General features: G+C 43.4%; 2 long non-coding RNA genes across 2 annotated transcripts; one reads left to right on the plus strand and one right to left on the minus strand.

Moving 5' to 3' along the window:
- The first annotated feature begins 42642 nt into the window (after positions 1–42642).
- On the plus strand, positions 42643–47685 carry LOC129385005 (uncharacterized). The gene is made up of 3 exons (XR_011894750.1): positions 42643–43130; positions 43681–44057; positions 47469–47685. It is a non-coding gene; the product is annotated as an uncharacterized lncRNA (long non-coding RNA).
- LOC129385006 (uncharacterized) lies at positions 44080–47461 on the minus strand. The gene is made up of 2 exons (XR_008612534.1): positions 44291–47461; positions 44080–44182 (listed from the first exon to the last, which is right to left on the minus strand). It is a non-coding gene; the product is annotated as an uncharacterized lncRNA (long non-coding RNA).
- Positions 47686–72089: the final 24404 nt, after the last annotated feature.

Raw genomic sequence — 72089 nt, forward strand, 5'->3', positions numbered from 1 at the left:
CTGTTGACAAGTCCATCTCATCGCATAAAAAGTACCAACGCTTAACCCGCTTGTAAATTTGGCTGGTCTTTACTTCAATTCGAAAGCGCAGTACGGGAGAAAAGCATAGTAGTCCACCAGCGTGTGGCTCCGTATATGTTATGACGCGTATCGGCTGTGGTTGGTACTTCGGCGTCACTAAAACGTAAAAGCACTATGATGACAAGACAAATGAACGATCAACGTTCGTCGGAGCCCTTTATAAGCGACTTCATCTATAGTGTTGTATTTGTTATTGCACTTGCTATCGGACGTCTGCCGCATCCAGCGTTCCCAGGGGGAGCGACTCTTAGTGTATCTTAGTACTGGATGCATGTGTTTTCTAAGGAACTTTAACAGTACGGAGTATTCGAAGGGATTGTAATAATATCACGTTATTTCTTCACGGTTCGCTGACACCGTTTCACGTTTCCACATAAGCTAATTTCAGGGTAATTAGCGCCCAACTCTTTATATTCCCATGGTGATACAACCCGTTCTCTTTCAGATGTCTAAATTTAATGGCAATAAAGAATAATGTCATTAGCCTGTATTGAATTCGGCAATATATTACCGCTTGCAATATGAAGAAATAACTTTTTTTTTCGACTGAGCAGCGTGCTAGAGGACTTTAAACGAACGCGCACGAAGTATTTACCCGTGATCAATTGTTAAAAGAAGCTTGCGCAAATGCGCAGACGCAACCGCTCAGACACAACCTTCGTGACGTAACGGAATCCGGCTTGAAATGTGCTTCACAAGCGGTTTTAATGTATGGTTCGCTATTTTCGTCAGGAAGAGTGTTTGTTGCTGAGTACGAGGACTTCAAAATATAACGTGATGTATTGAATGTATCCGGTATGTTGACGTCAATAAATATGCACTTCTCGTATGGGTTCCGGAATTACTGCTGTCAAAACGTAACGGACGCTCAACGTCATTAAAGTTTCTGGTGCGGCTGGTTATAAGTGGCCTACGTGCCTCTATTTTCTCGGTCGGATTGCTTTGCATGACATTAGTTAGGTGTCTTGAGTGCTTATTAGTGCCAGTACTATGTAATCCGAAACCATTTTGAACATTACAAGACTTCCGGCGCCGGGCATAGAACAAAAAAGCACGTAGCTCTCGTCAGCGTGCCTTCGGTGAATGCATTTTCGGGACAGAGGCACAAATATAGAAACGCTAAGACAATAATCCATAATAATGTCGCCGGCTCTTAAAAAGTTTTTGAATGAGTCTACCGTATATGACAAGCGGTTCGCATGGCTGCCGCAAAACTATATCCGCCTTGGCCTGCCGCACAGATCTATTCCTAACCTGGAATTATCAAGTATTTCCTTCGCGGAATTGCTTTGCCTCCAACAGAAGATTAGTCTTACATACCCGTAGAATGTTGTTTAAGAGCCTTTATTTTTATCATTACTATAACCGTGATTGTTCAATAACGTTTTCTCTCTCTCTCTCTCCATGAAGCTTGAATGCGCTTGTGCAAGGTTAGTGTGCTCATAGAAGTGGTCCCAGTTTTATAACCTTAAAACATTATTACAGTGGGTGAACCTGAACCTAAACAACAATTCCTCCTGTATTTCTTTCGAACGAAGGTACTGTACATCTGCGTGTGTATGTATGCGTGCAACGCAAACATGCACAATAATATCCGCGCAGAAAATGCACTGTAGATACAAGGTAGTGCTAATACACCATTGACACCTTGCTCTGATGTATAAATCCGGCTGAATTTATATAGTATATTTATTGAAATGCGTACGGGAGGAAAAGCTGCGTACTTATACGGACTCCGAACAAAACGAACAAAATTTGCGGCCTAATGAAGCATGATTTTGTGAATCGGAATTTTACAATTGCGCTACTTGGGGATTACGTGAAAATGGAATACCTAAGCCGCGTGTTCGAGTCGGCTCAGAATAGTGATATCCCTCTGCGTAGCTATGGGATGTCGTCTGCGTTGTATTTTTTGCATACATTCTGAGATGATGTAGAAAAGATGATGGAAGTTTCGAAAAATAAGCGCCACGTCGGTGGATGCTCGGTAGGTATAGTCCCTACACGGCATGCTGAGCGACAACTTGCAGAAGCGAAATTGTCAGAGGGCTCACTGCTGGCAGCGTGGGGGCCCGCAGCTGTGGCGCGACTCAGAAACGTCAGACACACAATAGGTTTGGAAATAGTTTGCTTCAAACAGGAATACCTGTAGCATAACTTTTCAATCCGGCCCAGCAGGCGATCTCTTTTTACAAAGTTAGGACAGCTATGCACGCGTATGCAGGAATAACGAGTGAGCCGACTCTGAAAAAAAAAAAAGAAAAGTTACAATAAGTACGCGAGGAGCGGCGTGCCATGCGAACTCCAGAAAGAATGTCGTCGCGGTGTTTGTGTCGGCCTTTGTGCCCGGGCGGCGTTTGGAGAGCAATGTGTTAGCGTCAGCGGGAGCAAGGCGTCGTGCCGTCGTGATCTCGAAGCAAAGGCGACATTGATAGCGAGTGACTTACCTGCTGGGGGGTGGAAGTGGGCGTGCCGTGTGTATTCGCTTCTGCGTCGGAGCCGCCGCCGTCACAGCCTCGCTGTCGCCTGTGTGCGTGCGTCGTCACAGTTGCTGTCATAGCAAGACAGATGCCTCGAGATATCACAACCGAGAAAGAGAAGCCCCCCCCCCCCCCTCCCCCACCCGCGTTGTTGCGCAAACAAGACATTCGTGACAGCCCCGACAATAGAAGGGTGGGGTATACGAAGAGCTAAGCAAGCTAAAGAAAAATGAAGGAAGCTTGAGGCGTTCGATATTTCGAGACTGCGCGCCTGCGTTGTTGCAGCTGAGACCGGGAAAAAAAAACTGCGGGACTCGCGGATTCTGCTTTCCGATGCCTGCTGCGCCGAGCGCCGTGAGGGTCAACGGGTTTGGGCGTTTCGTTTTCTTTGTTTCGTCGCTTTTAGATTATTATTCTTTATTTTGCTGACACTATTCGTCCGAGCCACGGGTCTGACGCTTCGGTCTCTCACGGAGGCTTTACAGCTCTTCTCGAACACAAGAGATTGGTGCTTATCGCCGAAAAAAAAAAAAAAAGAACAGGAAGAGAAAGGGGGCGCGTCTCTCGTACGAGAACGCCCATCGCAATTGTCGCAGCTTGTGTGTGCGCGTGCGTGTGTTTGTATGCGAGCTACTCGTTCCGAATGGTCCGGAGGATGAGAGGTGTGTATAGCCTATGTAGCCGCTGCTGTGGCGGCGACGCGTCGAGCTCCCTTTCCATCGGGCGTCTGCTTTCCGTAGGCTTAATTCATTGTTCCACTCTTTTTCACTCGTAACTTTCGCAGTGTCTCTTTGTCGGTGTTTGTGCGCGCGCCGCTCTGTGTACGACGTCTCCTTTACACCGCCTGTTTATGGGGTGCTCATGTGATTTCGAGAGGCTGCTCTTTCCGATGACTTTGATGTGTGTGCTGTACTCGCCGAGTGGCAGAGAAGGAAGGAAGGAAGGTCCGACGTCGGTGGCTTCAGCCGTTCGTTGTTCCGAGAGCAGCTTTTCGTGGACTGCGGTGGTCGGAGCGTCGAAGACGACAAAACGATGGTCTGACAGCGCCTTAGACAGTCTCTGAGTGGATTGCCAAAGCTCTTATCCGCTGTTCGGGAGAAACGAAGGCGGATGAGTGGCTTTGAAACGGCGCTTCTGTGTTCGAAAATTGATGGTGCATTCCGGTTCTTTTCGTTTCTGTAAAGACCCCTATTTTCGTTATATTTATCACTTTTTGTTGATCATCATTTACTCGTGTTTGAGCTTGATTGTATGATTATCGATTCAGGAGTTTTTACGATCTCCAGTCATGAGGGAAAGTCTTGGTTGTTTTGCAGAATGATACCGACTCTAGCCTAAATTCTCAGAGCGTACTGGGCAAGACTGTAAAGTTTTTGTATTTTATTTTATTTCTTTACATTTTAGCTCGTTTATCAGTGGCTAGCGTTAAATATTTCTAAAAGTCCAGCTCCCTGGTTAGCACCAATAACATTAAAGGTGCAGATGTGCCGTGTCAGGCGTGATAATTTCGCTGTCTCGGAGCAAGTATTAGAAACAATATGTATGCATAATCATTAAATGCACCAATCCGGCAGCGTCATAGCTGTAATGATTCTTGACGACTATATATATATATATATATATATATATATATATATAACACTTTACATACACTTTACGAGAATACTTTACATCTAGAGAGTCAAGGAAATTAATTACGACAACTTTTATTACTTGTGTCTCGGAACACATTTTCGACCGCAGAATTAGTACGGTTAGCTGTTAAGAAGGCAGGGCACATAGTGCACGATGGATGTGCTCAATAACCGCATCGCCCGTTCCCCGCTTTTTCCAGAAAATCACGGTAAAAGGTATTGCACGAGTACATTAGTGTGTGCACCACGTCAAGCAGCACGGGTGCATAGAGTGTGAGGTAATTTCATTCAAGTGGACGCATTTAGACGTAGTCTTTAACGGTATATAGCACGCGATTTTTTTTTCTGGAGGAAAGATTATTATAAATGTTAGCCCGCCGCTCCAGGCATGCGAGTCTAATTGCTGACATCGGAGCTATCAAACATGCTTCGCTTGCGTATCGCTTGTCACTCTATGCCACTTGTCTGTGTCACTTGAATCGCCTGTCACTCTATGACAGCTGTGCAGCTCTGTGTACTTTGGAGGTATGTTCACGTTTGTATGCTTGCTTGTTTCCTCGTTTTCAGGTGGATGCGAGGTGCCATGATGAGAGCTTACTTAGCACTGTGGTAGTATTACGTGTCCTCCACCTCACCATTTGCATCGTTATAAAAATTAAACAAAAGCTCTTTCTTGGGGGCGCAGCTGTTTAAAACATTATAGTATATTTACGTAGAGTTGCCCAGAATTGATGCCGCGAAACCACATAACGTTCGCCCTATCGTGGAGACCACTACCCAAATAATACAGTCAAACTGGTAGTAAATTACTCGTACTAACTATATCTTCATTAGACGTATGATCCTGGCCCCGCCCATTATTTGGAAACCATGGTTATCCAGGAGGAACGAGAAATCCCTCTCTGTGCAATATGTGTCGTTCACCGATAATGGTACCACGCTAGATCCATCATAACTGTCTCGTAGAGATGGTTCCGAAGCTTCTAATGCTTCAAAGAACATGTGCATAAGATGATAGCTTAAAAAACAAACATGCGCGGCTTACATGATGTATGAAAATTGTTTATTATGTACATGCCAATACATCGTATATTCCAATTCTCTGCTTGATTTTGCTATTTTCATGCGATTTGTTTTGTGTTCGGCTCACTTGACGTAATGCCTTGATCAACCTTGCTTGCAATGGCATCATGGGCAAGCGCTCCTATTTGGCTTGAGCGGCTATCCAAAGGAATGTATGCGGGCACCTGCAAAAGTGACATGTATGTTTCAATATACAACAAATAATTTACCCTTGTCAAGCTATAAGTCTGAATCTATACCGTTCGAACCAAAAATTATGCTCTGAAACGTGATAACAAACAGCTTGGAGCCCAGATTTACCTTTCGTTTTCGTTGAAGTCTTTATTTGAATGATTGTGCTTTAATCAACAATATTTCTTTGTTTTCATTTTACTGATTTTGAACACTTCATTTTTCATTTAACTGGAGAACAAGTGTTGTTTGCAAAAAGCAAGAGCAACAAGCCGAGCAGCAAAAAGTAGCAATACAGTTGCTGTGTATCATGAAATATGAGAGATGGGCGCTTATTCGGCGTTAACGGCTTGCTTTATATTTTCTTTCACTAGTTTACATGCTTGACTTGAAAACTATAACGCTGCCATCCTGTTACATTTTCATTCAGCTATACATTCGATCCTTCTTCAAAAATAAATGGCAATTGCTGGATACTTTCACTTTCCATAATATGTTTTCTTTTTTTATCATTAGAGTTGCCTCATACAAACGAGTGACTTAAACGCAAAGCGACTGTTAAATTTTCCCAATCGCACTCACACTATTTTTTTGTAATGATGCTAGAAACACACAACGTCACCGTTTGTAGAGCTTGATGAATCCCACTTCTTGACATAGATATCATGGGACTATTAAAGCCTTGAATTACTTTTAAAAACTTTGATTCTAGAAATAGGGAAATAAATTTTCAATTTTTTTAGGATAGGGCACCATCTCTCACCTACAAAAGTTGATACATGTAGGCTTCAAAGACATCTGTTTATTTTAGCATATTGTCGTAAATAAATCTGCCTACATTAAATTTAAGTGGCTACCACAACGCTTATTTATTCTAATAAAAAATGTTGAATGATGCAAATCCGAGCGCAATTTGTTTTATTGCGATTTCATGTAAGACATTGTGGCGGAACCCTTACAAAACAACGTTTGAGTGATCGTTTTATATATCACAACCATAAATATATATATATATATATATATCTTCTGCCATCCTCTACTGCGTTTCCCTTCTCTTGGTATCCATTCTGTAACCCTAATGGTCCAACGGTTATCTAGCCGGCGCATTACGTGACCTGCCGAGCTCCATTTTTTTAAATCTTGATGTCAATTAGAATGCTGTCTATACCTGTTTGCCCTTTGATCCAAACCACTCTCGTCCTGTCTCTTAACGTCATGCCTAGCAATCTTCATTCCATCGCTCTTTGCGGGGTCCTTAACTTGTTCTCAAGCTTCTTTGTCAGTCTCCAAGTCTCTGCCCCATATGTCAGCACTGGTAAAATGCCCTGATTGTACGCCTTTCTTTTCAATGATAATGGTAAGCTTCTAGCCAGGAGCTCAAGATGACTGCCGTATGCGACCCAACCCATTTTTATTCTTCTATGAATTTCCTTCTCATGATCAACGTTCCCTGTGATTAATCGACCTAGGTAAACGCACTCCTTCACAGACGACGACGAAGTGTCCTGTGTGGAACGCTGCCTTTTTGTCTCTGAGAATTTGAAGCTACTTTGTGGGAGACGCCACTCCCTTAACTACGGCGATGGACGTGGAGTCGCCTGGAGAGGTTCCTGGTCCTTGTACGTCAACAGCGACCGCACCGAGAAAGCGGTCTAGTCGCCCGAGTGACACCTACAGCGAGGACACTGTGATCTACTCAGGAACCAGTGATGAAACCTCGGATGACAGCGACTTCGTGCCCGTAGCGAAGCACAAAGCAAAGAGAAGACTCGTCAGGACGTCTCCTTCCTCAAGTAAGGCAACTGTGATCCCGACGCGAAAGCCATCAGACCTCACCATTTTATATATGCCTGTGGCTGCTAGCGACAATCTAAACCGGATCAACCGTCAAGCCACATCTGTATCGCTCGAGGCACTTGTTCCGGGTCAGATCAAAGATATAAGGATCAACGCCCGTAAGAACATCCTCGCTATAGATGTCACAAACCGCAGCGCGCTAGACATTCTGAGCAACGTTAAGGTGCTGGATAGCATCAACGTACGCTGCTATAAACAAGACCATCACGACTCTACGGCCGGCGTTGTGTATGACGTAGATAATTCCATAAGCGACGGTGACCTGCATATACTCATCAAGCCGACGACAGAGGGAATTGCCATATTGCAAGCCCGTCGCCTGGGAAACTCGAAGTGTGTCAAGTTAACTTTCAAAGGAGACAGCCTACCGTCCCACGTCAAGGTCGGTCACTTCCGACACGTTGTACGGCCTAAAGTGCGCTAATTGTCAGGGCTCTCACGATGCACCTTCGAAGAATTGCCCACATGTGAAAAATGAGGCGAAAGTCTTGAGGCAAATGGTCAGGGATGGTTCCTCGCACAGGGAGGCTGCCGCTAAGGTGCGACGTCGACGCTCACGTCGTCGGAGATCTAGGAAACCCACTGCTATTGCTAAGGATGCACCGCGTCCACTGACAGTCCAGAAACTTACGCATACAACTAGCAATAGCAGCAATGAGATTCCTCAGCAGAAAGTCTCCAATATCATTGCCTCAAGCGAGGAGTGGCCGCCATTGCCACGGCTATATCCACCAGCGGAGCGACAAGATGTAGCACGCTCGCCGAATCATGCTTCACCTTCTGGCAGCAACCAAGACAACGACAAACAAGTTGTCACCATGATAAGGGCCCTTATGAACACGCTACGAGCACTACTGACCGCCATACACACTCCGGCGGCTCGAGGCGCACTTCAAATACTGGATGCCCTGTATCCGGTACTGTCCGGTCTTGAGAAGCACCATGGCTGCTCCTCTACATTCGTTCCTTAGAGAAGTCAAGGAAGCGTCTATCTTCCAATGGAATGTCAGAGGCATTAAATCGCGCATTACGGACTTTCGTCCGTTTGTTTTTAAGAACAAATTTCCAATAATCGTCCTTTGTGAACCAAACGTTGAGAGCGCCATCCGCCTATCAGGATATGAAGCTTTCATGTCTGCCACCTGTACCGACCGCAGCAAAGTCATCGTTTATATCAGATGTGATTTCACATATGTTTTACACCCAGTGGCACCTGACGACGAAATCAGTATGTGTGTTTGACTATAAAATGCAAGAACGTCGCACTCACGCTCATAGGTGCCTACATTTCACCTTCGAGTCGATTTGACAGCGCAAGGCTAAGTACAATTTTAACAGCGACACCTGGACCATGGGTTATTACCGGCGACTTCAATGCGCATCATCCGCTGTGGGGAAGCTTAAAGATGGACTGTCGAGGAAGACGTGTACTTTCCTTCGCGTCGGATCATGAGCTCTGCTGCCTAAATGATGGCAGTCCCACCTTTCTGCGGGGATTGACATACAGCAGCTGCCTGGACTTGACTTTTGTTTCAAGATGCCTCAGTGCCAGTGTGAAATGGCTCACGGACAACGAAACGCATGGTAGTGACCACGTCCCAACATATGTTAAAATCGACGGCATACGCAAGTCACACCCTACTACAGTTCTTCATCACATCGACTGGCCTAAATTCACGTTGCTCATGGAGAAGAATAGCCAAGAGATCCAGGATTGTCTGCCTGGCAACATCGAGAAGCTAATTAACGCCGCTGCTCAAGAAGCCACAAGATCTTTTAGGCCTATTCCTAAATTTTCTGAATTCGAAGCAGAATTGGAGCGGCTTCGAGCAATCCGCCGTCGCGCGGAAAGAAGGTACAGGCGCACCAAGTCCATCTACGACCTAAGGGAGGCGAGACGCATACAGAAGAAGATCCAGCGTCGGATCAACTCCCTGCAGTCTCTAAGATGGAAAACCTTCTGTGATACCCTTGATCCGCATAAACCCCTCTCACATATTTGGAGAACAGTGCGTGGTCTTCGAACATCACCGCAACAACGCCACCCCTTCAAATGCCTGGCTCTCTATCAAGGTCGCAGAGAGATCGACGTAGCGGAGGACTTCTGTTTCAAGGTTGCTGGTCTACCGCCATCGTTCGCTACACGTGATCCCCGTGATGTTCCAATCTCGCGAGATTCTCGTATGGACAATTTGTTTTCCATCGAGGAGTTGCAGGCGGCGTTGGCAGCGTGCAGACGTTCCTCATCGCCTGGGCCTGACGGGGTGACATACACAGCTCTTGGAAACCTCGGTCACACAGCCCGGCATGCACTTCTAGACGTGTACAATAATTCATGGCGTGAAGGAGAAGTTCCAGCTGCATGGAAGTCTAGCCGCCTTGTGCCTTTGCTCAAGCCAGGTAAATCACCCCTAGACGTGGCGTCTTATCGTCCCATTGCTCTGGCCAGTTGTCTGGGAAAGGTGATGGAGAGGATGGTGCTGACGCGTCTAGAGTGGTATCTAGAACATTACAAGTTATATCCTGACGCTATGGCAGGCTTTCGACGCGGACGCTCTTCTATAGACAACGTAATAGATCTTGTCTCGTCTGTTCAGCACGAAAAAAGCCTCAGGAGACTGTCAGCGGCGATGTTCCTGGATGTTAAAGGCGCATATGACAACGTAACCCATCAAGCCATCCTGGACGCCTTGGGTGATGTCGGCCTCGGCGGCCTTGTATTTCGGTGGATATCCAGCTTCTTGAAGGACAGGTCATTCTTTGTGCAAACAGAGGACGGTGCGTCATCACAACGCAACACCTACCGAGGCGTACCACAAGGCGGAGTCTTGAGCCCCACTCTATTTAACCTGGTGCTCATCGACCTGGTTCACACCTTTCCGGAATCCGTCCATGTGTCGATCTATGCAGACGATATATGCATTTGGTCATCAGGAGCGACGCGTCCTCAGGTGCGCGCCAGACTTCAAAAAGCGGCCACACTAACATCAGGTTATCTTCGAGCACGAGGTCTGGAGCTGTCCTGCGAGAAGTGCTCTATAGTCGCTTTCACGCGTAAAGCAATGAAACCGTACGTTATCAGAATTAATGGACAGCCAATTGCCTACGAGAAGACGCACCGCTTTCTAGGAGTGATAATCGATCGAGACCTTTCCTGGAGTACTCATATCTCCTACCTAAAAAAGAAATTAGTCATGATAACCCACGTGCTCAGATTTCATGCGGGAAAGTCATGGGGTGCGTCTGTGAGTGCGATGCTCCAACTCTATAACGCACTGTTCCTTGGTCTCCTGCGCTATAGCTTACCTGTACTGGGTGGGACCGGCAAGACCAACCTCCGTGCCCTCCAATCTGTACAAGCTCAAGCTCTGCGAATTTGCCTTGGTCTTCCCAGATGTGCGTCCACGGCAGCAACAATAGCCATCGCGCATGACCACCCCATCAACACGTATCTTCAAGTCGACACCTTAAGGATGCATATCAGGCACTTCGCCCGACTTCCATCGCATCATCTCGCCTCCCTTCCTGCCGCTCGACCTCGTTCAGCGTTTAGCAAGATCATTGCCGCCAACCATGGAACTTTACCGTCGAACTTCACGCCTGCAGCACGACCATCTCAACCGCTGTGGTGCCTCCATCCACTCCAGGCTCTTCTTGTTATTCCCGGTATCAAAAGGAAAACGGAGATGTCAACTTTCGCCCTTAAACAAACCGTGCTTTCAGTGCTACATGAACAGCACAGAGGACGCATCCACGTTTACACAGACGGTTCTGTATCCTCTAATAGTTCAGCTGGAGCAGTGGTGATTCCCGCAGAGTGCGTCACACTCAAGTTCAAGACATCTCACATTACATCATCGACGGCTGCAGAACTCGCAGCTATCCGTGCTGCTCTGGAGTTTATTGTTCACAAATCATCACATTCATGGTCCATCTTATGTGACTCAAAGGCAGCTCTTCAGTGTCTGATGTCCCCTTTCAACCATGGACCAAATGAGCAACTAGTCGCAGACATCCGACTACTCCACCATCACGCAATCAACAAGGGACACAACATCATCTACCAGTGGATACCGGGTCACTGTGGAATTTCAGGAAATGACAGTGCGGATGACGCTGCCCGGTCGGCTCATGATGGTGCCCAGATTACACCCATACCGCTGACAAGAACAGATGCAGCCACAAGTCTTCGCTCCCTCGCCCGTGAGCTTACACAGAATCTGTGGAACACCAGTGAATTCACGAACGCACGTCTCCACAAATTGGATCCACGTCTGCAACTCCGCCTACCACCAGGGTTGCCACGAGCGGAAGCAACACTTCTGTGCCGCCTGTGGCTCGGCGTGGCATTCACAAACTCCTATTCATTCCGCATTGGAATGGCCGACAGCCCTACTTGTGACACCTGCGGCTGCGAGGAGACGATTGAACACCTCCTTTGTGACTGTCCCCGTTACGCAGTGCAAAGAAAAGTGCTCGTGACCGCTCTCGCAAAACTGGACAATCGCCCCTTTACTGAGGAAAAAGCTCTAGGACACTGGTCCAGACGGGCTTCGGCACTCAAGGCCTTAAGGGCTTTGTTGAAGTTTTTAAGGACATGTGAATTGTGCGACCGCCTCTGAACGTTGTAGCGCGTAGTTTCGCGTTACTGTGTCAATTTTCTATTTTTTTTATTATTTTTTTTCCTCTTCTTCTTCTTTCTCCTTTTATTCCCTTTACCCCTTTCCCCAGCACAGGGTAGCCAGCCGGTACCTACACTGGCTAACCTCCCTGTCTTTCCTCTCCTTTGTCTCCTCCTCCTCCTCCACAGACTATAGAGGCTGACTGGTGATCCTGAACTCTTGTTCTTTTGCCCGGCTATTCATCATTATCTTTGTCTTCTGCATATTATTCTTCAACCCCACTCTTACACTTTCTCTTTTAAGGTCCTCAATCATTTGATGTAACTCGTCTGCAATGTTGCTGAATAGAACAATGTCATCGGCAAACCCAAGGTTGCTGAGGTATTCGCCGTCGATCGTTACTTCTAAGCCTTCCCAGTTTAATAGCTTGAATACTCTTTCCACGCACGCAGTGGAGAGATTGTGTCTTCCTGTCTGACCCCTTTCTTTATAGGTATCTTCCTGCATTGCTTGTGTACAATTAAGGTAGCTGTAGAACCTCTGCAGATATTTTCCAATGTATTTACGTAAGCGTTTTGCACTCCTTGATTACGTATTGCCTCTATATCTGCTGGTATTTCTACTGAATCAAATGCTTTTTCGTAATCTATGAAAGCCATATAGCGAGGCTTATTGTACTCTGCGGATTTCTCGATAACCTGACTAATGACATAGATGTGATCCATTGTAGAGTATCCCTTCCTGAAGCCAGCCTGTTCCCTTGGTTGTCTAAAATCCTGTGTTGCCCTCATTCCAGTGGAGATAATTTTGGTAAATATTTTATATAATACTGGGAGTAAGCTGATGGGCCCATAGTTTTTCAATTCTTTAATGTCTCCCTTTTTGTGGATCAGTATAATATTTTATTCTTCCAGTTTTCTGGAACCCTTGAAGTCAATAGACACTTCGTATAAAGAGCCGCCAGTTTTCCAAGCAGCATGTCTCCTCCATCTTTGATCAAATCGACTGTTGTTCCATCCTCTCCTGCCGCTTTTCCCCGTTTCATGTCTTCTAAGGTCCTTCTGACCTCATCACTAGTTATAGGAGGAGTTTCTGTACCCTGTTCATTACTGTTTCTAATAGAGGTATCCTGACTCCTCTGAATATTGTACAGGTCAGTTTAGAATTCTTCCGCTTCCTTTACTATATCTTCGAGATTGCTGATGATGCTACCCTGCTTATCTTTCAGTGCATATATCTTGGTTTGTCCTATGCCAAGTTTCGTTCTCACTGAATTCAGGCTGCATCCATTTCTTACGGCTTCTTCAGTCTTTCTTACGTTATAGTTTCAAATATCACTTATTTTCGCCTTTCATTTCCATTAAATTATCATTTCATTAATTCTGTTAATAAGTAGAATTGCCCTTATGCTGTCACTGGTGTCTTTGTTTGTTGGCGTCTTGTGATATGACTAATAAAAAGCGGGCCCCTCGGTTAGCTTTCGTCACGTATATATGTATATATAAATAGGAAGAGAGAGAGAGAAATACTATAGACTTGATATAGTGAAAAAAATATTAGAAAACACATTGCTTCAATTTCTGAGTCGGAAAATTCTGTTTGCATAATTTTTATAAATCTACTTTCTTAGACCTCAAAAAGTTATCCTGCACTGCTTGTGAAAATTGGCAATGCTTGCTTGAATAAGTTGAGTGACTGGAATTTTTCGTGCTCAATCAATGCACTAGAGAGGCGCACAAATATAATACGAACGTGCCTATTGCTTACCCTTCAGAAACCGTCATTTTCAATAGTACTACGTTGATTATTGAAATTCGGTTCCAATCAATGCGTTATCGCTACAAATTACATTTGTTAACGAAGCATTTCAGCATTCAAGTCCGAGCTTCTGTGTTTATTCTGTATGCACTTCTGTATTTTAATGCAGGATGTCTTTTTTTTATTTTTGCCTTCACAGTTGCTGACAGCTAAAAAGTTGCGATGTCTCTTGTTATTACCACGAAGTTTTGGTAATGTAGAAAAATTACAGCAGCGTCTTGGTGCTCAGCATCGGCTTTTTCATGTTTTCATGCTATGTAGAAGACGAGCCTGTTTTATTCGTCAAATTAAAATGCACCAACAAACCAAAGTAGTTTAAATCACTGTTGTATAATTCTTCAGGTGTATTGTCTTCTGAACTCTCGTAAAAAGTAACAATGCCTGCCCTCTTTTACTTACGTCATGCGGAACTATTGTGAATATGCAGCATATATATACACGATAGCTCATATAAATAAACAAAAAACACAGCTTTACGCCAGAACCCGTCGCATCATTTACAAAAATGAAAGAGGTGTGAGCTAAGTAGATAAATGTTATTTCTTATTTGTAAAGTAAAATAAACGTTAATCAAATGCGCCGCACGGACACAAAACCGAAAAAAACAAAAAGCAAATGCTTACATGATAGTGTCGCCGAGTAGACATTGCCGCCAGTTTGGTGAACGTTGACCTGCAATGAACCAAAGCAGAACTCATTACTTAAAACTACAGCGCGAGATTGCACAATACGAAAGAGATGTACGCGTAGGAGGGACAGAACGTCCCGTATTTCTTTTCGCATTGTGTAATTTCGCGCTGCAGTTTAAGGTATGGATAACCAACACAGCAAGCATACGTTTCTCTTCAAGAACTCATTAGCCGCTTGCTCTGTACGTGATTATTGCTTGCGTCCTTTTTCTTTTTTTTTGACATGCCAAGTAGCCAGGTCAGATTATTACTCTGATAATGAATGGAAGTGATAATGCAAAGAAGGGTTGACCTCATTTTTGATGACAATTTGGACTCGTTTGCATTTTTATATAAAATATGCACTTCGAAAAAACCGTATGCTGGGAGTGTTGGTAATCCATGCTTAAAACTGCACCGCAAAATTACGAAGTGTGAGAAGGAAGAAAAAAACGGAAAAGGCCCTGAACTATCCAGTCAATTAAACTATAAAAATACGTAGGGTGTCCGAGTGGTGAAATTTTTAGGTCCAACAGGAATGTTGAAAAAAGCAGCCTGTAGTATTGAATCAAACGCCCGATATTCTCCCATTGCAAGTTTAACTAATGAGTACGTATTTAGGGCAAGCTATATGGCAAGAAAACATTGTTGTTCATTTCGATATGCCTAACGCCTTTCAAAACTGAAAGCCTGATGAACGGATAAACAAACCGAGGAAGTGCCTCTTATATAGGCAATAGAATTACAAGAACAAATTAACCGGGTTCAAACGGAATAAGGAAGCATAAAGTTACGTTCATCATAATAATATGGATGGAGATATAATAGTTCCTCTCAATATAGAAAATTTGCAGATATTGCGTCAATGAGTATTTTTTTACTGATGTAAGTGAAGTTAAATCCAGTAAATTAGATTTTATTTATAAAAATGGATTATTTCAGTTAAAACGAAACAAGAAACAGTTGGAAAACATACGAGCCGCGCATCTTCAATTATTCAATCGGAAGTGATTTCAAAGTATCATTTATTGAGCGTGCGCGTACAGCAACTAGTGCCTTTGTTACGTAACCAAGTCCTTGACACCAAACTCATTCGTAAAAAGCGAGAGTATGGCCATTCCTTCCACAGCTCTTCCTCCCTGAGCTCTGTATATAGTAACTGTAATTGTAAGCACGTAATTATGTCCTATTCATACTTTATAAATATTTATAAATTTCGAATACCACATTGTCGAATCGATTAAAAATGGAATAACAAAAGCTACCCGATAAGTATACGAGATTGCGAACATTTTTGCGCGCATAATAATAGGCGTATACATCAAAGAAATAGCGTCCTTGTATGCTAAACTTATTATTATCCCACTCACTAAGCCATTCTTCATAGTCAGATTCCCTACTTTGATCGCCGGCTTGACGTCTCCGCAGAGAAAAGGCTATACACGACAATGCTTAGCCACATTTCATTGAAAAAAAAAAAGTAGAGTAGATAAATACACAGTCCTTTTTTAGTTTGTACATATTCTACAGGTGCATTGTACAATTACCTCTCGTGTTTACTTGATTAATTGTATAAAGTTACATCAGACTTGTAATTTTTCATCGAGCATTTATTTTCTATATTTCACACAATAGAATATTTATTTATTTATTTATTTATTTATTTATTTATTTATTTATTTATTTATTTATTTATTTATTTATTTATTTATTTATTTATTGGCACGTGTGTGAGTACCGTGCGCTTCTATGGATCACAAAAAGCGAACGCAATTTCAAGAAACCTCTGAAATTAAAATTTGTAAGTCGAAAATCAGCATGATTAAGTATCTTTCAATTAATGCTAACACGTAGAATTGCAATCCCGTTCATGCTTTATGCCATTTAGGACTCGGTCAAAACAACATTTTCGTACTCGTCAAACTTATTATTTTATACTGAAAAAAAAAAACGCTACAACAGATAAGACACTGAATTATCGCCATATTCGCAAACAAAACCATATTTTAGGAAATATGCCCGCCGTTATTCCTCTTCAGCTACATACGCTCCCAGAAACAAACAGTGCAGCCACAGACGCTTGCCAGAAAAGCTACAAGGTGGTGTCGGAGATTGCCTCGGATTTGCTCTCGTGTGGCATATGAAACTTCGACATTCCGAGAAAAAGAAAACGCACCGTAACAGAAACAATAAAAAAGGAAACAACCGGTGCTGCGTTTCATTGGTACTATTTGTGCGCTGTTTTTCTCCCAACGTTGCTCGACGAACCAAACCATCTTCGCACTCTCGTAAAAAACGTCTACTCTAGTTGAAAATAACATATTTACTGTTTGTAAATTGTAATACAGCAACCGAGATTGGTTTACTTTCTTGGTGGCCTCTTGAAGTTTCTTACAATCGGTATGGCTCGTATAAACGTACTATACTCAAGACCAAATCTCAGAGGCTGTAGTTACTGTGATCTGATTCTGCGCATTGTTGCAGAACACTGCTGCAAGAGGCTGCGGTGACCTCGAGATATAAGATCATAAGGAGAACGTACTTATTGAGCGGGTTATAATGAAGCCCGCTAAATCACGGCGCTCCTGGGACATGTCGAGCGGCAATTTAGATGAGTAGCTTCCTCAGAATTTCCCTACACTCATTGTTAAAGCTAAAGTGGAGACCTGAATAGTAGTCGTTCAGTTTGGTTTAGGGCCACATCCCGTCTCACAAGGGCAGTATTTACACGCCGGCGTGGTGACTCGATGTGCGGCAACCGCTGATATACAAGTAGCCTTGTCTCAACACAAGATCTGTGAACAGTTCGTGAACATTTCCTTTTTTGTTTTTGGCACGGGCTGGGTAGTTCACATGAATATTTATATAGTGCATTCTTAACTGTCAGAAAAGGTCTGGCTTATATTCTGGGCAATCGGCGCCGCATCTGGCTTTATCATTCGCACTTGGTTTCAGCATTGTGACCTTCCTGTATTCGCAAACAATACACTTTACTGTCTCGAAGACGCCAATGTGTTGTTACGTCCTGCATTTTATTCCGGGTGATCGAAGTGTTTGAGAAGACGGCTTCCCATTGTCATTGACATTAATATCCTCATTATATTTGTCTAGGCACCTAAATTCGTCTTCACCAACATCCCAACCATCTGTTTAACACATTTATTCCACTTTATCGGCTTCCAGCCCGACGCAGGAGATGAAGCCGTATTCGCTGCCCTAGTCGCCGAACGTGCAGACCTCAGCGACTTGGACGTCGTCCCCTCGTCAAGGGCCTCCATATCCCCCCCCCCCTTTTTTTCTTTGATGAAAAGTCTATCGTCAATTATCATGAGTGACGAAGAGAAATAAGTGGTGCCAGTGGTCAGACGCCATTGAGGCAGTTGAGTTTCTCCAGCAACTGGCAGCCACGACGAGCGACAACCGTGAAAGGCCAATTATTGCCATTGCGCAGCAGCTGCAGGTCACAGAGTCAACAACAGCGAAGTTTTCTGTGTACGACTTCATTAGGTGCCACGCCTAGGTAATGGAAGTGCTTGCTCCCACAGGGCCTTCGCGATCCAAGTGTGGCTGGCTGTGAACTCCTGCGGCCACGTCACCCTCCATGCGGCGTACTATTATCTAGCATAAACCTGCTACGCTGCCATGTATGGGCAGCATCACTGAAAGGTAGACTCATTATAGCAGCTACACAATGCTTGAAATTCGCTTAAAGGCTGCTATCACGGAAGCACTCTCCAACAGCAACACTAAGTATCTGATCCAAGCATGCAGCCGTTTTAGAAGGTGGATTCAGTCAACAATTCAGGCTGAAGACGGTTTTAATCAATAATCTTGAAAAACAGCCGTAAAAGAAAGTGCAATGTAAGAAACTTGGAGGAATCATTTTTGTCTAGCCTGAAAAATTGTTGCTATCTATGATGTCGTCACTGTGCCCTCGAATACCTGGCGCCCAAGGTATGCCCACAGCGAAACTGCCGCCGGTCAACACCGATTAACTAGTACGGTGTGTCTAACTTTTTGTACTTCGATGATAAACTCCCGTGGATGTGTGGAAGCTGTAACAATGCACAATAAGCTATCAGATTTTTTGCAGGCTACGTCGTCAAACATGTTTCATGTATGCACTTGTATATGTCATTGGTGTAACTCTGAAGTTCATGTAATCACTCAATTGTATTGATGCAGAAAGACAAGTCAGATATGCGCAGGCAACTTGGATATATATTTTCAGGTGTGGCCTTAGCACCAGCACCGCACACCACTATAGAAAATATTTGACATGCTCCATGCTACGATTAAGTGTACAGACCGTGCGACCTTTCTTCTTTCTTGCTCAAATTTTCGATTCTTAGCTCCGAAACTCTGGTCATTGTCGGAGACTATAACTGTTCTGTGCTTGAACGTACCTCGCTGCTTGGGGTCGATAACCGAATTCACACCCTCTTTCGCTGGCTTTGCGGTGGCCAATACGGCGTAATCATCAACTGCAGCAAGAAACGCTTGTATTTTCTGCACTCCCTCTCCGTTCTTCCCGAGTCCACAAAATCCAGGTGGAATACTTCAAATGACTTGTCAAAATACGCAGGAATATCCATCTGTTTTGCGCTTGCACGGCACTTAGCTTTTCTCACTTGGCATTTCGGGGCACGTCTTTACATAGTTATGCACATTTTTCTTCATGTTTTCTCATATAAAGCCTTCTTTAAGCTTCATATGGGTTTCCAGATAACAGTTGTGGCCTCCAGATTGAGGGCTGTCATCACCAAGACGCTAAATATTCCGGCGACATGTCCTCTGGTGCCAGCAACCTTCCATCCTTCGGGGTCATTTCTTCCGTACCCTCCGAAATGCTCACCACGCGCATTCCTTCATTTATGCTGGTGTTGGCGTTGTGTAGCCTAGTCAAAGCATCAGCGCCAAGAAGCGCATCTCCTGGCGCATGTGTCATACATCAAAGGCGAACTGGTGTATCTCGCTGACCCATCTTGCAATCCTTCCTTTTGGCTGAGCAAGGCTGAGGAGGTTGTCAGTGAATAGCTTAAAATCTTGACCCTCAATGTAGCTCCGAAAATATATCAGTGCCATTACAACTCACGGGGCCTTTTTTTTTTGTGCTGTTATACTTATCTTCCGACCTACTGAACCTCCACAAGGAATATCCTATGGCATTTAGTTGACAGCTCAGTGATTTAGATTGGTCTCGCACATATAAAACTGCCTCGGTGTCACTTAGTGATGCGTCAGTGCAGAACTGAAATAGTTTACCGAAGTCCGGCAGCACTAAGTTAGGGTCACTTGAAATTGCTTTGACAAGTTCTTGGTAGGCTCGCTCGCATTCCTCACTCCAGAGAAACCGTCTGTGTGAGAGCGGTCAAGCATCTGGTTTTAGACGCGAAATGTCCGATAAATGATCTAAAATGACCTGCAAGACGCACAAGTACTCTCAAAGAGCGCAAGCTGTAAGGCTTCATTAGACGAATTGTTTTTTCATCGATTCCTCCTTTGTGCCTTTTTGTGTGGCTGTTACAAAAGAAAACAGATTACTGGGAAAAAAAACCGCTTGTTTACGTCGATTTTCAACATCACTTGCTTAATGCATCCAGAGCTCGTGATAGGTGAAGCTCTTGTTCTTCGTTAGTGCAATACTGCACAATTATGTCGTCAATGTACGTGTTGCAGCAATAGGCAGTCCGATGTTCCAGGACTCAGTCCATCATATTCTGGAGCAAAGTTCAAGAATTTTTCCTATTGAATAGCAGCCTGTTGTATTCGTAGACGTTGAAAGGTGTGAAAAATGCGGTGTTTTGTTTGTATGCTTCCTAAAGAGGTACCTGTCAGTGCCCTTTACACGGAATAATTCTTTAAAACCTTTGGCGGCCTCCCGTTTTCTTAATAATGCCATCGATTCGCGGCATTGAAAAGTCGCCCCTTTGTTCTCGGCCAAATATTTTTTATTGCATTTAATTAAATTAAATTCTGGTGTTTTACGTCCCAAAACCACGATGTCTTATGAGGCACGGCGTAATAGGGGACTGAAGGGGATAAATCAATAGTTCATTTACCGGGCTAAGGAACAACATTGAGGCCTGAGTATACTGGTGCACAGAGAAAGCAAAATAAAATATGTAGAAATGTAAAACAACTACAAAATTTATCGGATAAAAAGTTATATATATATAAAAGAACATCAGCTAGTTAGAAGCGCTGTTCTCTAATGACTCAATGTCGGTCATGTGATTCCGTTTATCAATATATTAAGAAGCAACGGTTCTATTCGACGCTTTCATTCCAAAAGCAGGAGCTAGCGCACCGAAGATGCGAAGCGATGGTGATGGTTATGTACAGATGAGGAAGATGACGTCCATAATATAAATGGTAAACCGATGGACTGGTTCATTGACGAGAACCCAATCAAGTGTAGAATAAAACTTGAATAGGCCAACATAGTCACTAGATTTGAAAGCAATAATATAATAATTAATCAATCAAGCAATTTTAATGGCCCAGGAACAACATTGAGGTCTGGGTGCTGGTGAAAGGAAAAACAAGAACAAAAAAGGGCTAGACGAACAGCAATACAGCAATAATAGACAATTGAGAGACGGAGAACTTGTACCGAATAATAATAATAATAATAATAATAATAATAATAATAATAATAATAATAATAAGTGAGTAGCATGGATGTCTTAAGTCACATACATTGAGAACACGGTGCTTAATCAATTTATACCTATCATTATTACGGGGGATAAACATTTTATGAAATTGTTACGCCCTGTATATGCTGCAGCAAACTTTGTAGGAAATTGGCGTTATGTGGTTCTGTTCACACCTCGAGCGCTACACGGTATATATTTTTATCTCGTGTGAGTGCCTGGCTTATTGGCCTATGGAAACGCGCGATTTGGTTTCACCTAGGTGTGTTAGGAAAGTGTTCTGAGCCGTATCTAACAAAACAAATGATTTTATTGTTTATACAAGTTCTTTATTGCATGACGGGTTACACATTAGGTATTATATAACGGTGGGATTCTGTAAATCTCGTAGGAGTTGAAAAGGAGGTCTCTATGTTGTATGCTCCTATATAAACGTAAGAACGTGTGAATTCAAATAAATAACTGTTTGCGACACTCACAAATATATTGCATTGTTATTGATTGAGTGATGCAAGCATCAAAGAGCGAAGGATTGTTTTGTTACTGATAAATGACTGTTGTGATGTTAGATCTGTCGGTAAATTAGTCCAAAGCTGGGATGCGGCATATGAAAGGGAAAATGAACCGTAATTAGTACGAGCGTGTGGCGCTTGAAATTGAAAAATATTGTAGGCTGGGTCTTTAGCTTGCTAATGACGACGCAGCAGCCCTATATGGAGTGAAAACTGGTTGAAAAAGAAAGGTGGGAACGGAGTTGAAATGTCGGCGTACTCCGATAACAGCCTCATTCGGTATGAATTGCTGCTGAAGCACCTTTCTATCACGCCAACTTAAAAAAAAAAAAAAAAAAACATTGCAGATTTGTGAGACTTTCCCGAATCACAGCCCTTCCAGCGAATATGTTTCTTTCGAAGAGTCGCACCAGTAATTTTTTGAGTGCCTGTGATTACGCCACACAATTTAAACATTGCCAGCAAGTGAAAGATAACATGACTGCCATTCGCTGCAAGGTGTAAATGTGGCGCCACGTTGGACTGCTATACTAAACTTTGCTGTCACGTAGCCCAAAACTTGCCCCTGTTTCGACAGGTATATTTGATTCACTGAGGTCACCGGGAAACATTGCACGCAGTTCAGATAGCACCTACAAATAGGGACAAAATAAGTGTTCAGTAATTATCTGCACAGCGCCTGGTAACCCGTACAATTTGAACTTTGTATACAGATCAACATAATATCTCCCCGTTTCGCACCAAATGTGAGCAAACTATCAAGTACAGTTCTCACAGAGCACTGGGAAACATTGCGTATAATGGCTTCATAACACTTTAGAGCGCGCATCTAAAGCGGATAAATGTGAGTATTTGGCAAATATCTTCAAAGCCAGTAATTATCCTACATACTTCAAATTAGGAGCGTCTGTACAAGTATTCGAATTGTAAGATGTTTGTGTAATAAATGCTCTACGAAAACTGAAATGAAGGTACACAGTTTAAAGTTGTGCGGTAGCCTATTTCAATCAAATATAAACAATGTGACCCGTTCTATTCGCCGAGAAGAGGAAAACAGACTACGCTTCTTATTATGCGTTAAGATGGGGGGAAAAACAAGCATTCTGCAATAATTATCAAGGCACATAATTAGGCTACGTACTTCATATACTTTCGGTACACATCAGGTACAGCACGCTCCTTGTCCTTTCTAAAGGTAAAGTCCCTATACCATACATGCTTCTTCCAGCCCACCGGAAGAACTATTTACTCGTAGTGTATAACGCCCTTAACGTGCAGAAAACGAGCGCTTACCACTTTTTATTTAGCGCCTAGTTAGCTAGCATACTTAAATCATCGACCGCACATCACTTCTAAAGTGTCCCTGTAAATTTAAGCCCAGTGCATCATTAATTTCACAAAGAACACCAGCAAAACACGCATGCTACAATTTTGAGCGCTTCGATTGTCGCACTAACAGCTTCGCTGTAACATAAGAGTAGCCAACATCTTTCCGGATGCTTGCTATACTCCCAGAAATTGTAAGAATACTTGCAGATTCGGAAGGGTTCTAAGTTTTGTTCGCAGCTATTACCTGTTCAAATTTAGCTATTAGCTATGAGCAGCATCGAAAATTTGGAGGACGCTTACGCTTCGCCTTTAATAGTCGAACGCGATAGCGTTCAAATACACTTACTCCTTTTCATGTTTCTCGGCAACTGCAGCTTACGTAATCGTAATGTTCACCAGGAAGCGCCGGCTGCGATCACTGTGCACGAAGGCGAGCTTTCTGGTAGAAACGCAGCTTCTTGCGTGGGTCGATCTCCTGTTATTGTTTCGCACTTCAAATATGTCACTCTGAGAAGAGCTAACATAATGGAGATGCGCTGGCGGAGTTTTGTTTTCCTTTACATTTGTTTGTGGGTTGCCTTTCTCCAAATTCTGAGGAATAACTTTGTAAAGAATGAAAGACAACGCATGAGCAAGTTTGGTGGTAGAGAAGTGGTTTGGTATGCGTGGTTCAGAATTTCGTTCGAAATCCCTTTGGCCGAAGCGACGTCAGACGCCGGATTTTTTTGCGACATGGGCTCCTGTATACACTGCTGTCGCGTTAAAATGAAGTAAGGGATAGGAACTTCTTTTTCGAGTGAATGTGCGACGTGTCCAATTATTAATAAGTGTGGCAAATTCGAGTGGCTTCAGTTACTCATTCGGAATCGCACAATATGATTTCAGTGTTATTTGGCAATCTGTTGTGTTATAAGCAAAAGTAAACAAGTGCTTAATCCTCAAGGCTAACGAACTTTAGTTCCACTCAAGGCAAAAAGCACCCTCTGGCGTTCCACTTATAAAGTTAAGCGCAGGGCCAGTCATATTCGTTGGTTTGTTATAGCGGGTCCTTTAAACACACGGATGTATCGATGAGTTTACCATGTCCAATATTCTGCGCGAAATCAGCGAATCGGCAACAGAAGTAACAATGACGAAAGTTTTTGTTTTTTTATAGGTGCGAATAGAAGATTGTGCAAACCTGGATATTATTTCTATTCACTTCTCCAAGAAAGGTAGATGCTCATTATTAGGAATATTATTATGACAAAATGTCAGACAATCACCATACCTATATTCAATCAATGCTTTCACCGAGTCAGACGTCCTACGCCTGTAACTATCCGGTCAAGATGGTGCGCATGCGCCAGAATAGGTCTATGTATCTAGAATGTGACAAACTGTCCGAATAGAGCCAACAACTCTTAAAAACTGACCTGTTTCGTTCATAGGGTGCCACTTGAATACCGGTGAAGCAACTTAATTGTTGAATGACACTGCATGGAATTATCTGTGGTGCGGGTGAAAATTTTGTACCGTAATAAAGTAAGCACTACCGATCAATTAAAACCGTCATTTCTGTACCTGTTTCTCTCACAATCTGGGTGGTAAAATTACATATCATGGTAAATGTTAGTTACATATTGCAATACTGATGCTCTTACATGTGGTAGTTGAGCGTAACTTATAAAAAATGTTTCCGTACGCGTTTTTGTAATTCCGTGAATTCTTATGGCCCTAAGGGAGCAATGCGAACTAGCCGCAGAAATTTCAAATGTTTCTGCACGATTAATGTGGTAAGCATGAGAAATTATTTGAAATTGTAGGGATTTCCTCAGATGAAAATACACGCACAGGAACTCCCTTTTAAGTGCCTTGCAGATCAAGTTCCAGTTACGAAATCATTCCTTGGAGATTCGGAAGTACAATGCGGCGGTGAATTTTAAATGCGTGTTCAAGATCGTTCGAGCAGCATACAGGTTCCTGACGAAGGCAGTGGTGACACACACAAGCATTTTTTCCCTGGGAGCTCTATTGCGCGGAACATTTTTCAACATATATCTCACCTACAAGGCCGAACCTCTACGTTCAATTTTATAACCGCCTTCGGGGCCAATGAGCCAATAAGCGCCGTCTGGAAAAAAGAAACATTTTTCATGAAAGGTCATGCCACCGCCTCGGTTATCGAAAACAAAGCGATGCGAACTAAACAGAAGGGCATACTGCGTGAACTGCAGTGTCTAGCTTTTTCGCTTTAAACTGTCTAGCTTTTCACTCTTTTTCGCTCTAAAAACATGACCATATTCAAGGTTCGCGCCAGGATATAAGGACAAATGTATGCGACGCAGCTACAAGCACGTGATATGCATTTTCCAGCTGCTCGAACGAATGCATTGCCTTCCACCGCGTCTTATCTCCACGCGAAGATAGCCTGCGCCTCCCGCGAGCGCTCATGGCATCCACGAAAAAGGCTCGTTATCGTTATCGGCCTATTGAGCAATATGCTCGTTCTAATGCGTCCGAGCCATATCTGAAGTCACGGCTTTACGACAGAATCCATGGACATCACAAGAGTTGCTCTACAAAACGAAAACCACGCTTGATTTGGCAGGCATGTTGCAGGTGAGACAGTAGCTATCTAACGGGCCGCTCTGGTGCAACGTTTCAGGAATATGTCCTATTGATAAACATTTCTGTTGGTTTGAGCTTTTTCGACATGTTTGATTTTGCAAAACGTACTATATGGCTGAATTTATGCAGCCTTGTTTGTACTTGCTATGTTTAGTTAGAACTCACTTAGGATTCAGATTCATATTGATACTGTAGTGCTGAATCACACTTTCAAGCACACAACTATTTGACACAACACTTTTATCAGAATAGCAAGCGACTCTTGAACTGCACCACTGTTTTCATAGAAAAAGTTGTGGGTGCGCATGAGCTTCCGTCATAAGAGAGCAAGTTATTATATTTGTTTGCTGTTATGTACTTTTAGTGCCAACACTATGCAGTAAGCATGCGGGAATGCATGAACTGACAATTCGTATAATCTTTTGTTCTTTTTTTCTGATGATTTTATTCTCTTTTGCCGTCCACGAGATGCCACAGTAACTCGCCACGCTCTTGCGCGTAGCTCAGCATGCCTGTGCAACGTAAAGGTCCTACAACGTAATGCCAAACGACCATCAGTAAATACTTTTTTGCTATAAACGAACAGAAAAATGATTAATTTTCAATTACCGATCGATGCAATTACCGTAACCTTAACGACACACATTTCGAGAGCTAATATTCCAGACAAAGGAAAGCATCGGTAGTAAGTGAAGACGCTTGTCGTTCGTGATCGCTAGCAGTTATCGCCATTATTGTATATCGAGATATGGTTGGAAATTATGCACAAAATAAGGCTAATTAAGTACGTGAGATGGCGATGAAGGAGTATTCGTCAAGCGTGCATCCTCCGCAGCAAAAACGTACATAGATATCTGCAAAAAAAAAAGAAGAAAATCCCGCGACATCGTTTCGCTGAATAGATTCCTGCTTTTTTCATTCAGCGTCTCGTTTGGGAGAAGCTGCCTTTCTCTCCCGAAAGTAACGAGGCAAGGGAAGTGATAGAAACCAGGCACAGCAATCAGCCACTGCAGATGCTTGACCATCCGTCTTCAGGAGCCCTAATTGAAAGCGGCTTCTTACTACAGTGCACAAAGACAGTTTCGGGTAGCCTGGGGTAAAGTGCACACAGAAGTAGAGTCTAATTTTCGACTCACAAAAAAATTAAAAAAGAAGAAAGGAAGAAAAGGGAACGGGCATCCCGAGACGGATGCGTTCTGTCGGCTCCCTTCGCGCGTCAACCCAGGTTTTGCGAGTTCTACAGGAACCGTAAACACGAAGCGCGATGGCGTCGTGCCGCTAAAAGCTCCGTGGCGTCGTCGTCGCGTGAGTGCCGTTTCCCGATGAAGATCGGGAGGAGGAGAAGGAGGAGGGGGGGGAGGAGGGGGGCCGCACCACCAAACGCGACACGCCGGCTATACGAATGCGTGCGTGTATAGGAAGTCCCGCGCGCATTGACTGGTGGCGTGGAACCAGTGGAAACAAAAAGTGGGAAAACTTCATCGTTGGAGGGATAGTCTTTTTTAGCTTTCCTACCTCCTCATTCTCGTCCACCGTCGTGACGCATGCAGCTGTTAAAAAAAAAAAAAAAAACATGTCCCGCTGTGGAAAGAAGAGAAAAAAGTGATTTGGTGCCTCACTTTTCTTTCGTGTGTTTCAGAGCCGCTGGAGACCGGTACCCAAGCGCCAGACAGGGGACGTTGCCGGCTGCGGAGATGCCCGCTACAGCACCGGCGTTCCTGCGAGAGAAGCGACGCTGACGGCAGGCACAGCGATCTGCAGGTAAGGTTTTACCGAGTCTATTGTCGAAGCACAGTTCGTCGCTTATGAAGGCGGTATATAGGCGTTCCCCTGCAAAATTTGAGGTGAGATCGTTGGTATTTCATTTTAACGATTAGCCGTATACAGCCTAACAAACGGGAAAGGTATGTAACGAAAGCTTGTAGAACTGTAATTCTAAGTATACAGTATGAAGCCCCTGTTTTGCAATGGCGACCTATATTTTTCTGTGGGGAGTTGCGAAATATGACATTCGCGCACTCTGGATAAGACCTTTGATTTCCCTATATCGTAAGGGAGCAATACTGTTGACGTCCGGAGTTCTGCAGCTCATGAAAGTGCAACTGTCTGACCCTTAGTGTTTTGGCGGGTCGCTAACATTTGATCGCTTCACCGCGACGACGCAGCAGGACGAAAACGGCACACATCTTAAGAATGCAGACGCAGTGCTGACAACCAAGTGACGCTGATCACTATAAGTGGCACCAGATTCCTTTAACGACTTTCGCTCCACCGTCAAAACGAAGGTTAGCAAGCAAGGAAAAACAAACAAGGAAAATTACCAGAGTTAGAGGACTCGAAAATTGCTTAATTGCAGTAGGCGTAATGAAATCGTCAGTTGGCAGTCAGCCCTTTGTTGTGTTTCCGCAGGCTGTGCCTATTTTTCGTGCTGTTGCTTTACCGTGCCCAAGTCAGTCGCATTGTGCGTGAAGCTTGTGTGATGACTGGCATGCTATAGCGCAAAACTGCCAGACTAAGTTCGGCCAACTAACGCAAAGAGGTGGATTCAGCTATTTTTATTCCGTATACTGCGTGGAGCACTATTGCAGCAGCGAATAATTTCCTTGAAACACAAATGTTAACTGGGAATTCTTTCGTGTCTGACGATGAGCGTATACGCAGGGTGCAGCCACTTTATCGGCATTTTCCTGTATACGCGCCAATTACTCGAGAACGCAGCAATTGCGCCATTTCTGACCAAGATTCAGGCAATCGTGGTCCACAAATTACACTTCGATTTTCTTCTGAAATTGCGGATCGCACCAACGTAAACCTAATTTTATCACTAAATTGAAGGTTGTGACTAAACTGAAGAATCGGCTGCATCGTGCTCTCATCGACTTTGCAGGCGCAGTAAGCATTCGGCAAACTGGTGCAAGCCGTTACGGGAGGACTACGTTTCCTTCTATATGTATGCACACAGCGCAATGCTAGCCGATACCAGTTGGCGCAAGCGGTTGTTGCAACATTGACTGTTTCGAAACGTTGGTCAAGTGTTTCGGCGAAAGTCCAGAAACTATATGTGACACGTCCGGTAACGAGCGTTTCAACCCACCATCGGCTCGATACTGTTGTCCCTATATTGCCTCAGCAAATGGGACAGCTGTGCGCATGCTTCACAATACGATACAAGGGCTATAGCCCGCAGTTGTTGTCCGTGCAAGGCAGTTGCAACTGTTGTGTTTTAAATAAAACCGATTTTAAGGTCTCGCCACCGAAAGCAACTTAAGGGCCATGACAGACGGAGCAGCGTGATGCTCCGGATCAGTTCTGTCCACATCGAGTTTTGTTAACGCCACAACCAAACCAGATTATGCGGCCCCTGTAGGAATGAATGTTTCTACTGTCGGGATTCGAACCTGCGACCTCATTGTCAGCAGCGAAATGACATAGCCAAAGGGCCATGGCAGCGGGTTGTAGTGGTTTGCGCTGTTAATGGTAAGGTAGAATGTTTTGTTCTCGTGCGCATATAATTCAGCTTTAAGATTGGGGGGCTACAGTTTTTTTTTTCTTTTGAAGAACAACACGATTTCACATTCGCTGAATGAACTCTGCTGTGACATCTTTTAATGTTAACACTAGAATAATAAAGCACAAAGCATCTTCTTTATGTTTCCGGCTATTTGCTGCGAGCTGTACTCTAAGCCTTTGAAAATTTTGTGTCGCTATTCTCCCTTTTTACGCAAATATGTTTCGTTTGCCAAGTGACAAGGAGTAGCTGGTGCCACCATAAAGGCGCCAACCTCTCCTAACATTCACTTCAATAAAAAAAAAAAGAAAAGAACCCGTTGACCGAGCAGAGTATAGCACAGTATACTGCCTCACAGTTGCTGAACGTCGTCAGTTACCGAGGAATAGCAATTATTATGTTTGTTTTTCTACTATTATCTAAATGTTCAGGCGGCTGTTGCGGAGTGCTAAGTGTTTGATAAGAAAGAAGTGGATGTCTGACAAAACGTGACATCATCTTTAGAAATATGTGCAAGTGCGTCCTCTTCTAGTTGCTCAGAACACTTGAACAAGTAACAGCGTATGGCTATAACGTGTTCCGGAGTCGCTCCGTTGATGTGTGTTTACAGGCAGAATTTTCACATAGCTGGCGTTCTGGAGGACGCTGCACTTGGGGCGAATTCACGAATTTAGAGTAGAAGCCCTCGAAAAAAAAACACGATTTCTTTTGCAATACGAACAACTCATGTCGGTGTCGCTGTGATAAATTTTCATAGTATGTGCGTTCTTTAATAAGATAAGCTTTAATGCATTTTAAGCGATAAAGCTTAGCCGGTATTATGGACTACTTAGAGGACGAGGAAGACTCTTTCGTGCTTTTTTGTTAAAAAACTGCACAAAAAAAGAACACATTTTCGATGTCGAGAAGACGTTTAAACATGCGTTAAATTCCTTGCGCCTTCTTGTTCCTTTCAAGTTTTTGACATGGCACGCACTATACGACTTAACACAAGTAGGCGTGCCCTACCCGCTCGCTTCATGAGAACCTAATTGAATTATTACAATGAAACTTATAGAATTTATCCTGCACATGCAACATCGTATACAACATGGTGCATATACATTGCCACTTAAACATGGTTGCCGGTCGCAAAGGAACTTCTCAACATTTGGATGGTCAGTCGCAAAAACGTAAAGTCGCAATTTCGCAACCCGTTCTTTGCTACTGGTGTGCTATATATCATTGATAAGAACACAATGGGATTAGCCGGGATAAAAGGCTGTGATATTTGCCATCCTATGCGCAGACGCGTGCAAATTTTTAACGCTTCCCTGGAAAGGTGCAATTAATTTGATTTTAACACTATTCCAAGCCTTAGCTCTTCCAGACAACAAATTCCCAGTTTACAACAATAAGGCAATAAAATAAGAAACAAATAAACAAAACTATATATATATATATATATATATATATATATATATATATATATATATATATACAATATATATATATATATATATATATATATATATATATACAATATAGAGCCAGGAAAAAAAAAGGGGTTGATAACGTGCGTTCATCGGCTTTATATATATATAAAGCCGAGGAACGCACGTTATCAACCACTTTTTTTTTCCTGGCTCTTAAGGAACCGAACGTCATGCTTGATTGTAAATACATGGTTTGCAATCCAGCCAAGGCAAACGGAGGTTGGAATTGTCTCAATGAAGGCTTTGACTTCCGTATGCAAATACCTCATCGCCATGGCTGGGAAACCTTCGCCTAATTATTAAATTAATGAGGCACCGTATAAGGCTGCCCTTGGGAAGAGGACGACCAAGTACGGCGTAGAATTCAAAATAATTGATTTTGTAGCAACAGTAACTGACTTAAGCAGCTCGCTATATTGTGACTTATAATTTATCGGGCTTGCAGTCAAACCGTGCGCACGTCTTTTTAAGCATAACGTTGTGTTGTGTGCGAGTAAGCTACGGTACACAAATATTTGGCTCTCAATAGAGTATCGTTGTTAAGTTAAGATGTACAACGAAATTTACGTTGCATCCATAGTGTCGCTGGCACTTTCTTATGGACTCACACATGCTTGGTAACAACATATTTTTCAAGCTGCTGAATACGCACGAGATGATCGAGAGGGAATTTCGGACATGTGTAAAAGGTTAATTCGCGCCCTAAAGAAACATGTGGTCCTTATGTGGTCCTACAGAGACATGTGGTCCTTACTGGCATCTATAGCTTTTCTTTTAAAAGCAACGTGGGAACATAAGTACGAATGCGTTCTCTTCTATTCAATCGGAAAATTGCCTTGGTGTGTTTTTTCTTTAATCGTGTTTTAGGTATTTTTTTTATATTAAGCGCAGAGTTGTTGCGACTGTTAGGCTAAAATTTTAAAAAAGTGGATCGTCCCACTGCGACAGAACAATTCTAAAAAAATATTGTATACTAGCGCCAGCAAGACCCTATTTAATGCGTATGCCTTGTATCAGTCATGAATTTCGTTCACTTGTAGATAAATGAATTTGCTTTTTCGGTCGGATCTCAAGTTTTCACTATTGTCACCACTAGGTGACATAGAATCGATCTGGTGTAAACTTTATCTAGACAAAGCACATGTCGTGATAGGCGTTGTTTACCGTCCACCAAGTTCCTCTGTAGACCACGTTCTAACTCTTAGTCGCTATATTAACGAGCAGCAGCTAAATACGGGTAACCTAATTCGCATGGGTAATTTTAATGTCCCCGGCATTAATTGGCCTACTTTTAACATTTGTGAAAGAGACTTCCATAAATAGAGAACTAGTTGCCTGTTCTCTTTTATTCGAGCTTGTCCAGATCACCAATAAACCTACCCGATGCGCGGTGCTCTGCTCGATTTGGTTTTCGTTAGTTCTAACATTGTTGCAAAGGGTTACAGAAGTGATGTCATTGAGGGAATTTCTGATCACCAGGCCATTCTTGCCTCCTTAAATTTCTCGGTCACTAAGCAGAATTTAGTTTTTTCTACATTTCCTGATTTTAATCGCGCAGATGTTTCTATAATAGACACTCTGTCTGATGGTTTTTGAAGAATTTGCTGTACTGAGTACTACTTGTGATGTTAACGCATTGGTAAATTATTTCGAATGCTTGGTTAAAAAAGTGTTCAGTGTTTTATTCCTTTCAAAACAAAAAAGAAAAATTTGAAAATTCCCTGTATCACGCAAGATATATTACATTTGACACGTCGTGTAAATAGACTAAGGTGCAAGAGGCGCTCAAACAATCAGGCAACCAAGGTGAGTTTCATTAAAGCAAAAGAGGAGCTTAGACTGAAAACTAACTGCGCTAAGGATTTCTTCTTCCATGTGCAGCTGCAGGACCTACTAAAAACCAACCCGCGTAAATTTGGTCGTCTGTTTTGCCACGTGATACGACGGCTACTTCTATGGTGACTAACAATGATTCTACCAATGATCCATTTTATATATCAAACGCATTTAATGAGTATTTCCAGTCCGTTTTCACTCGTGACAACAACGTCATCCAACCAGACACCATTGCTCGTAGTGACGTATCCATCAATGACATTAACATTACCGAAGAAGGTGTGTTGAACTTAATATTCAAACTCGATATTAAGAAGTCTGCTGGGCCAGATGGAATTCCGAACTTGTTTTTGGTATGGTACTCATTATGGACCTGTCGTTACCTAACTGTAATATTTCGCAAGTCCCTGCCATCCTCTACAGTACTCTCATCCTGGAAAATCACTCAAGTTCTTCCTTTATTCAAGACCAGTGACGAACACGTTTTATCTAATTATAGACCAATTTCTATAACCTCTCATTTGTGTAAAATGTTAGAGCACATTATTTACAAACACATTATGGAATACCTTGAGTCGCATAAATTACTAACTAATGTCCAGCACGGCTTCAGACGCGGGTTCAGCACATTAACACAGCTAAGTGAATTTACACATGACATTTGTATTAACCTCGACACGGGCAACCAAATTGACGCAATCTTCATTGACTTTTCAAAGGCATTTGATACAGTGATTCACTCGAAACTGATGTATAAACTTGACGCCATCCTTAATAATTCCCGCCTTCTCAGCTGGATTTCTAGTTTTCTTTCCGATCGATCTCAGTTTGTGTCCTTTAACAGAGGTAATTCCAGGGTGGCAGAGGTGCCCTCAGAAGTGCCACAAGGTTCCGTGCTGGGTCGGTTGCTTTTCTTAATCTTTATAAATGGTTTTCCTCGTCACATAACCTCAAATATACGTTTATATGCTGATGGCTGTGTATTATATCATAAAATTTCCCGCTTTCATGACCATTTACACCTTCAAAAATCATTTTCTAATTTTAGCTCTTGGTGCGCTAGCTGGCAAATGACAATTAACATCCGTAAAACCATTGTTATGACTTTCACTAATAAAACGACGCCTTCCGCTTTTACTTACAAAGTTAATAATATTCCAATTCAGAGCGTTGGTGAATATAAATACCTTGGTCTTGTTTTCACACCCAGTATGTCTTGGTCGAAGCACATAGATTTAATAACCTCAAATGCATTGAAAAAGTTAGGCTATCTGTGCCACACATTGACCACAGCCCCAAGGGATACTAAACTACTGATGTATAAATCGCTAATCCCGCCTATACAAGAATATGCTTCTCCTGTCTGGAATCCGCACAAACAGTGCGACATTGATCAGATTGAGGTCATCCAAAAGAAAGCGATCCGCTTCATATGTCATATTTACGATAGGGATTTTTCACCTTATACAGAGCTTTCATCCCTAGGTTTACAACCGCTCTCATATCGCCGACGAACGGAATCACTGAAGTTTTTGCATTGCATTATAAACTCCTCTTGCCGTATATCTTCAGATAACTACCTAACTCCTGCAAAACCATCTAATACAAGAAGTCACCATCACCTAAACATCGCGACTTATTTTGCCCGTACGGACACTTTTAAATACAGTTTATTTACCTGTGTAATCGAATACAGGAATTCTTTGCCTGGTCCTACTCGTTCTCTTCTTTTAATCTTGGCGGCCATTCAATAGTTTTGGTTTGTATTGGTTGGTATTGTTCGTATTGCCTGCATTATTTATTATTTATCATTGCTCTGCCTTTCACACACACTCCTGCAATAGCCCAGTTGGGCTGCAGTATGTACAAATAAAATAAAATAAAGAAGTGGTCCGATAAGGCTGAAGTTGTGACGCTCTCTGGATCACCATCATCAGCAGCAGCAGCCTATTTTTGTCCACTGCAGGACGAAGGCCTCGCCCTGCGATCTCCAATTACCCCTGTCCTGCGCCAACCGATTCCAACTAGCACCCGCGAATTTCCTAATTTCATCGCACCACATAGCCTTCTGCCATCTTCTACTGCGCTTCCCTTCTCTTAGTATCCATTCTGTAACCTTAATCGTCCGAGGGTTATCTAACCTGCGCATTACATGACGCGCCCAACGGCATTTTCTTCTCTTAATGTCAATTAGAATATCGGCTATACCCGTTTGCTCTCTGATCCAAACCACCCTCTTTCTCTCTCTCAACGTTATGCCTAGCATGCTTCGTTCCGTCGCTCTTTGTGCGGTCCTTAACTTGTTCTCAAGCTTCTTTATCAGTCTCCAAATCTCTGCCAACCTTTGGTTTGCCGATGACATTGTTCTATTCAGCAACACTGCAGATGAGTTAAAAGAAATGATTGAGGACCTTAACAGAGAGACTGTAAAAATGGGGTTGAGGATTAATATGCAGAACACAAAGATAATGATAAATAACCAGGCAAGGGAACAAGAGATAGGACTGCCAGTCAGCCTATAGAGTCTGTGGAGGAGTACGTTTACCTAGGGCAATTAATCACAGGGAACCCTGATCGCGAGAAGGACATAATTATAGAAGAATAAAGATGGGTTGGATCGCACACGGCATACATTGCCAGCTCCTGACTGGAAGCTTACCATTATCATTGAAAAGGAAGGCGCACAATCAGTGAATTTTACCGGTGCTAACATATGGGGCCCTCTGGATAGCGGATGGCATATCTGCCATGACAGACACTGCTAATTGTGAAAAACCTGCGGCGTCGTTATCAGCTCATTATTGTGATACTAAACAAAAATTTGTACTTTGAAAAGATTGAGAGTAAACCACGCTCAATGTACCACGTAAAAATATAGAACGTGAAGTGCTATATTTGTGCGAAGCGTGCCGCCATTTTCGGCAGCTCTTTGAGTAAGACTGCCAATGAAATAAAACTTCAATGACTTATTTGCCAATATTTAACCGGGATCAACCTATCTGAATGTGTCTAGTCATGAAACAAGATTTACGCCTTATAAAACACAACGGAATCCCAACAGTAAGTAGTCGGTGCCGTCAACAACTTCTAAGTGAAAGCAATGTCAATGTATTTTGACAATATTTACGATATATTATCAATGACTAAACATGCACTGCACGCAAAATGCATAAAATGATTAGAAGCTGATGATGTATTGCATATTTGTGAGGCCGCTTGAAAGAATAGCCAAATGTAAAAATAGATAGCCTGAATGGATGACGAGAGAAGCCGCTTTTCCTGGGAACTTCACACCGCCATAATGAAACTTCAGCAGTCAAGCCGCCAAGTTCCTCCTCAGTTACTCTTTTAACTTTGGTTTCTCTCGCAAATAGTACTTTAACTCCACCCAGAAAATACGTGCTCGAAAAATTCTTGCACTAGCATTGTCCCTAAGGACTAATTTCCGCCTATCCTACTGCTGAACAAATCATCAGCGAAGGTATTCCTGCTGGTGGCAAAGATCCCTCCCGATTTACGAGCGAAAAGTTTTCTGTCGCTCCATGGTTTCGGTGCGGTTATATCCGTGCCGAATAATGGCGCCCATAGCAATCTTAAGTTTATTTCAAGCGCCTTGACAACAACATTTAATTAGGATGATAAAAATTAAGAAGACTGGCCATTGTGTGTGAATGACAAGTACAATTGTGAAATATTATCGCTTGCTTAAAAGCTATGCGTTACCCTATAGTTTTCGCTATAATTAGCATCTATGTAGTTAGCTGCCAAGTGTGTTATTACACACTTTTTTCATAAACAGCATGAAGATTTCAAGTATGTTGCAACATAATATGTGTCCTACGTTGTCAAGTAGTGTAGCTTTACAGCGTTGACGAGGAGTTACATATTTCGTCATAAGAATAACACTATAGATATTCTCTTGAATTACAATATAACGACACATAAAAAGATCTCAAAGTAACTTGCTATGGTTGAGTGCACCCATGTTTATTCATCATTCGTGAGAACACAAGACATTTCGCCTCCTTCCAAATACCAACAGGTCCCGAGTCTTGCATCTGGTAACGCTGTATCTTTATGTTCTTTAAGTACTCAGAAAAGAGTCAAGCCGATTTGACAGTCACTCTAACTGATAGAGCAACTAGGCCTTGAGGTAGTCACAAAATAAAATGGGTTAGGGAAACGCTACTGAAAATATTTTTGACTCAAAACGAGTTAGGGTAAGCAATGCTGTGTTTCTGTCAAGAGCGGCACAGAAAATGAGGGCAGCCGAAGAAAAAATTATTCAAGTTTCGCAATTAAGGACAGGTACAGTAAATGACCCCATGGTGGTTCATCTCTTGTTGATACACTTGTTTCTGCTGTAAGTAACATTTGGCAAGAGCTTATGTCATTGCGACATTTGTGACTCATGCCTGGGGAGACCGACTTTCGTCGAAGTCCGGATACTTCACAGCGTTTACCGCACTGGGCATTTTGTGTGCTTACTATTTGGAGTTATTTGTTTTTCTCTAAGCAGTTTTTGAATTCGAAGCTCATTTCTTGATTTTATTTCCTTCATAAGTTTACTCCATGTACCTTCTGTTAAGTAGGATGCCACGGCAGCTATTCAACTCATCCCGTAAGAAGCTTGTGAAGAGATGAGATTTTGCGCCAAATATTACACCCAGTGAATATATATTAAACCTATCATGAAATCTGGACAAGATCCTATCGAATACATGCGGCATTCTAGGTAAAGTCCAGCACTATCAATTTATCGCACTTATAATTTCATTATGCATGTTATATTAAAGAACACCGTCAGAACAACGACAAGAAAGTTGACGTTCTTTCAAACGGCTGCGACAGGTAAGCTCACATGACTTTTTGAGAACAGCAGACTCTTCATTGAGGCTTTCTTGACAAAAGAAAGTGCAATATACTTTCAAGCGACACTCCTCAGACGGCCCGCAAAACTTCTTAATTGGCGGACTCCAGTTTTTTTTTTCTTAGAACGGTCAATCACTGCCACATACTCGCAAAGGTATGCCTGCACAAGTGGCAATAATATGTCCTTGAAATAGCGTGTGGTTAACGGCCATCTTAACCACACCAGAAATTGCATTCACCAAGAAAAGCATACTTCACAAGCAGCTGTGTGACCTGGCTCAACTGATGGAGCACCGAACACCTCGCTGCTGCTCAAATAGCCCTGGTATCTCGAATTGTCAATGATTGTCTAAGGGGACTCTCTTCTGAAGTAAAGTTTAACATCGTTGAAGAGAACTTCGTTTTCAGCATTTATGGCAATATAAGCTACACTACAAAAAAATTTTTTTTTCTTGTGTTACATTTTCCGTGGAAAACGTAAGATCATAGCCGTTAAATTATTTCTGTAAGTAATGCATTCAAGCACTCATTATTACTCGAAATCAACAACGAAAACGTTGGATAAGCTTAATTACCCAATTTGTCTCTCACTTACAAACTGACTTCCACTTTCGTGGGACACTTTTGGAAGTTGTGCACCAACATGTACGCCAGTAAAGCACGGCCAGTGTTGTTATAAGCTTTCCCATATATACATGGTGGTTGCCACTTTACCAACTGTTCATTATTATGCAATTCATTATAATCCCAAGGGGAATATACACGTGCACTCACCTGTGATTGCTTCTATAAAAAAAACACACCAAAGAGCTTATTGGTGAGACTTCTCCGTGCATCATCAAAGCTGCTTTTGTAAACGAAGCACAATGCTGAGATCTCTTTACCGTTATAAAAAAAAATGGGTTACACTCTCTTTTCACATTCTTACCGCCGATCGTCACCGTAGGAAGTAATTTAAAGATATAGTTAAGAATATCTTTCAAATGAGAGCGCCGAAGTGGTTCGGAAAAAGGAGGCAAGACAGGAAAGAGCGTCCTTCCTATCTTGTCCCCTTTTTCCGAACCACTTCTGCGCTCCCCTCTGCAAGATATGCCGAACCAACTAGCCAAACAGCTTACTATTCTATTTGAAAACAATGAGGAAAACACGCAGGAACAAATTCAATGTTTCGAGAAAAGTGATCGTCGTCATTGTAATCATCATCATTTCGTCCCTTTTCACTTAGAATTGATTGATTAGGGCAGCGACGTGGCGACGATTCCGAGAGAAAAAAAAAGAAAGGTTACCAACCCTGTCATCTAATTAGTCTTGCATTCGGTAACCATGTGTATAGGCTTCTCTCTAGGTTGCAAAATTGTGCATTCTTTCATCCCATCAAGGGGCTTTATTGGAGAATTCATCTCCTTCTCGGACTTCGAACATATGCGCTGAGGGCACGTTCTTGGCACAAAGTACCGATGCGCTCAATGTTGATGTTTTTTTTTAAGTATTAGTTGTTGATTTTTGTGGTGTGTCGTATATCAGGCGGGACTCGGTGGCTATCGGCATAACAGGCCCGATGGACGCTATACTAATTCTGGTATTAAGTTTACCCTTACTGCTCGAAAGCAATATATGAATGCTCGAATAGAAGATAAATGCTCGAACAACCACAGCTCTGCTTGTTGTCTAGAACGATTGACTTCTGATGCTGCGGCGATCCTAGCAATCGCATTCGTTTCAGTGTGAGCGTATATACCTATCTCCGCATATCTCCTGGCACGATATAAGTCACGAAAAGAGAGCTAATGAGAAGGGACCCCGTGCCCCTTCATAGCTTGGCCTTCCAGCTCAGCGTCGCTGGCATACGCCGCTGCCTGGTTTACGAAAGAGAGCCCGGTTTTTCCTGTCTATGCTTCCCTCGATTGCCGCGTGGCTGCATATCTACTTGTCTTTTGTTGTGTTTTGTTCCCTCTCTCTCTCTCTTTCTTTTTTTAGTTCTATGTTTCTGCTCAGGCTGCGGGACTTCCGACGGATAAAACAGGTTTCATTCGGCTGCAGAACACGTTCTACCATTCAAGCAATGAGATAGCGCGCTCGCTTGAAGAGAACGAAAACAAAGAAAAAATCGAGCACTCAAGGAACCGAATTACTGGTATAACATGTGGGGTGAAAATGTTGGCGGTAAGGCGAGAATGTGGTGACAACTGCCTCTCCGTTCTTGAGGTGCATTACCCAAGCGCTGGCAACCGACAATGGCTGTGGGAATGTAGCTGTGCATTATTCACTAGCGCATTAAGCGGGGGGGGGGGGGGGGGGGGGGGGGGGGGGCTTAATCTTGTGGCAGAGATAAGGTATGCGCATGAAAACGGTTATGTATGCTGTACAGCACAAGTTCACAATAAATTTCAGGCAGCGTAATATGTTATATGTTATATCTCGTGGTGTCTACTTATCGCAAGGCGGGTAATTGAAATTGTGAATATATTCTCTAAATTTCTTAATAACTCGCACTGATATATTTACGGGGGAGGGGGGGGGAGGGTTTAAGCATCTTCTCTTCCATCTTACTTACTAGAGAAGCCTCCTCAATAATACTCGGTATACCTTTTCTTCATAACCAATTTCACATTAATATGCGTTCACAATTCCTACACCGTCCAAAAAGCAAGATGACATAATAGCAATCTCGCTCCTTCAGGTCTTACAGAGATAATCTGCTTTGCTGTTTTCACGCCTGACAGACCTCTGTTAATGAGTCTAGTTCAGTACTAGATTCTGTTTGTCGAGTATCCTTTTGGCTCCTTTGCACAACCTGTCTAATGTGTTGCTATTGACGATGTGCTACCTTGCGCGGTTAGACGTTAAATAGCATATGCAGTGTTCGATGCAATTAAGTGAATTTCTGAGCAGCCCAGATCTCGGTTTACTTGGTGTATGTGATTGGCTTATCTGTCAGGTGCTTGTTTCTGTTCACGCCGTATTTCGTGTACTCATCTTCATCTCTCATAGTTCTCGTTAACTCTTTTACGCGCTGTTCCGTGCGCTATTTTCTCGGTGCGGCGGCTTGTGTTCTACATTTCTCATTTGTTTCGTGCTGAGCATAAAGATAAGCATTTAGCAACTTGCCTCTCTTCTCATCTTTAATTGCTGGCCAGCATACAGAGGCACCTTAATCGATAGAGACACTTTGGGTAGAATAGATTCCTTCTCTCCATATCTCGATAAGTGTAATTGCTAACAAAGTAAATATAAGGAATTTGGAATGTGCATATATTAACCAAAGGTGTCTCCGCGAAATTTGACCGAGTGGAATTACAGTATCTATGACGTAAGCGACGGTCGCCAGGTCTCGACAGTTCGGCTGTGGCTACTGAAACGTATCGTTTGTGCTTGTAATATAGTTAGCCAATGATCTGATGGTCTGCTGCATTCCCAAAATCTTAAGCCTAAGGAACATCGCAAATGATTTCTCCAAGCATTCCCTTTGTGGATGTGCTCCACAATTCTGGAGTTTCTGCAACGGCTGACGCATATATTATTTGTAGCAATTTAAAAGTGGTTGCCGAAACGAAGTTCTCCTTTCTTTCTTTTCTTTTTGACAGAGTGCATAGTGTCTATGGCATTCTACATGTATCCGAATTCGAGGCTCCCTAGCCATCTCATTTAGCTTCGCGGGGAAACTCAACAGCGCGGAACTGCGACTCAGCAAAATTTCGACGAAGCGTAACAATCGCTTGAAAGCCTACGCCGTGATTGGCGAAATGGACACGGTAGAACAGCTTCCGCTGCGTCAGCGGTTTTTCTTACATCTCGAAAGGGCAGCTTCCGAACGCGCTATATGATTCAATAAAGAAGACTGCTCATCCGCTCAAATTCCTTATGCTTCAGCGTTTTACGTTTTACAGTCCTTTTTTTTTTTATTCTCATCGGACATAAACGAACTTCTACGTCTTAAGAAAAAAGAAGCAATAGGTGAAAGTGAACGTCTGCAATTTCAGTGGCTGCTTGCAATTAGTGCAATGACAGAGAAGTCAGGATTTAATTTTTATGATTCCAGGCCGTTTGTGGGCAGTTTGAGGGATGATGCGGAGGAGGCGGTGGACAGCGGCAGAAAACTCGATCCTTGGAACACGACTGAAGAAAAAAATAAGAAGACAAGAGGGGACAAAGAGTAATTTTTTTCGTGTGAGTATGGCGGTTGGAGACCGCAACGGTGGCATACCAGCACCGGAGGCCGCTCTCAAAAAAGCGCCGACTTGCACCGCCCTCTCCTAACGAAGCGAGCAAGCTAGGCAAGCTAGCAGCTGGCGGGCACTCAGCTTCCTCGCCTGCTGCGCGGGTTCGTCCCACTATGCGCGCCTCGCCGGAACCTTCTCTCTACTCATGCAAAAATGGAGTCACAGAAACGGCGCCATTGGCCGCTGTCGGCGGGGAGGGGCGATGGGAAGGGTCCGCGGTGAGCCGCTCATAGGCCATCGCTTGGCAACTGAGCCGTTGCCCCCAGCAACCTAAGCGCGCGCCCGACTAGAAAGCAAACAAATAGAAAACAGGGAAAAACTGCCCCTGCCCACCGACCACGCCGTCTAGGGGCGCCGGAGGAATCGATTGCTGGAGATAACACAAAGTGAAAAGATCAGAGCACTCTCTAAAGAAGATCGATGAAGAAAGAAAACAAAAAGTGTGCTTTTATTTTTCTTGCGTTGCTCGTGGCGCTACTAACCGGATTGTGCACCGCGCAGCATAACATGTGCGCCCTTAATTTCTCAGTTCTCATTGTATTTCTTTCTTTTTTGCTGTTGTTTCTATCATCAACTCGCTTAGTTATGCGGTATCACTTCTCGAGCATCGCGGTCGATCCGCGATCACACCTGCGAGAACAATGGCCCGACAGGGACGAGAAAGAACAACGCGTGTACGTCACGACCTTCTTCCCGGAGGTTCGAGCGCTCTCGATGCCTCGTTCGTTGGATCCTATCAATAGCCGGTGCCATCTTTACGAGCTGCAATTACATCGATGATCGAATAGCAAAAACAATGGAGGGGCGGCCCGCGCACACCTGCGGTGTTCGCTTCGTGATCGTCGAGCGAAGACAAAAGCGATCGCCTGCTCCGCCGAGATGCGTCTGTGCGTGCGAGGCCCATGCTTTTGTTCCTCGGGACACCTTTCAACGTTGTTTCCCGGCCAGCACGGCGCACACATACACAGTGCGCCTGACGTCACCACCAGTGCAGACAAAAGCGGTAGCGTCGGCCGGTAGGCGAGGAGGGCGCCGAGGAGGTGGCGGAGAGGGCGCAGGCAGAGAGGCTGGCTCGTCACTGCGTCGGTGCCGCGAGGAGGCGCAGCCAGCCACGCGCCCGGCGGGGGGAAAGAGGCAGGGCGCCCTTTTATGAGCCAGGGGGATAAGAAAGGAGATTAAAGCCCGCGTAGAGGCGAGCATTTGTTGCGAGCCTTCGTCCAGCCCAGGGGGGTAACCGCCCGCGCGGAGAAGTCGGCTGCCCCGCACGACCCTCGCCTGTGCGCTCGCGTGGCCGTTCGCCTGCAGCAGCAGTGTTTGTCCGCCCGGACTTCGTAGGCAGGGCCGGCAAGCCCGTAGTCGAGCCAGAAAACGCGCGCGCAGCCGGCCGCGGCGGCGCTGTTTGCTTACTCCGGCAACCGTCGACGCAGCCACCGACTCCCAATGTGGCCAGCAGAACGCTGCGCGGTCAGCGAGAGCTGGCTCGTTTTTCTTCCGCGCCGAGTGGGTGGAGGGGAGGCACGCCACCCTGCCTGTTTCGTAACGGCCCCCCTTTGCAAGCGAGAGCGAAGATGGACAGTGGGCTGTCGCGAGCCGGGCTGACGCTGCTGCTGTTGTTGCTGCCGCTGCTGCTGCCCGCCACTTTCCAATGACGATCTACAGCAGGGGAGAGCGGCGCCCACCTTGCCCGAGGGACAGGTGAGTTACGCATTGCCGTAATTTCTGGTCGTGTGCATCCCGGACAGGCCCTTGCACGTCTCGCGTTCGCCGTGTTTGATGCGGTCGCTAGCTCTCGAGCTCGTGCGCAGTGTGTACCGTAACTGCGGCCTTGCAGGAGCGCGCGAGGCCAATGGCGCCTCCGTAGCCATCACTTCGCGATGCCGTGGCCAGCGCTATCATATGTCCCCGGTGCCTTACTGGATCTGTATACGTTCGACGTAAATCATGGCGCCGGGAGCCCTTGCCGTATCGGGCTCCGTGCCGGGCTCCGCCGCCATAGCGTGGAGCTTCGAGGAAGTGCCTTCATTGTGACCCGCCGAGATGGGCCGGGAAAAGCACGAGGTATGCGGGTTGGATCGATTCTGCCGCGGTTTCGTATAATATAGGCTGCAGGATCGGTCCCTTCGCAGCTAGATATATGCGATCTACCTCTATCCTGTCGGGTTCCCGCGTTGCATTCGTGGCAACCAATGTTGCATGTAACGCCTTGCTTTCTTTTGACTTTTTTTATTTTGCCTTCCGTGTGTAGGAGGGACGTCGTGTTGCGAACAGGCTCGATGTCCCGCAAGCCGGTCCCAGCTTCCAAATCTGTTCGGGTCGCCTGTTACGTATACTGAAGGTATACCGGAAGATTACTTACTCAGGATACATTCAGTATACGAACAGGAGGCGCCGTGGAGAGCAGCGCTCGCATCCGTCGTCCCGGAGCCCTGGAGTCCCGCGGGATGCGGCGCAGGGATGCGGGACCAAGATGGGAGGAGGATGCGGAGGAGGAACCGAGACGGGGACGCCGTCCAACATGGCGCCGGGCCGGAGGAGGCCCCTGCGAAGAGCGGAGAGAGAAGCCAGCCGAGGGAGAAGAGCCTGGCGTCCCGAAATGTCGCCCACTGCCGGCTTCGTTCAGAGGCAAGCATTTCTGGCTGCAGGCATTCTTTTTTCTTTTTTTTTTTCTTTTTTGCACGGGCCGTTTCCTTTAGAACGAGAATTTTCGGCTGTTGGCGTGAATCGCAGAACATTAAGAATCACAGCACCTGCGACATAAGCAAAATATACAATCACAACAGGCTGGAAATCAAAGCTCATAGTCACAACACTATTATATTCTTTCTTTGTTTCGCCTTACTAGAGATTCGACTTACTGGCGCCGAATGTTATCCCGATTTCAGACATCTTACAGACATAAAACTGAGAGGCCCCCAACGCTCCAATTTTAATGGCGAGTTTCTGCTCGCCTGCATTTGTTCCTTCTCAAATGCTGTAACCTCTATGTGTATGCAAGCGCTCGTTTAAATTGTTTTTTTCAAAGCTCCGCATATGGCCGAATAAAAGCGCTATTTTGTCCTTTTTGCTAAACGCCCATCGCTTGTTACCTGATTGCATATAAAAAAAAAAACAGCGCCTGTTGTTCGAGTTTTATACCGTTTCTCGTTCGCCCAAGTGGGCCAATTAAAAAGTTTTTAATCGTTACCCTTTTACACTGCGCAATAACATCGATAACAGCGCATCGAGTAAATATTTAACAGAAACAACAATGGCCGCAATTTGTCACGTCTACAATTTACAATCACTGTAACCTCCACAAACTTGAAGCATTCTGCAACAATGTGGCGTTAATATCCGAGCTAGAACTTCAATTTATTTCTTGTTTGTATTAATTTTAATTCCAGTCTAAATTCGATACGAAGTCTAGCGCAGCTAATAGCTTGGAGGAAGAAATACGTTATTTTATTTGTGTTTTCGTTACAGCCGTATTAATATAAAATATTTCATGTTTTTGTTAGCCACTTGCCGCATTGATGTCGAACAATGAAATTAGTTTGATTGCTATTTCTTTGTTTTGATGTTATTTCTTTTATTCACAAACAAGACTTTAATGGATGTTGCACCTTCTCGTTAATGCATTCTTACAATCGTTGCGTTCAAGCAGATTGACTTCGTCAATTTCTATGTGTGACAAAGCGTGCTCGCATTAGGAGGACAGTATTATTTGCGCTCTTCGATCAACTCAGCAAATTTCTTATTTTTCGACATTACCTGAAAATTCAAGTTCGTAGTAGTGTCGGAAAGGTGTGGTAGGAGGAGGCAGGGAAACATTCTCTTACCTTTATATGTTTAATTTTTTTTATGGCTCTCTAGCTCGGAAGTATTCCTTACAGCGAATGAGGAAATTAATACAAATAAATGAAACCGCCAACTGGGCGCTGCGTCAGTGCAAATAGCCTTGTCATGGTTGCGTGACTTCTGGTAGATTATGTTAACGCATAATCTGGACCGGAAGCTGGATCGGAGGCTTGTTCACCGAGGCGAGCTCATAACTGCATGCTTTTCCACCCCGTTTCGATTATATTTCAGCTCTATAGGGAACCTATTGGTTGCGTTTACGCGAATGTACAGTCACGAACAAAAGTTCGGGGACAACTGAAATCGGCAAAATTTGCTTTGACACAGTTTTCCAACGCGAAATTGCTTCGCTGGTCCAACTAACACAGGCACGTATAGACTGCGCCACTTTATTTTAACCAGCATGCCCAGGTTGCAAAGAAGCAATCTTTGTTTTTCTTTCCTGGTACCATTGGACTCCAAACTAAATGTGCACAGTTCACGTATGACATGGCGTAAACCTGACCCAGCGTAAACCCGACTTAACGTAAACCAGATCCAGCGTGCGTCATCGGGTCTTTGTTCCCCACAACCACCGAAGGTGTCACCATCTCCGTAACCTCAGAAATACATCGGAAGCATTTTGACATAACGTTATTCCCGCTTGCGAGATTTATGCGAAAGGCGTTGATGCTCTAAATGACGGAGGGTCTCTATATTTGCGCAGACAAAACTCAACTCTAAAGGAATATGCTTAGCAGGGTTTCCGTTCCTTGCACCACGAGCCTCTCTACAAATGTGTGTCAGTCGTTGGTTTGTTCGCTATCGTTAAAGCGACCAGCTAAAGAGAAGGGTGTGAAAATTAAGGTGTCGGCAGAGAAAGCACTGCAAACAAGAAATATTTCACAGTGGAAGGTACACAATTATATGCGCTGAGTAAGTTGCTCGAAGCCAGTTGTTTCTCGTGCTCTTTGTGTTATCGCACCTTGGAATCTCGTATTTAGTAAAATTCGCAAACTTTTCAACGTGTTTACTCGAAAACATTGGCCTCGAGTTTTAGTTGATGATGTTGGATATTACATCTCTCATGCTTATACCTTATCGTTGTTCATCGTTAAATTATTTTAATGTTTTCTTAATCTTCTTTACGGCGACGTTTTAGATCGAGTATCCCTGCGCAGTTTTCTTTGCCAAGGTGATCGGTTGGAACCTCTATTTATGTTCTTCATAGGTGCACAATTTGTGTGGCCACAAGTAATGGAACTATGCCATGAAACATGTGGAACCACTGCCGCGCACCGAGCATGAGATCAGTACATCACCTCAAAAAAAATTGCGACAGCCTTTCTCAGCTGGGGCGTAAAGTACTTCAAGTATGCCGATACTTAGCTGTTACATTAGATTCTTGTCATATTAACTCAATAAAGCGTTAACGAGCCTATTCGCATTGTTTCACGTAACCATGACTGGAAGATACTAACAGTGTTTATCGTTGTCGTGTTGCTAACGACCGACAGCTAATTGTAGTGGGCACAAATTAATTTGTTATTTGTGAATAATGAAATATTGCCCCTGGTATTGTTATTTTTGCTCTCGCATGCCGTGCAACACAATATTACAATACTCCCTAATAGAATAAAGCGTACTGTTTTATTTTTTTTACTCTACAAGCGTGTCCCGAAGCCGGATTGTTTTTTCTGTTAAAACAACGTAGCAGAACGCAAACTTAGACATCTCTGTTTCGATCGAATCAGTAAGGCGTGATTAACATGTGTGGTGATTTTTTTAAAGCAGCATAGGCTAATGAATTTCAAAAGATGAAGCGCCAGCAGAGACAGCACACTAAGAACAAAGGCAGGACAAGGCGCTTTGTCCTGTCTTTGTTCTTTCTTTATTGTGTTGTCTTTGTTTGGCACTTCATCTTTTGAAAGCTATGAACCAACTAACCCCACAACGTGTTTTACTGTACGAGTAATGAAATTATTGCGCAAATAAGTGAGCCAAACTAAGTTTTATAAAGCAACCGAATTAATGATGAATGAATGCAGATGAATTGAATCAATGCAAAATTGTTGTAGATCTTGCTGTTTACACTTCCTTGCTGGCGACGTTAAAATTGCTTGAACGTTTCTCGCGGGGCTGGATTTCCGAACATGTTAAAAATAGAGACAGAGTATTTTGTTGTGACTAACCTCTGACCACAATTTCTTTCTCTAGGACGATCCTCCCGGACCACGGACAACTTACGTAAATGGATCACCGAAGCTTAGGCATCGCTGCAGAGGTTCATGCTGTTCGTGAGTTTTGTGCTTCTTTAGCGCGTTGCCCGACCCATACAGTGCAATAAAGTTACTCAGGGGAATATTTTTCACTTATTTCATCGTCTTTTGGGGAATGTATATTCTCCCGATTAAAAGTGTGCTGTCATCCTTGGCCTCTGCGTAAAATTTCATTTCGTACGTACCCTTCGCTACACACGAGGTGCCGTGTCTGGGTTCAGCTTCGTTCTGGAAGAAAACGTACAGTGAGTATCAGAAAGGAGCTGCGCAGGCGCGCCTCAGGTCTCGAATACATACTTCGTCACGTGATGCACGCTGATTTATACCTTCATTGCTATTATCGTTTTCGCTCTATGTACACTGACCCGGGCGCTGTTGAACACATAGATGTGTGCTCGCAAGAGGGTTGCTGCAAGAGACGACTTTTGCCAGCGCGTCCGGCACTGCACAAGCTCAACGCCCTAACATGAATCACAGTATGTGTTGCATATTAGCAAACGAGTCAAAGCTGATGCCGCTATCCACTTTAGAGAAATCGGGAGATAACGGAACGAACTTAATTGCTCATCTTTTTGGCAGCCGTCTGCACGCTAAGTTCTATAACTAAGCTCACCTGTGCGATCCAATAATAGCCTGTAGTGTGCTTTACGTTAATCGAGATGATTCGCAGAGATGTCGTACATATTCTGCAGATACACATACGCTTTCAACGCAATTCGAAAGAGCTGCTTCTCAAGACCCTCGTAAAAACGACACTGAAAATATAAACGAAGGACAACGTATACATAGGGAATAATTTGCTCTGAAAATTAATAGGAATGAAAGTGTCGATGTGCTGAAGTTCCGAACAACCCCACCATCAGTGTGCGATACATCTATCACAGTTGCCGCGTAGCTTTGTGATTACCTGTTAAATTCGTATGCCTATGAAAGGGAATAATTACACTGGTATAGAAGCAGGATGGTAAGCCAGGTGTCTGTTTCATCCGCTTATAACGTATAATTACGGATGAGTGCTCAGTTACAGCTTGAGGCTTTATGCTTTACCATCTGAATTGCATTGTGAGCGCTGTCCTTTAACCATGTCATTCATATAGCACTTGAAGCCTTGCGCGTCTGAGCCACGTCTTGCTTTATTATTTTCGGCTTCCGTAAATAAATTTCTGTATTTTAAGGAAGTGTATCGACGGTTCTGAGACCATATATAGGGAACAAATATTACACGCATTTACTTAATTGCTCCCCACGGCAAGTATTATTTGCCAATAGTCATGAGTTCTGGATGATGGTTTCATTAAGCGCTTCGACGTTTTGTTTTACGCCAAGACAATGGTGCTGTTTCCCTTTGTTATCTTTTTGCCGAATATAAGAAGGACGATTACAAGCGCCGTTTGGTCTATAGCACACTCAAGGCGTTTGGTGAAACTATTTAAAGACTTTTTAATTCAGCACCTTATACAGGTGAACAACTCCTGTGTGGTTATGTCGAATGTCAAAGCAATTAAACACAAGCGGTATGCATGTGTACAACACACTTGAGCCATCTGCAGGTGGTTAGATTATGTAAGGATATTAGTTTAGTTATTATTATAGCTGCTTTACGCGGTCACAACAATCCTTGCGGCTGGTTGCTTGTGCATTCTGGATATACATGGGATGGTCTTTATTGTGGTATTATGACTGAAAGTACTTGGGTATCCAAATCATGATGTCAAGGCCCGTTAAGGACCTCAACAATCAAAATCTTAAGTGTGAAGGACGTCATGTCTCTGCGCGAATTGATTGCTGCGACTGAGTCGAATGATGACCGCTTTTATGTCGTCATTTTCTTTTCTCTCTTTTTTTTTTTTTGCGAGCCACGTTTGTTGACAATTAGTTGGCTCAAAGAAGAGCAGTGAATCTTTGAAAGTCGCGTGTAAGCAAATACACCTCGCGATGTGTTTGATGTACACATTGGCTCGAAACACTTGGCGTTGATCAGTGAGAACGCGCATTCAAAAGGCCGTAGTTCCACATATTTCCACACGTATTTTCCGTTCGCAACACAAGGTACATGCTATTGTACCAGCGTACATTGTGCAACTTGTTCTTTCCATCTTCTTTTTTTTCTTTTTTTAAGGGTCAAATAAGGGTGTGTTTGCTTTGTCACCAAGCACACTGCTTGGTTATATTGCATCTGTTATTTTATCGTTCAGATTTTCCTTAACATTTCCTCACGCATTTCTGTCATAAATGACACAGTTACTGCATGCATTCGCTACCATATTTTACCACACATCTATTATTTAGCTCCGCTAAGATATATACGCATCTAATATTTGTGTTATCAATCTTGAGCTGACGTGAGCACGGATTCGCAGCTACTACAATATTGCAGGTTTCTATGCTGTATATGCTTTAAGTATAAATGAAAGCGCTGCACATATTGCCTTTCTTTTTGCTTATGACCTTTTGTGATGCAAACAGCGCCAGCTCACGAAAGTGACAATCAGCTTGCAAATGATAACAAAGAAATAGCTGCCTCTCATCTGCATCCGTTCGTTTTCGCAATAAAGCAACTTTCACTGTCAATTTCCCAAGTTTACAACAATCATTCTGTCACAGCTTATTCATTATAGTTGAATAGTATCGAAAGAGGTCCCAAGTATCAAAGAGCAATACAAACAAACGGCGTTGCCCTTGGAGCATCAACGCGCACGAAATTCTGTACAACTGCTAGTACTAGCTATGAATTATTTTTCTCATTAATTGCCGCAGCAACTTCATGGAACGGAAGGTTCATCTCAGTTTTTATGAATTGCTGCTCCCTTCACTCTTCCTGCTGAATGGACGTATCCGATAGCGAAGGTCTCTACTATGGCAGCCTTGATGTCTTCAGCTAGCATACCAGGGTTGCTTGACAGGTTGCCTACCGCTAACTTCACGCATTACAGGTGGTGCCTGTGGTTGAAAGGACGTCCCACATTCGGCGCCATTGCCGTGAGCGGCGCTCGCTAACACTCTCGTCACACGCTGTGGTTGTTCAGTGGCTCTGGTGTTTGGCTGCTGAGCACGAGGTAGCGGGATCGAATCCCGGCCACGGCGGCCGCATTTCGATGGGGGCGGAATGCGAAAACACCCGGGTACTTAGATTTAGGTGCACGTTAAAGAACTCCAGGTGGTCGCAATTTCCGGAGTCCTCCACTACGGTGTGCCTCATGATCAGAAAGTGGTTTTGGCACGTAAAACCCCATAATTTAATTAATTTAAATTTAACACACCCCTGGTTAATTTTGTGTACATACACGAACGCCCGTGAAATGGGCCGGAGGTCGGCCGGGCGTGGTAGCTTAATGAACCACACGAGCAATGCGGAGGATGCAGCTTCGGTTCCAAGCTGTGGCAACTTTGTCTTTTCGAGTACTTTAAATTTCATTTCCAGTTTGATTACTACTTACACACTTCAATTAAACATAACGGGTCATTTCTCTTACGCGTTCTCGGGTCTCAGTGCTTGTTTCATGACGTTGTAGCTATTCGATGGCTAGCAGAGGGCTTCTTTTTAGGCTTCGCACTAGAAGATGGTAGTCTGTTCCGTATGTTATGCGTATACAGGAAGGCTACTTTACGTCGAATATATGTAGCAAATGTGAGAATTAAGCATTCTGGTCTACAAAGTCAATGACTAACATGTGTTCTCAATGCTTCTAATAGGTGGACGTTGCTAGTTTCTTCGTCTAATGGCAAAGGTCAATAAGCAGAACGTTGCCATTCTGCATGTAAGATATATAGACCTTCATGGGCACTTACACAGTTTGTTGGCAAAGCAAACTAAGTAACTCGAACTTGAGTCTTTTAACAGCGGTCGCCAGGAGCTGTGGAAAGTTACGCTATCAAAACCTTTTCTCTTGCGACTTAGCACCTGTAGTGCACTTCGCCTTCGTTGCTCAAATGTCATCGTTCATGTGAGGTATACAACGTTGTCGGAGTGTTTTCTCATGCGCATTATTTTTTTCCTCTACCAATGGTGATGCTTAATAACACTGCGATGGCAAGCGTTACCGACATTCGACAGTACCAGGTATATTGAATGAGTGGTGAAATATTCTGCAATTCATGCGCTATTTTGATCGGCTAGCAGACGCGTATCGACTGGTTTGAGGTGTAGGAACAACGCTCAGCAATGCTGACAGAAATATTATTTCAATTGCGTCCCTGTCTTGCATTACGCAGGCTTAACGAGTCTATTCTGCAAGAAATCTGAGAAAGAAGTGAGGTAAACAAAAATACAACGCAGCCGCAAACTTAAGTGATCTTTTTTTTCACTACCGCAACTACTTTCTTTCCTTCCTTGCTGCTAAAAACGTGTTATCATAGTAATCGCATGTAGCGCTGCGTCAGAAGTGTTCTTTTCCTTTGATAGTTTTTGCACTTCAAGTATTTTCTCACCAGCAAATAATTACATGACACATTGCTGAGACGCAGAACGTATCGGATACAAAATCAAAATAAGGGAGATGTTAGTTAGTTTGATGTATTTATTTCGATAAGCTAGCCAGAAAATGGCGGGTATTTATTTTATGTTTGTCTTGCTCACAATTGAGGCGTGTGGAATAGCGCTGATTTATTTTTTTGTGTCGCACACTGACTTTTCATCTTATGATATACGTTACGTGTACGAAAGATTATCCTGTAAGTCATGTAAAAGTCACACTGGCGATCACTATCGTGCACTTCACTCGAACTTTCTGTCATAATAGACGGCGCATTTTCTTTGTAAAATGTAAAAAAAAAAAGAGGGGGAGCGTGTGGCTTTTACCGATTTATTGCAAGTTCATGTAGAAGTACAGCAGATAGTAAATTAGTGTCTTCGTACACATGTCATTTGGAGACATTTCTATCTTTTGTGCGTTCACTGAGATTATGGTGCCGTTAGCCAACAAGGCTTGCGATTGCTCCATGGCACGCAGTTCCTGTGTCCTTGCTCAAGGAAGTCATTCCGCCTTCAATAACTGAAGCAGTGGGTCTTGTGGTATTCTTTGTCCGCCAACCAGCGTAAACCAATTTTTATAGTTATGTAATGAGTGGCAAAGCATGACTTTGAGATGTTCATACTAAAATAATGAAAGCCTCAAACTAACATGCAAATCCTTCGCTTTCAATTTGGGAGTACAGCAGTTCTGCTATATTTCAATTCCTTGACACACGCATTTGTGGCTTATCAAATGTGTTGCTAAATGATGGTGGAGAATTCACTGTCTTTTTTCAGACGGAAGTGACAGGCGCTGATACTTGAGTGTGCAATTTACCTTGATTACCTTGCCCGCTTCATATCCTCTGAATGCATTCTTCAATGATATAAGCGAGAGCTGCGACTGTGCTTGAAAAATGCGCGCTTGATGTTTGGCAATTAATTGATTGTATGCTGCGTATCATAAGCAGAGGAGTGGAGAAAGCAAAAATGCATAAGATTTAACTGCACAAGAGTACTTACAATATGCTAACAACCTGCAATTCAATCTGTCATCAGTATGTCTTCAATAGTTCTTGGATTCTTGCCGCACTTTGCCTGAAAGGATAAGTTCCTCCCATAGGACGCGGAGTGTAGCTGAGGCATGGGTAATAATCTCTTTGAATTAAATAGTGTCGGCAGATTTCAGATAAGGCTTAAAGATTATTTTCGCTTAAGACAGAACAGTTTAGTAAATAAAAGCAACAGGATGTGGTCTAAGACGATTGAAACATCTACTCTTATTACTCTTGATTGAGAAATACCTTTGACGATTAAGCGGAAGTGGCGCGAACGATGTGCTTGAAGCGCGTTTTCATATGATCAATGCGCAGAAAGAGAAAATTTATTTATTAAATTGCAAAGAGGTTGGTATGAGATTGACACCTATAGCCTGCTAATCTACAGAAAGTATATTTCCTCTGCAAGTGAAACTCTAAACGAGCACGTGAACCGAATACAAGCACTTACCTGTTCGTGCTTGATATCCACAACGAAACGACTCGAAGAAATCAGCGAGATCACACAGATATTTTTTTTTATTTATTCACAAACGTTTTCTTTATTACTGATTGTAGTACAAGGAGGTCATGTGAAGCAACATCATTTCCAGCACATGAAATGGGTCTTATGTAACATTTTGCACATTAAAAGGTCAAGGTATACTTCATGTTGGCGGTTATAGATATCCTGCACCTTCTATTCGCGTAACCTTTGGTGTACTGATGCCCATGATAATGTTGTTAGAGAACAGTGCTGGTGTCGTGCAGACAAAACAAATTACAAATGAAGCGTTCTTTTTTTTTTTTTTGTATTCACGACGTGCAATGTAATTGGTTTGCACGTCGTGAAACTGAGGGAAGACGTCGTCGAAGACAGAGGGACGACAGACACAAGCACAGACTTTCAACTGGTTTTAATGGTATACGAAGTCAGGTGGTTTATATACATACATAATTGTAACTAACTAGCCCAAACCAGTGCCAGTTTAACGTTTTACGCTTACGGTAGATAGGTTCCTGCTCAAACTTTGCAACGAAGTTGCACTTTTTACTCCGCGTCGCTCAATAATGCACCTAATATCTTTGCTTGCCTTGTTTGCCCGAAAAATACAAGAAGAAGAGTTGTTGTGTGCGCACCTCGCTATACTAGGTGCTATCTCCTTCAAGGCAGTCGAAAGATTTCACAGCTTGTTGGTAAGTAAAGGAAGTAGACGAAGGAGACCAATTACGACGGAGAATTCTACTGAATGATGGCGCACCAAAAAACAGCAGAAACAACAATCCTGTTGGGAAGTTTTTAGAATAAACGCGCAAGTCACTTTATAGCGTAGAAAGCATGACGCGTATAGCATTCCAGTGTGCGCATCTGGATGCATAAAAGGCGTTTTATTTGCAAAACATTGGCCGTAAAATTATCTGCCTGTGAGCATCGCTTTCAAGAAAAAACACGACAAGGAATTTCGTAGATGCACAATGTGAAGCGACGGCGATTGCTGTTACATACCGTGGTCTTGCTGAGCCTTGTTTCAATAGGTGCGATACCCCGGTGGTGGTGAAAAAAACAAAGACAGGTCGTTTATGTGGACCTTCGCCTGAACGCGTCGTTATTTTGCGATAGGTGCGCCCGTGAAAAATTATCGTCGGCTTCGGAAAATAATTGTGGAACACGTGGTACAGCTGACGGGTAGGGAAAAAAACCGCTAGGCGGCAACGCTTCCATTCAGCCCCATCTGTTTATTTTTTGACTGACAGGCCAAGAACGCGCACCGCATTCATTACGCGGGCTTCCCGCTTGCAACATGAGGGCCACGCTGCCACGTCACCCTGAGAGCCGCACCCAACAGCTCTTTGAGCTTATGCATACGAAAAGGCGTCGCCATTTGCTAATGCGACATTTACTTTCGCTCAAAACATCCCGATGCCAATTAATCAGAATTGCAATGTTTGCCGTGAAGGCCGCTTTATCAAATAAGTACTTGTACTGATCCCTCCGCTCTTAGAATATAATAATCAGGGATAAATCTGTTTAACTCGATAACAGTTGTCATAGCGTGTTGGCCACATTAAGTCGGAAGCGTGAAGGTGGCCACTCTTGACGAGCCTGCGCTAGTGTGGTTCTAGTTTGAATTATTTTGTTGGTTAAGAAACATTGCACAGTCATAAGTGTCCCGATCAGGTTTATTCCGGCTCTTAAGCGGGGGGGGGGGGGGAGGGGGGGAGGGAGGTACCCAACTTAGAAACGGGAATCTTCCCTTTAGCGGTCACCGAAAAAGACTCGCCCATCTCACAAGAGCTGATGATCATTTGGGATTTCAATGGCGCAGTAGCCGACAGGCTATTATTGCTGGGTTCTTGCTTGGAGCTAAAACCGTGGGTTTTTCGTCCTCTACATGCCCGATAAATATCTGAAGAAACTCGAGTTTTCTAACGTAAATTGTCTTTCCATGAAAAACATTTCTGTGAGTTCTCGACGATTTATTCAAGCCACGCTTTAAACAACCACCGTTGCATGCGCAATAAGAATGCCCTACCAATATTTATAGCCTCTTTAATGTCAATGAATTCACTCGATGCTTTACATCTTCCCTGAATTTCCTTGATACAACTATCCTGACATTTAAAACAGGTTACATATCGCAGAAATATAGCTTTTTGAATCCGAACTATTTCCTCTCTCAACGAGCAAGAATTACCTGACCGTTTATTTACGCTAGTCCAGTCACCGCAGCTGGGAATCAAGAAACGTAATACAAGTATCATACTCATGATTTCCTCAAAACTTTCTTGGTAATATCGCTGTAAGTATCTGAATTCAGGTCTCTAGTTGTCACAGAAAAGCCTTAGTGAAAGTGAATGGGCCTGCGTTGCATTTCTCTCCATATCGGCTACTTTTTAATTAATCTCGGCGATGGACATTTTATGGTGGCTTGCTTTTGCTTTATTCAACACTCTAACTAGCACCCTAACAGGGCTTGCCATAGTTTTATACCTTTATTCTCATTCATCTTGAGTGCCTTGAAGGCGCAACGCCGATGTACGCACAGTTATATTTTCTCTTTCTTTCTTTCTTTCTTTCTTTCTTTCTTTCTTTCTTTCTTTCTTTCTTTTCTTTTCTTTTCTTTTCCTTTTTTTCCCGAAATAGTAATTCAGCTCTTATATTTTCTACGTTTTGTTTCAATTTGTCTTTTTTTCTAAGAGGTTGACTGGTTTTCGAAGGGTTTCACAGTGTTTATACGCCTTCTGCGATTGAGCGATCAGCAAATTGTTGTTTCAAATTGTTGCAGCAAATTTTATTGTTGAACGCATTGAGTGCGCAACAATTTTTTTCCCAAAGGGACGCTGCAACATATGCGTTTCGTAGAATGCGCCTGATAACTGCTGGGAATTGTACGCAGCAGCCGCCTCGGCATCTGCTCGGCAACGCGAAGCATTGGCCCGCAAACTTCACTCGCAACCACGTACCGTTGAATATCGTCAAGCTTCTTCCCGCTCTGCGGATAATTCACTTTATTCGATCTTGAGAATTTCAATACAACATTTCGTGTGCAGTGCCACATAAGTTTCTGTTAAACACAATGTTCGTGTAATTGTTGGTGCGTGTCCGGCAATTGTTTTTCATTCTGAAATTGTCATTCTTACTATCTTGGGCTTTTTGATTTTGTGATTGACTTCTGCGGGTTGTTTGGGCTTGAAAGTACTGGACAGAAGTAAATCAATTACAGAGTCTTAAAAGTATACATCTGCATGCAGTGTCGTATCAGCCACTAGAAAGGGACCAACTGCGCGATAAAAGATCCCTTCTTTGTGGAAAACGGTACGATCGTGTTTTTGCAGAAGGAGGACCGCATGGAACTTTACCACTAGCAATGCAGTTTGCAGCCTATCTGCACCAGATCAGTGTACGTAGAATAATAGTTTTACTGTTATGACGTGCCAACGAAGTACGCTGAAAATGAATGTGTATTTAACACACGGCTTACAAACAGCGACTCGCGCTGTTTCTCCTCCTTCATAGTCGACTTGTTTGATAAACAATCCCTTCCGGCGGTATTTTCGTTATTGCGTATTGTGGACTTGTAGGTTGCTCGTAAGAGATAGTTAGCCGAGTTGGTTTAGCATAACTGCACGCTAATGCGTCAAAGGGGGCGAGCTCAGGAGGGAGACGCGAAAACCACGCATATAGGAAAGTTTCTCGTGACTTCGGGTATTCTAGTGCTTACAGCTTTGTCTTTGCAGTTATACATATCTTGGCAATGCTTAGGTGCCAAGTATAAGCAATATTTTTGTCCACTGCCGTTAGATAATGGCACGGCATCTGACACAGGTGTTGCTTGTCGTTTATGGCATTGCTTCAGAAAGAAGGTACGACGATATTAAAAAACGCTCGGTGTTGTCTCTCACCAACTTCATTGCTTGAGACACATTACAAGTAAGGAAATTAAATAGGCTAAAGGCACAATAGTAAGCCTTTGAAGGCTTAATGTTCAAAGCTTAAAAGTTATTCACGCAGTGTGATATATGATGTTCAATTTCTTATTTATGGCACAGTTGCTGTTACTCAGGGCTAGTTATTGTTATGTACACAGTGCGGTGTAATGTTTCGACTGTGTTTGGGAAGTTGGAGAGGTGAATAGCAATTGTAGCAATATTTACAGCAGCAGCTGGTACTCGATCGCCGACTTCGGCTCCAGGTGCGTGTTATTCGTGTTATGTAATAAAGTATGATACCCCAGTTGCATGTTAATAGGTGCTGTATATCTACTGCCATGAATCGTGCCTTTAAAACTGAAAAAGAAAAGGTACACGCAGTATAAAAAACCAAGACAGCTGTATTTTTAGAGATCACAGCCCGGTTGTGGCTTTTGAGTATGAACATATCGCTCTTCGTAAGTTTGTCGGTATAAGACTAGTCGGACCAAGATAAGGATGAACAAACTAGTTTTAAGATTGACTAGCGTTTGATAACGGGCCTGTACAACCAGGGGATAACCCATTCGCAATGGCAATTTGCATCGTGTCACGATGTTCGCGAGTAAACCTAAATATAGGCGCAAGCTGTGGTATTGCCACGCACCGAAAATACACACAAAAAACCCGCATTTCACTCTTCTCTGCAGACATCCAAGCACATCATCGATGCTTATACGTGGGTCGTGGTAGACGCTTGCGCTGACGTTCCGAAAACATTTGCGCGATACATGCGTCTCAACACGTCGCACATGGGGGGTCTGAGAACTGCAAGGGTGTCAGATGTTTCTGCGTGTGTCTGCTCATGAAGAAACTTGGCACTCTTCTCTTGTCAAAAAAATCCCAACGGCATCCATATTTCTGTCACGGAGTCGCTAATGGCTCCGAGAGGAAGCCGCTAAGAGCAGATTGCTGCCAACGGCACGCCAGCAGAATGAGTTATCATGGAATGTATACTGCCAGCTGCAGGCATAAGGGTTAATGGCTTGCACGGTGGCACTTTCTTTTGCCTTTTATTTTTCCTTTATTAGGTGCTTCAGTCGCAAAATGTATACTGCGAGTCTATTGGCGGGTGGAATTTTTATCTTGTTTGTTGCCAATATGTGCGTTTCGGCAACTCTGGTTTTGCACAAACCCTTCGACCCCTGCTGTAAATTAGTCAATAGACAGTTTCATTCCAACTCTCAAGCGTTAAAGCGCTATATCAGGGCAATTGACTTCTTGTAAGGCAATCTTCTCGCATATGTTATTCTGTCACGTACCACACGCAATATTGCCGGGCTCCTTCGCACAGTGATCGCGACTTTCGCATTTTATTCACAATTCTGCGACATATTGCACTTATTGACTCGTGGCAACATAGTTCGCGCTGAAATAAACACTCAGGTGGGGCAGTTGCCGGCCAAGTCTACCAGGCTAACACCGTCTTTCACGCACCCGCCAAAGCAATCTAAACATGAACATCAATTGCAAGCAGTATACATTGTTATTTTTTCTTTTTAATTGATTTTGAAGCTTTTTGTTTTATCGAAGTATCCTTATGCAGGGTTTACGCTCTCAGTTAGAGCACTTGTCTGTACTGGACAACAAACACTGAGTTATAATATAAACGTCGCGTCTCTCAAACAAAATATTAGTCCTGAGCTGCAGATTTACGAGTTTACCGCTGTTTGATAATCTGTACGCGGTTCTTAGTACTAGCCAGTGGTTAACAGAGATTTGTCTCTTGCCGCCCCGACTCTTCAAATTTAATTGCATGTCTGCTGGGACTCAGTACATTGTTGTCGTACTGTTACGTGAATTCCACGTGCGTTTCTTCAAAGGCAAACACGGTCACCTAGGGTCGGCCTACAAAGGCGGCGACAAACTGTCCTTTCGCATGAGCTGTCAGCTACATTGGTCATCGCTGCAATCGCTCTTGCAAATATTTCAGTTTCAGTTTATTTAACATCCTTTCTTCGCACAAGTATGACTAAAATATGATGGAATTTGCAAATCAGTTCTGCGGAATCCCACAAGGTGGAGGAAGGATCATGAAAGTGAAAATTGTTATCGACCTGGTTCAGAGTATGTATCTTCGTGCTACATTTGGGAGGATGACAATCTTTCCTTTCATAAATACAATTATATATACCAATGATATAAACTTTATATACAATACTGTGCGGTTCATAAAAAAAACAGACATGAAATGAACAAAAATGTTCAAAAAGACACAACGAGAGGAATTCAAATCTGCTAAGCAGCTCGACGGCATTCAAGCGTCTTTTACACATCGACACCTTGTACACCGCGACCAAACTGTTACACGAAAGACAACAATGTATTGCGTAACATTTTGGTCGAGCTGTTCCACTCGTTAATTTCCCAATAAATGTGCAGAAATTGAAAAACATTGGATGGGAACATTCATGAACGAGGAATCTTCCACTTTATAACTGTCGTCTCCGTTTCAAAAGATACGCATTAGCATTCCCGATGTTTAAACGTTTTATTGCGAAAGTAATTGTGAATGTGCGTTTCGCAAATTAGGCAAAACACGTTTTTAACTTCCTTATAGTTTGTTAATTATTCAGTGCATCAACACGTTAGGACTGCGACGACAAGGCGTTTGCTATCGCCTTGAATCGTAGGCTCCATAGAATAGGCGGGCACTCATTTTCTAATAAAGCATTCTGTAGATCGCATAGAGATGAATAAATGAGTACTTTCGATGCAGAAAATAATTAAGTTTGTGCATGCCATTTCTTACGTCCCCACTGAAGAGTATCAGAAAGGACGTTCATGGCATAAAAACAATCGTGCGGTGAACACCTTCAATTGACAAAATGAGCGGCACTGTTCTTCTATTGCCAGCTGATTATAGTGTTTCACCCTTATAGGCCAGAAATAAAAAGAATTACACATTTCTTTATTTTAAAGACATTTGCCTTTACCTGATCCTTACGATTGGAAACGCGGCTACGTTATTTCACTGACTAGAACGAACAGCACAAGAAAGGAAAGCACCACAAAATAAAGACTTGTCCCTGCCGCTAAACGGGGCCTCTAGGTCAGTGCACACAGCATACACGTATTTGGAGGTAACGCAAGGACACATGGCTAGCTTTCGAACTGCCTACCAATAAATGAAGCCTTTGCCCTCGGGCCCTAGTTTCTCTGGACCAAAATAATGTTCTTGCCATGCCATGCCTTTTAGTATTGTGCTACTGTCGTACTAAGCGTATGCAGTCAACATATAGTTCGAAGATTCGTTTGCGCATTGGTGCAGCTTAATACAAGCGGAGAGGCCGGTTTCCTCGTTTTTTTTTGTTTTTTTTTTTTTGACGCGGAGCTATTGAGTAACACGTGAACGCTGCAAATAAGAAAAATATATTTACAGGTGAATTGCCGATACGTACTGGCATGACACATGTGTTCCCACGTGTGCAAAGCCTAGTGTGCACAGCGTGCCTGATCAGTGCAGTAAAAAAAAAGAAGTAAGAAGCTATATTTGCGCTGACCGTACGTCGAATACAGCTATAGGTCGAGGTTTGCTTAGACTTGATAAGACGTACTTTTATTTTTTTTTCTATGAAGAATTGTCACTACGCTGTGATCGCAATTATCAAATCATACATTTCAAGTTTAGTTAAGCTGCACTTATGGTATGGGCAAGTGTAATAGGTTGAACAAGTTGCCGTGTCATATTCGCGCAGGCGACCATATTCAAAACCATAGCGAAATGAAGAAAAAAATTTTAAACTTTGCTGGACGATAATTTTCATGAAATGTTCGCTTTTCTACTCGCGCAATTAATAGCATCAGCAATTTGGAACCTTGAACACAATCTTTTTTCGAAAAATGTTTTTACCTCAAAGCAACGCATCTTTATATAATGAACTCACCCGCCGCGGTTGCTCAGTGGCTATGGTGTTGGGCTGCTGAGCACGAGGTCGCGGGATCGAATCCCGGCCACGGCGGCCGCATTTCGATGGGGGCGAAATGCGAAAACACCCGTGTGCTTAGATTTAGGTGCACGTTAAAGAACCCCAGGTGGTCGAAATTTCCGGAGTCCTCCACTACGGCGTGCCTCATAATCAGAAAGTGGTTTTGGCACGTAAAACCCCATATATTATTATTAATTTATATAATGAAACCAAACGTAACCTTTACGACAGTAGTACTATATTGAATTTTGTTACGCGTCTGAAAGTACTTGGAAATCTTATCAGGTATCATTTGTTCTCGCAGGTTTGCTTTTGGTATTGTCAAGAAATTAAGCTTCTATGACAAATTCCAGCCTCACGTAGTGGCTACCTGTTCAAGTAATGTTTAAGGGTATATTCTTTATATGATGAAAGCTTTCGTAGCTGCATATCTGAATTTTATGCATGATAAGTATAATTTGGCTAACACTCAGTTAGCATGTTCTACGGGTCGATTTGAAGTCAAAGATCTCTACCTCAACCACTTCCGCATGCGTGTGCTGACTCCCGAAGCACCTATAATTCTGCCTTCGGGAAATTCAGAAAACCCTGAGATTCTTTGTACTATTTCAAGAGTTATTAAAAAAAAAAGGTTACTTGTTTACTACTAATCATTCGGTGAAAGAAGTTTCATAGCTTTATGGCTGGCAACTCTCGCCTGAATAAAGTCTGGCCACAAGTGGACCGGGGATTGAGTTGGCGCGAAGACTCAGTCTCGACTGACATAAACAGATTTTATATTGGTGGCATTGATGCGTGTATCTGCATCGTATTTACGTCGCAGCTGCTGTAATCCTGAATGCTGCTTTTTAACGGCATTATCACGTTGCAGATTTTGGTAGTGGAAGTTGTCGGATGTTATGAAAGGAAGCCCAGTCTGACCTGACCTCCGCCGTTTAGTGAGCGCCACAGCTACTCACTTGCCTCACCGCGCCAGTTTTCTGGCTTAGAGTATACCATAGTCCCTTTATAATGTGTAATAAGAAGGTGAAAGGAAGCTAAGTACCAGTGGGATATCTTTTTTGCCACTCCAAACTCTAACATAGATTAAGACATGTGCGTACTGCGCTTGCTCTGTTCTTCAGCTCTCATTCAGCTCTCATTCTTGTCTCACTTCAGTCTGCCAGAAATGGCCACGTCCCGACCTCGTCGATTGTACAAACCCTGTACTCGTTAATTTTTGCCTGTTTCAGATTCCGAGGGGTCAACGAATTTTAGACGCCCCAAGGATAAAAATTTTCGAGCTTCTCCAAACCTGAAAGAGGGCTGGAAGGGGTCGCATTAACTCAGGTCTCACCATTTCATTTGTCCTCGTGGCTTTGTTTAGGCAGACTGAATTTTTTTAGGCTTGTTCGAATAGCGAAATGCCCGAATTGAATCAAATACGAATATTCGAGAAAGATGTCCTTCGAATACGAAATCAATATTGAACAATTTCTCATTTCTAAACTGAACGAAATATAAAATTGGTTTTGGAGAACGCTTGATAAACATTATTACCTCCTGCATTATTTGATGATGGTGATGTTGATATAATAATAATAATAATAATAATAATAATAATAATAATAATAATAATAATAATAATAATAATAATAATTCCACTATAGATATACATACTGTTTCTGTGCGTCGGCCCATTTCAAAAAAGCTGGCTTGTCGGGGCGTACCTTGAAGGCAGCAGTAAAAGGCGCATGCATGCATGTAATGAAGCTCACAACGTCCGTTCAGTTGAGGAGCGTGTAAATAAGAAATAACCGTTTTGTAATGCCTGCTTTGTCATACCGACTCTCCTACTGCCGAATCATTCTGAGCTGTCTTCACCTCTATCGAGTGTTGTATCGCGAGACACCATAAGCGTTGTTAACGCCTACATGCGAACAGAAACGAACATTCCGCAACTTCGTATAGTGAATTCTCGAATCGATTATAGCGACTATTCGACTCGTATTCAAAATCTCATATATTGGCACACCCCGAATATTCTTGCTTTCTGTCCCCCAATGAAATTCATCTGCTGCTGCCCAGGCTAGAAAGCGTGTCATGGAAGGGATGCAGAATGTCCTAACCAATTAGATCCCAAAGAGTGGACAGCTGGGCTAGTCGGTAGGTATTCGCAATATTCGAGTGATAATGAACACAAGCACTCAGGCCGTGACACGATAAGTGCTCGTCGCATTGGTGGTATTGAAGTGCTTTGCGCTCGAATGCCACCGACGAACTATACGGTTCGTCCAGTCCATGACTAACAACTGTACAGCTGTCAGTCCAGTCGTTGTGGTGTGAATTCCCTTCTCTTGTCCTTCGTCTTTCTGAGTGGTTTTTCCTGTAAATGATGTACCAACTGGCCCGGATTTCACCTCTACAGAATTACACTGTTTCGTCGTCGCCCTTTCTTTCTTCTTTTCTTTTTTTTTGCGTACTGTGTCGTTCGTTTTTCCCAGTGAAGAATAAATTAATATTCGCCGCATTTCTTTGTCATTTAGCACCCTTATGACGTCACACCTGCAAGTATAGCAAAAGAAAATGTACATATCTTAAGCGTCCATAAACCTGAAGTCTTTCCTCCCGCGGTGTAACCACAAACCACAGTCTCCTGACAAACAATATCTCGCATTCTTTTTGTCTAAAACTGTGAAGCAGGAAGCATACAAAGACATTCGTTGCACAAAAAGTGTCGCTGAGGAAACCTACGCGCCTCGTTTAAAAGTGACAACTCTGATTCCCAGCAGAACCGGTGTAACATGATGAAACAATAGCATTTCTTTCTTGCGCGCAATATACTGGCGCACAAAAAAGGGAAATACCGCATTCCGTGTTATTTTCTTTATCACATTCCAAGAGCTGTGAGGTATCGCATTTCCACGGGCTCTGCAGTATCGCAGCGAATTCCAGTGTCCCATTTTGCAGGCTAAGGTTGCCTCGTCTCCAACTTTTACATCTCCTCACGTTGCTGAGAGCGCGCGCTCCTTGTAATGATCTTTAAATGTGATAGGTATTCTGCTTGTTGAATTTCCAACCCGCCGTGGTTGCTCAGTGGCTATGGTGTTGGGCTGCTGAGCACAAGGTCACGGTGTCGAATCCCGGCCACGGCGGCCGCATTTCGATGGGGGCGAAATGCGAAAACACCCGTGTACTCTTAGATTTAGGTGCACGTTAAAGAACCCCAGGTGGTCAAAACTTCAGGAGTCCCCCACTACGGCGTGCCTCATAATCAGAAAGGGGTTTTGGCTCGTAAAACCTCATAATCTATTCTCTTGTTGAATTTCCTATTTGAACGCTCCGCGCCTCTCTGGGTGTCACTGCTCGTGATTACTGTGTCTGTGTATGTGCCAAGAAAAAAAAAAAGAAAATTGGCACTGTTTATTTCCGCTCGAGCAAAAGGTCGAAATATATCATTTCGAAGAAGCCGGAAAAAAAAAAAACGAGAGCCTCAAGTGAGAACACATTAACCTCTTGGCACGCGAACACAGTTCAGAGATATAATCGTTTCCAGATCGCTTCTTATTATTGACTGCTATGATATCAAGTCGAAAGCATTTTTTGTTGTTGTTGTTTACATGCCACCGTTAGATTGCAGAACCGGCATCTACATGTGCACGAACCAAGTAACCCTCTCCTCGTGTTTTATATGGTGAAAACTGCCTTTCTTTGCATAAACAGGGAGATAAAGATGCGAAATTGGTGGGCAAGTTGCCGCATTGACCCTGAATCTTGGATTTTATTGTCGTTACGTGATATTCAAAACGTATTTCATGGTTTCTTTTCTTCGCCTGCGACGACAAAACGATCTATACCAAACTAGTATCAATTTTCGCGCAAGATGGCGACAAGGGTGTGATTAAACCAATTTCATACAGTTCCTGAGGCATCTGGAATCGAATGCCAGGTTAATATGTTACGCAATCGCTTCATAATAGCTCTTGAGAAGGATGAAAAGGAATGTGCAATATAATGTATTTGGGACTAAAGCCGTGGCCAAGAATTTCTATTCAGAACTGAGGCTGAACCGCGCGAATAATGCAAGGACACGAGGAAACAAATACCACGGACAAACGCTGACTGCCAACTGGAAGTTTACTTGAAATTCTGTAGCCATTTTATACCTTTTCCAGCATAGACTTGCGTACGCCAGTCTCAAATGCATCTGCAAAATCAGCTACATCACAACCTTTCATGCAAAAAAGCTATTTCTTTTTTCGACAAGGCAAGAGCCTTACACATTTGTCCCCTTCCTTTCAAATGTAGTAAGCCTCTATTATTTATCTTTCCCTGTTACCTCTTCCTTTCCCTGTGCATTTTTTTTCCAAATATGGGAGTGCAGGGACACTTGCTACAGTGTCCTGCTAAATGACTTCCAAGGTCATTCTTTAGGTTACTGCTGTGCTTACAAGCTCCGCCATTGAAACACTGTCCCGTTTGCCCTGTAGAAGTTTTTCCACAGCTCAGCAGTATCTGGCAGATAACGCTACGCCTGCAGCCAGTGAAACGAGGTGTATGATTTGTGGTGCACAGGGTCCTTTCGAGCGTTTTCGTACGATTGCCTACCGAGGAAAACTTGCTTGAGGCACTAAAAAGCAAATTAACATTATGTCTATTAGAAACTTTCTCTAGGTCGTGTGACAACTTGTGCAAATATGGCACCACGTGCGCTGGCTTCTTGTCTTTATTCTTTTCTTTGTGTGCTGGTTCCGAACTTATTCTTTTTTCTTTCTGCAAGATGGCTTCGCAAACTGAAGCGATGATAGAACGGGGAAAACCTGCGTTCTGTCACTTCAGCCACTGTCACTTAGCAAAGGAAACAAATATGCGCGAAAAAGAAGAACAATGTGACAAAATATGGCACTCAGTAGTACACCAGATGAATAAAAACTATACTGATGTTAATTTGTTTTTCAGTGCCCCATGCAAGTTTTCCTCGACATGCAATCATATGAAAACACTCGAAAGGCAATAGTGCACCACAAATCATAAATATCGTTTCACTGGCTACAGGCACAACGTTATCTATCACATACCGCTGAGCTGTGGAAAATTTTACATAGGGCATATGGGATAGTGTTTCAATAGCAGAGCTCTTCAGAACAGTAGTAACATTAAGAATGGCTATGGAAGTCATTTAGCAGGGCACTATAACAAGTGTCCCTGCACTTGTATGCTTGAAAAAAAACTATATTCATAGGGAAAGGAAAAGGTAACAGGGAAAGGGTAATAATAGAGGCTTATTACATTAGAAACGAAGAGGATAAATGTGTAAGCGCTCCCTCTCTTGCCTTGTCAGAAAAAGAAATAACTTTCTTTGCATGAGAGATTGTGATGTAGCTGATTTTGCAGATGCATTTGCGACTGGTGTACGCATGCCTATGCTGGAAAAGGTATAAAATGGCTGGAGAATTTCAAGTAAACTCCCAGTTGGCAGTCAGCGCTTGTCCGTGGTATTGATTTCCTCGTGTCCTTCTTTTATTTACGCTCTTCAACCTCAGTTCTAAATATTAACCAACTAGCCCTCATCAAGATCTTACTTATGCCCTTCGGAAGCATGAGTATGCAGTATACGAGATGACTGTGAACGATTGCACCGGCAGTGTCGTTAGCATATATCGAATGCGGCCCGCGAGTGTCATACCCCAGATTGCCCTGAAAAAAAAAAAAAAAAAAAACGCGCCGTCCGGTCCAATTGTACAGAAACTATCATAATCAGCAATGGCTCATACCCCCCGTAAGCAAGCAAATAATGCAATCGCTCATCCCTCTCGTAATGCAGAGGCTACAAGCACTCAGCAAAATGAAGCGTACAGTGCATGAATTCATTCGAATCACGCATACAACGTAGAGAAACGCGACGTCCAGTCAAGTGGTACAAAAAAACCTCGTGACCTTCTCAATGGCTCATACCCCCGAAAGCAATCGTTTATACCCCCGTAAGCAAGCAACAAATGCAATGGCTTATATCCCCGTATAAGGCTGAGGCTACAAGCGCTCATCGAAGTAAAGCGAACAGTGCATACACCAATTGAAATCACCCATGCAACACGCAGCACAGCATACGTTTCAATCTGCTGCTGAGAGAAAGCAACGCAAAGTTGCAGAGAAGTGTCGTTGGCGCGAGTCTGACCCAGCTATACGAGCGCGGGAAACCGCAGCTGAGCGTCGAAAACGAGCCGAAGAAGCCGAACTGCAAAAGCAGCAACACGACGATGCCAGATGGTGCCTTACCAAGTGTGCAGCAGGCCTTCACGTGTTACAGGAATGTAACATGCTGCCGAACTTTCTTTTGGCACACTTTGCTTACAACAAAGCAAAATATACACGCATGTTGCTGTGCATTCTCGCGGAAATTGAACTCTGTCGCCTGTATACTTATGCCTTCCCAATTCGAACCTCTGCAGCATATAAACGCGAAGAAACGTGAACATTTCCCCACCTACATTGATTTGAGAAATGTTATCAGTCTGGTGCACTGTGTATCCGTCTGGCGTACGTCGAACGCGCATGCCAATGCACGTTTGACGCGCTCGAGATGTTCAACATTGCATGTAAATGTTTCATTTTATAGGTGTCTGTAATTTCCAAGCTGCGCATTTCAACTCTTTAAGAGAACTTCCGGAATAATTATTTGTCATTTTCGTATGAACTTGTGCTCGGTGTACCATGCACTGGCAGCCAAATGCAACTTTGGTTCCGCAATCTTGATTGTCCTTACTAGCAACTTGCGTGTGTGTAAAATAGAAAGAAGCCTATGAAAATTTGTGCACTTGCTACGTGCTCCAAGTACCGCCGTATGCACGTTAGCCGAATGGTAAAACCTGCGTGGCAGAGAGGAAATCCCGATTGAAGGCAATGTTGCAGTGGTAACTTCGGACATTATGTTGAAACGTTTACCTAGCATGTTAAACCATTGGGTAGATGCATTACGGACTTTAGGTAAAACGAACAGTTAAGTATCAGACTGCACACATCAATCGGCACACGCAAATACGCGCTCTCAAACCTGTATGTGCAGAATGTTATTCTACCTCGTAGCAGAGAAAAATCGGGCCACTCATTTGTAATTTTTGTTTGTGGGGACGTTTCAATTCGGGTTCATTGTAATTTCACTGATACCGAAGCTGGCGTCATTTTTAGGCTCTAACATTTTTTTTTTTTTTTGCTTCGAAACACAACTTTTGCCCATTGCGTGGTTACTCACTTCGAAATGATAAATTTTCACGCTTCAATAAGATTCTGTGCGCGCGTGAAGTAAATAAAAAATATGAAATAGTAAGACAAAATGTTCAGCTGTTTCTTATCGAGGCAAGCATTTTGGAATCGAACTTTTTAATGCATAAGCCCACGTGTGTACCATGGAGCCTGGGTCTCGATATAATTTTTTCATCGCTCCTTAACTGAGAAACAGCGATGGATAAACTTCATATCATTAATCTGAGAGAGTAACTTTTACGATTTACGAAGCTGCACGAGATTATGAGCTGAGTAACTTTTTCTTGCCATCCTATTGGTATTTATGTCCTGAAGGAGTAGGGGCTCGTGTGTAAAACACAAAACCAATAATGTTATCCGAACTTCGTATGTAAGAGTTCTCTTTCCTTTCTTTTCAGCTTTCTCTGTGCTTCCCCACTCGACTCGTCTTGTTAAACGTACAATAAAGTACTCTAGTTAAGTGTCCTGTTCCTAAGAAGAAAATATACCTCTGCTGTTTTCTGAAATGTTTGAAGGCCTCATGACATGAGCACAGTAATACGCACGCACGAAAGTTTGTCACTTGTCATTGTGGAAGATGGGCCAAGTCGTAGCGGAATCGCGTGCCACCATGTAAGTTCAGTGTGACGAGAATTTTATCTACAGAAAATACTCGAACGGATAAATGTTGCTTTTCAGAGCTCACTTGTGGTAGACAACAGTTACGATGCAATCTAACAAAAATATCCTGTATACACACATAAACCGCACGCTTAACGTGCAATTTAAGATACATAGGTCAAAAGACAGACCGTACTATAGTGAGAATGTGTTTCATTCATGGTCATCAATTTTCTCTTCTGCACACAGACCTTGGTTGTGCAATTTCATCATTTTCTGTCTTTGATATTTTGCTGGTGTTCTGCAACTATTATATCATGCAAACAAGTTAACTGGCTTCTTGCTGTGGAATTCTTTACATGCATGTTTCTTTTTCGTACTACTTCTCATGTCATATACTTTTAAAGCTCTGTATCGGCTTTCGTGTTTCTTGTTGCATGTGCGTTGCCCACCCTATCTCTCTTTTTTTTTTTTTAACGTACGGTTTTAGTCACCAGGCACTCTACGGACCTCTGTTAAAATGTATGTACACATGTTAACGTATTGCTTGTGTTTTCATGAGTTGTATACATATTCTGCACGCGTTTATGTTTATATACGGGATTGTACTTGCATGTTTGCGTGTAAAGCTTGTCAAACGTAGAAGGTCTCAGGCGGGACTAGTTGAGATTGCATCGCGTTGCAAGCGCCTATAGCACGAATCAGTACCAACGGAACGACATCAGACAAAGCTGAGCGCTGACTTACTGCTAATGTTTATTGCCAAAATGTGGCCATTTTGTCAGAAAGGAGCGGAGTAGTACAGAAAGTATAATAAGTACTAAGTTGTATTATATTTTCTAGTAAACTGCATAAATACGTGCATTTTTCACAATAAACATTAGCGGAAGTTAGGGCTTGAAACTGTCTGATGTCATCCTGCTGTTCCACGCATTGCACTCTCGAAACTTGTGAAGCTTCAAAACGTTTTTGGCACGCATTACGGAATGGCACTTTCGGACGCGGGTGCAGTGGAGGACCTAAACATTTTCAGTTCAGCAATATTAAGAGATTCGGAGTTCAAACAAGGTAACGCTATGGGGTTAGGCGTGCATGGTAGGCATATATGAAAAGGTGAACCTAAATGAATGTTGCTCACCAGCCGTGCAGAAACGAAGATGTGAATTACGCGAGCTGGTTCTAGAATAGGCATAAGTTGTTTCTTTGTTTTGTTTTGACCAGCTTACTGAACACGACATTCAGATTCATCAATTCAGTCTTCAAACTGAACTACACGGAGTTTCCTTTTTGTATGCCTATATATGTCATTACAAAGACAGTGATCATTAACGCAGAAAAATAACTACTGCCAACAGAGCTGCTGTAGGCGCTGCTACAACTCACTTTCACGCTGTAGACTTAGTCGCACGTACAGCGTACGGCGCATTGTCTATTACAACCGAGGCTTAACGACAGTTCATCGGCAATAAAAGCTCACGCCGGAGAAATAATCGCTTTCTTAGAGCGCCCAAGCGCGCAGTCCTCAATCTGAAATGAAGCTATGAAACATTTTACGTTCGGTTATAAGAAATATCTATCGAATCTATCGCAGCTTCCGAAAAAAGTGTGCACCTTATGGGCCACCGCTGCCTCAGTATCTCGTTTACGTCGTTTGAGGAGGAAGAAAAGTGAGAGAGGGAGAGAGCTGTACTCACGGCACGCCGCAACCGCTTCTATAATGAGAAAGCTTTTTACGGCCACTACCCTCTCTGTCTGTATACGCTATACGCCCAAGCTGCCCTATAATAGGGCTTCGCTTATCTTAAACGAGCCGATATTGGCAGCGGCCATTGTCTTGCGAATCGGTATAGGTGTCTCGTTTGCGCGCAGATTATTACGTGTAGGGAGCGAATTTCGAACGTGCCCTCCCTCAGCGCGCGTTAAAGGTTCCGGCGGATTAACGGCGGTTCGTCCGGCCTGTCGGCAGTGGTCGCGACTGCGCACCATATACGAGTCTCGCGCGGGCATCCGGAACCCATATACGGACCGTGACCCTGGCTGGTTTCGGACCCAATAGCCGCGCTCGCAGCGTGTCACCCAACACGAGACTCGTACGCCGCGTATTACGTGACACTGTATATTACAGATGCGACGGGCGGGGTTTTTATTTTGCGGAGCTTCGGGGCGACCGCTCGTGGCGGCCGGCTTCGACAAGATTGCCCCGTGACGAGGCCAAGTTTAACGACTCGTGGCGGCAAGCGTGGAGCATTGCACAGCGCGTTCCATGCAGCAGCCTTTAGGGACGAGACTGCCCTGGGCCTGAGGTGGGAAAGCGTGCGCGTTGCAGGAAATCTGTGTTTCTTTTTTTTCTCTCTTCTCATCTCGACTATACTACCACCGTCACGAGCCGCAATAACGGAATTCCTACCGTGGCGCGGACTTTGATTAACGAGGTCCGTCTGCGTGATAAAGTGCGCGGCGATCGGCGCGGAGGGTTATGCTTCGCCTCCCCCCCCTCACACACACACACACCATCACCCGCCTCCACGTTCGCGCATATACGTGATCATGTAGAGGATGGCGCGTCCCGCAGCAGGCGTGTTTGTGTCCATGGCACACGCGCATCGTACATTGGTGTATAGGAGCTTGTCACTTTCTGCTTCGCAGGGAGGCAACGCGTGCCTTTCTTTCTTCGTACTTACTGTATATGCGTTCGCGTGTAGTGCACAAGCGATCCGCAACAACAAAGAAAAGAAGGAAGCTTGATTTGCCGCCCATTATCTGACGCGGTAGTAAATATTCTCCCTGCCGAAAAGCGTCGTAATAACGACGCTCCCATCGTGCCGAATCTTCGA

The sequence above is a fragment of the Dermacentor andersoni genome, chromosome 5, assembly GCF_023375885.2.
Source record: "Dermacentor andersoni chromosome 5, qqDerAnde1_hic_scaffold, whole genome shotgun sequence".
NCBI lineage: Eukaryota > Metazoa > Arthropoda > Arachnida > Ixodida > Ixodidae > Dermacentor > Dermacentor andersoni.